This window comes from Epinephelus fuscoguttatus, linkage group LG18 (genome assembly GCF_011397635.1).
Source record: "Epinephelus fuscoguttatus linkage group LG18, E.fuscoguttatus.final_Chr_v1".
Classification (NCBI taxonomy): domain Eukaryota; kingdom Metazoa; phylum Chordata; class Actinopteri; order Perciformes; family Serranidae; genus Epinephelus; species Epinephelus fuscoguttatus.
The window spans coordinates 8,206,160-8,267,178 of NC_064769.1; the positions used below are offsets into that span (position 1 = coordinate 8,206,160).

At 39.6% G+C, this 61,019-nt stretch overlaps 1 protein-coding gene and 1 long non-coding RNA gene across 2 annotated transcripts; both read left to right on the forward strand.

Moving 5' to 3' along the window:
• Window positions 1-53,718: 53,718 nt before the first annotated feature.
• Window positions 53,719-58,320, forward strand: LOC125906337 (zinc finger protein 703-like). The gene is made up of 2 exons (XM_049604941.1): window positions 53,719-54,336; window positions 55,408-58,320. Exons 1-2 carry the CDS (start codon window positions 54,106-54,108, stop codon window positions 56,941-56,943), a joined length of 1,767 nt encoding a protein of 588 aa, XP_049460898.1. The 5' UTR covers window positions 53,719-54,105; the 3' UTR covers window positions 56,944-58,320.
• On the forward strand, window positions 53,766-58,320 carry LOC125906341 (uncharacterized). The gene is made up of 2 exons (XR_007451778.1): window positions 53,766-53,796; window positions 58,186-58,320. It is a non-coding gene; the product is annotated as an uncharacterized LOC125906341 (long non-coding RNA).
• Window positions 58,321-61,019: the final 2,699 nt, after the last annotated feature.

Here is a 61,019-nt window from a genome sequence, read left to right on the forward strand (position 1 = left end):
ATTAAAAGTAGTCAGTGTTACATAGGTCAGGTTTAGGAAAAGAAACATGGTTGGGTGTCGTCATCTTATGTACTTAAATTAAAGTTAAGTACTTAATAAAGTTACTTAGGTCTGGTACTTAATATAAAGCTACATGCTTAATATAAAGTTATATAGGTTAGCTTTAGGCAAGTAAAGTTATGTACTTAAGGTAAAGTTACGTAAATTAGGTTTAGGAAAGTAGAGTTATCTAGCTTAGGTATAGGGAAGTAAAATTACCTCGGTTAGGTTTAGAAAAAGAAACATGGTTGTGTGTCGTTACGTTAGGTAATTCACGTAAAGTTATATAGATTAGGTTGAGGAAAGTAAAGTTACATAGATTGGGTTTAGGAAAAAAAACATTATGATGAGGTACCTTAAAATAATTCAAAGTTCACTTAGTGTCACACAGGGCAGTCCTGTGTTTGTTTGACCGACCCACCAACCGAACCTACTTCCTTAGACTGACTCCTTATATACTGCTTACTTCTTTACTCCTGTCAGCACATTAGTCACATGATCACAGCCATCCTGATTACCTGGATTAAATACAAATTAGTGGCTCATGATTACGTGATTAATATAAATACAAATTAAGGTGCATTACTTTTCGTAGGTAGGCGTACAAACAGTGCATGAGCAGCCTGTACTATTTTATTTGAAAGTTTTGGATTAATATTACTGCACCAATAATGTGTATGTTGCATGTTACTGCTGTAGATGTTGGGTAGTTTAATCTACAGCAATGCATCTTATTCTATAAGATCGTTATTTGTCTGTAGTGTGGCTGTCCTGTGAAAACCACTTATCTCTAAAAAGTCAACTTTTCATGGTGCCAGAAAAACAACCCCGTTTTCAGCTTTGTGACGATGCATTTTCCAGCTGATCCAAGAGGGTTTTTAAAGAGTTTATGTAGCTTAGGAAGAAGGAGATGTTCTTCAACTCATAAAGCAACACTTCATCCTTCTGTTTATCACAAACATTCAATATCAACACATATGGAGAGACATGGTTTTCACTGGCAAGGAAGTAGATGAAAAATTGTAATTTAAAAAAGTAGCTGTCCGACCAATGTAGTGACATAAAAAGGGCAGTATTTATCTTTGAGATGTAATGGAATAGAAGCGTGAAGTAGCATTAAATGGAAATATTCACGTTAAGTACAAGTACCTCAGATCTGTTCACAGCCTGATTAGTTACAGATAGGGTGGGACCATTCATAGATGCAAGATAAAAAAATGACTTTGAAGTAGTAAATTATTAACAGGAATTCATAATTGGTTTTAAAGAGGAAAATAATGGTGTCATGAGGCAAATAAAAGAGTTGTTACCCCCTTTAACCCCTCTGTCGCTCTGATGCCCATCGCAATGACCTCTGGCCCCTGGTTAAACTCCCAGCATGCCCTGGGGCTTGAGGTTCACGCCCGGGTCTAGACCAACAAACAGTCAAAGGTCAACCTCTCTCTCCTTGTGTCTGAAGGTCTGTGTGTGCATGTTTTCAACTTCTCAACTCCCCAGACACCCTGCTGGGAGCACAAGAAAACTCCTGCACCCACCTGGATTTCATTTTCTACTTTAAAGTGTGTATGTCTGGGTTGTGTGTAAGGGTGTATGTTAATGTTTGTATCCGCGTGCGTGTCTACATACAGTTGCCTGTGCTGTAAATGTTTCTACTACTGGCGGCACAAAAAGGTTTTAATGTGAATAAGCTGCAACTTCTGAACATTATGGAAATAATTATAAAGTACATTTTAAATGAGAATTCCAGCTGGCTCATATTTGTGTTTATCAATTTTATTTATCATGAGGTATTTTTCCCTTAAAAAAGTTTTTGAGATGGTTTCTGTTGAACTTTTTTGAAAAGCTGCAGAAGGTTCATGGTCCTTATGCCAATTTATGTAGTTGCTAGAGTTTGTGTTACCTGAATCAGAGACAGTGAGTAAAATGTTATGGTGACCAATAGCCATAATATATATAAGTGTGAGAATTAAAAAATGGTTCACAAATACTGTAATTTTCTTTAAGAATGAGTCACAGCAAAATGAATCAGTGTGTCTTTGCGTATTGGTGCTAGAGGTGCCAGAAGATTGGTGACATTGTGATTACTCACAGTGTGAGTAACAAAAGATCTCTCGTTGCTAACTATCAATTAGCAAGTTCAAGCTTGGGCAACCCATCCTCATTCACAGGTCATAAAATACTGACACTTTGTCACACCCCATAGCGACGCACAGGGCACCCTTTAGGGTGTCTATGTGCTGCACAGCTGAAACACATTGTAACATGTTGGTATCTCTCCGTGACAGCTTACAAGCTCCAAACTGTAGTTGGGAACATGCTGGCTTGCTGGAGCATTAATTTAGCTTGAACAAATTAAGGCCCAATTCATTGAGTTATAGTCCCATCCTTATTGTGTGTAGCCTGTTATAAAGAGCTATATTAAAGCAGCTGTGCGGAACTTTCCGTTTTCGTTGATTATAGCGCCCCTTTTGGTTGAAGCGGTATGACACCCACAGCCTGGTGTTGTAAAATTCCTACTGCAGCCTTCGGATTCATTCGTAAAATCTCGACTGCAACCGGCAATTACCGCATGCATTTGTTTTGGAGAACGAGAGGAAAATCATAAATGCTCTGGTGTAGCTCTGAATTTCTTAAAAACTGAGGACAACTGCCTGCTGTATATTTGTGTTCATGGTCACAGTCACAGATAATTTTGTGGCGTTTGTTGTAACGTTACTAGACAAAAGTGGTTCACATCAGCTAACATTATATTTAGCTTGCTTATAATTTCCATGTCGTCATATATTGAAGTGAAACAATGTCTAACAAGTTGCGGTATATTCTCTAAATAAAAACAAAAATTACATACCTGTCGATTAGGAAAAGGGCCAACTCGGGATCAGTTTTAAAACCTATCAAATCTCTCAGCTCTCTCCACTTGGTGAATGCCTGACCGAGGATTACACGAGCCCTATCACTGTCCCGTTTAGCCTTCTTCTGTTCTTCTGTTCATTTTCTTTTAGATGGTGCTCCTTCTTTATCCGCCATGACATTGAAAGTACAACCAAGTCCTTATAGATACATCTGGTAAAACTGTTACGTATTCAGCAATGCCCGTTGCGTAACGCTTACTTGAAGAACACTCTCTGTAAACACGGCTCTTCTTCTTCTCTCAGTTTATTGGCGTATCACAAACAACTTCCAGGTGCATACCACCACCTACTGTACAAGAGTGTGCAATGTGTCTGAAATCATTCACTACTCCCTACTACATGTCATTTAGGCTGTTTCTTAAATCCTACCCGTAAACACGGCTCCTTCTTCTGTGGTTTAATGGCTGCGGGCCACTGCGGGCGTGCAGACTTACTTCCACCTCCAGGTGCCATATTCTGGTTTGCTGACTTCCGCTGTGTCCGACCCGAGCCAGGCTATGCTAAATAGCCATATAGAGAAAGGCTTTTTTGTCGCTGTTGGGTTCAAATAAATATGCAGATCTTCAAGGGGGGGGGGGGTGATATGAACTACGGACAGTTTTATAAATGGTAAAAAGTTCCGCACAGCTGCTTTAATATATATTTGTTTAGTCACAAAAAAAGGTTATACATGTGATTTATATCTTTTTATCTGCAGCAACAGATGAGTAGGCACTATTCATCAACTTATATGACATATACTGTATGTGAATATGACAGCAGCATTAGTTGAACAGTTCCACAGCAACGAGTAAAACTGTTGAGGGCTGTCTATCAGCTGCTTGTAGTCTCTGCCCTCGTAGACTTTACGTGATGACAGTAAATACGTCACACTACGTATAACTGAAGTCCGCGAGGGCTCAGTCTACAAGTCCAGAGAGTTGACATTTGGATTCAGCCAATGGCACGTATGGCAGGTAAAAAGTGCCCACAGTGACAGATAGGTCCTAGAGAGATGTCAGAGGGTGTCTTTGGCATCGATATGAGACGCAGAGAGGCAGTATTTGATGCCCTGGGAATGAGCACAAATGGCCTGGCACAATACATTAACACTGTTTCTTCAGGTCAGACATATTTGTACCAACAACTTCTGTCTCATAACTGTCTCAAAAACCAAGTCTCTGTTGTGTAACTATTAATTAAATATGGATGCTGCAACAAAGCTAACAAGCTACAATAGCTTCTTTCATTTTGGACTATCCAGCTCTTCATTCCCTCAAAGGTCAGCGCTGTCCAGACAGCTTGCTGTTGATCAACAGTACAGGTCAAAGTTCACCAAATTTAGTGCCAAAGAAGCAAAGTTCCTTTGTAATAAAATGATTTTGCAGCAAAATATTGTTATAAATGTTGTTGTGATCAGGCTTGCAAAGACATGGCAATACCAGAATAGTTAACTATATATTTAAAGGTATATTTTGCCGGATTGTCGGTTACTGCTCGTAAACACGATTGTTAGTGGAAGTGGAAGTGAAAGTAAAAACCAACCCCAGATTCACCCAATTTGGTGTTTCGCCCAGCTATATTTGCATTTTTTTGGGGCACTGTGTCTCTTGGATGTGTTCTGATAACACTCTGGCTCCTGAACTGACCTCACCTGAGCACTGTTGGGGTACACACCCAGAAATGTCCCAAACACAGAAAATGAGAAGAAAATAACATCTCTGCAGATAAATACACCACCACACACTGAGAGTGTGTCAGAAGTGATGACTGTAAGAGAATACTTCTTTAGAAGTCTATACAATGCAGAGTATTCTTTTAATATGTTTTGGAACCCTAATTTAGGGTCAGCCTTAGAACAAAATGACTGTAGTCACAGTGCCATTATTTGCATGTGGAATGGTTTTATTTACTGTGAGAATGACTGAAGGGTGACCCCTCAATGATACTACTGCCAGCTGTTTGAAGTTCTCAGTAAAGCTCCTGTGGTTGACTGGTGTCTTCATGTCACTCTCAGGTAATTTATGGCTTCAAACCTGCAGGCCTCTCAGCCAGTGTTACTCATGAACTCTACAGGAATTCAGCACACACACACACGCACATGCACGAGGAGGGTGTGTAAAGGGACTGGAGTGCAAATGTTGAAATCTTGGGATTTTCAGCCTTTTTTTGGTTTCTGTTTCCTCACTAACCATAAAGTAATTCCAGAGTTACAAATGCAAAATTGTGGACACGGCCGCACTCTGGGTGCAGGAGATGAGAGACACATTGAAACCATGTGTTTCCACTCTACACTGTGACCTGGGGAAGTCTCCAAAATCCCCAACACAAGCCCCAAGCGCCTGCCACCAAGCATAGAGTCACCGGCCCGTTCAACGCCTCGCTTCAAACCAGATTTTCTACTTACCAGTGCCAAGCTGCTGCCATATCCCATTTCTCATCCGACCTTGATGGACCTAATGTGGGAATCCATTATCACACCCCAACTCTTTGCGGCTTCACTCTGTTCTTTCTTCTGCCCTTCATCATGGATCCACAGCGTATGCCTCCGGGGGCCCCAGCACCCTGTCTAGTGTGTGCTGCCCCGGCCCCTGGGTCATCCTTCTGCTTTAGTCCTGTTCACCGTTGTCAAAAGACATTCTCTTAGTGTCAGTACACAGAATAAGAGACAGTAGATTCAATGTAATGGGTTGGGATCTAAATAAAAGAAGTTTTGTTGGAGAGCCACACTTGATTTTTCAAGGTTTTGAATAGATGTGCTTGTGCTACAGTTACTTGACCTCTCTGTGCCCAAGTCTGAACAATCACTGCTGTGTTTTGCAAACTCTCAGTTGCTTTCTTTACCATAGTTAAGAGTTGTGCCACTATACATGAATGAATCACATATATTATAAATCTAACTGCTGCTGTATCTGTGCCTCTTACACACACACAGCATTTGTTCCTCCCTGTGAACTCTTCACCCCAGCTGCCACCAGAAGGCCGTCATGCTAAATTATACCTACGTTGTTTTGCGTTCGCCTCTCTTGGATTGACAGACAGGCGATGAGATCAGAGAGATACAGATTAACTTGCTGTTTATGTCTTGAAAGTTTTTTTTCCACACTTTGCAATTAGATTACAGCTGCTCTGAAACGCCAGAGGAAGAGAAAAACACTTAAACTCTTCTTTTAGTTAGATGGCAGTTGGCAATAAAAGTTAAAAATGACACTGCCAAATTGTTTTATTTTACTACTTATTTGTGACAACAAATATGTCATGCTGCCCTTTGTCAAAGTATAAAAATACACTTGACAAGGGAAAGTCCTGCTTTAAAATCTGACTTTAGTAAAAGTACCAAAATATCAGCATCAAATATACTTAGAAGTACCACAAGCGAAAATGGCTGGACAATTAATAGAATTCAAATTCATGATGTAATAGAGCACAATTTTCAAATCACAAAAGCTGTGATTTTGTAAATGCTAAACAGTCTAACCAACCAAAGGGTCAGAAACAACTTTCAATTTTGGTTCACATGCGCACACACACACTGCTCTACTTTCCACAGACGATCTATAGCACATGGTCTAAAGTGCATGACATGAGCATTTAAGGCACGTCGGCACGTTGGCCCAAAGTAAGGCACAAGGGGCAAATGGGTTGTATTGCTGGGTGTAACATAAAGTCAACACATCATCTTCATCTCCCATTCCCTTTAAAGACCAGTTGAATCTGACCTTTACTATCTGAATCATGTCCCCTTTAAATAGCAGGAAAATACTGCACCATTGTGACTTTAGACCAAGCAACAACCTCTGAGGCTGAAAAATGAAGCCAATGCGAAAATGCCAGGATTGCAGTTCATCAAACGACCACTTGAGGCTGGCTCCGAAACAGAGTAAATCCTCATAGACCCCCAGCAGAAATAAACATGTTTACAGCCTAGTTTTGGTCTCCAAAGCTAATTTTAACATTTCTTATAACTGTATGGGGGTTGACATTTTTATAGCTCACTCATTTACATTTTATCAAAAACCAAAGTTATGCATATTTAAGGGCAGGACCACTTGAGTGACAGGCTGTCTGTGAGGCATCGCTACAGTCTGTGAATCAGATCCACCCTCTCATCCGATTATGATCACATCTGGCTATAAAATAAACAAGATAGCGATGGCCTGAATGCCAAACTCACCGCTTCAAAATGGAAGTCCACTATCCAGTGGGTGACATCACAGTAACCATGTCCATTATTTTATACAGTCTATAGTTTGGAGCAGGTTTTTGTTGCTCAATGGTGCAGTCACTTTCTGCTGCCTCAAAATAGTAATACACCAAAGATGTGCCTGACCACACCTCATTTTAAGACCTACAAGCCCATGGGCACACAGATGGGCATAGAACATTTGCTACTTACACAACATGGGCACTAGCTGTGAAAAACAACTGTTTTGGTTTGAAACTAGCAATGACGGTTGTGCTGCCCTGTGCACCGCATGGTGCTGGGTATAAGATAGGGCCCCATGTGACATAGGTGAATGAGTAGGTGAAGAAAAAACCTTGTAAAACACCACGTGCAAGCTTTGATGTTGCAGTTCTACAAGTGAAAATGGCAGCGGGGTTTAAGTGCAAGTTGAAAAACCAAAAAAAATCATACTAAATCATGTTCATAATATTGGTCTACAGAAATCTAAATGTAAATCTGTTAGATTGTTTTCCCATTTCGTTCAGCCTTAGGAAAAACATTAAAAATATTATAGAGAATGTCCCATTTAAGATTCATATTTATATATTACATGATTAGATTATAGTTATTGATGCATTAATGTGTTTCTCACTTTAATGTTTCAGCTAGTAAAGGTGTAGCTAATTTTAATTAGTTTATATACTTAATGAGGCTTAACTTCTAATAAGGCATTATAATCTATGAATTGATTTATATTTTGATAAATAATATAAATCTCTAAAACAACTAAAGCTGTCAAATATATGTAGTGGAGCAGAAGTAGGCCTATAAAGTAGCATAGAATAGAAATACTAGCAAAAGTACAAGTACTTCAAAATCATACTATTGAAAACCATGCATTTTACACCATTGGCCCAAACAGCGGCTTGGTGGCCCAATAGCTGCCTTTTCTAATGTATCTGTGTCAGTGTGGATATGGTGAACGATAAAAGGTCTCACATCTGCTTCATTTGCACCAAAGCAACACCTGCTGACTGACTGTGAGGTCTCTTGGATTTCATCCCACCTCTGACCGCCTCAAAGCTCCATAGTAAACTGTGTTAACTGCTCCTTTTGTCAAAGCGTCCCGCGCATTAGTGAGTGATTTACAGCCAACGCACAGCTGTTATAAACTGTCATTTATTACGATCTGCCTGAAAAACTTAAGCTGATTAAAGCCGGGCAGCACAATAGATCTACTGCTCGATCCAGATCAGCGCTGCGTTTGATTCTGATGCCAAGGCAGCCAAATTTTGAACACTTAATTATTCAGGAATTATTTAATGTGATACTGCTCACCCCTTTGAGCATGTGCTCACTTGCTTCAGTCAAAGAGCAAGTTATCTGTTGCTTTTATGCTTTGATTTCCCTCCAGTGAAAATACTTGAAAAATGGTGTTAAAATAAAACAGAAGGAAACTATACCTGTGTTTTCATACCTTTGTGTTGTTTAGCCCGGCTGAATCGGACACTGGTTTCTTTTTTTTTTAGTGGTACGTTTGAGTTTGCCTGATGTCAGAACTGTCAACTTGTTACACTCTGTTTCCATCTCCTGTCAGACATTGCCTCAACTCTGATGTCCATGTCTGTCTAAATCTAACATCATTTTAAGTCAACACTGATGCGTAGCCATGCCAACATGGGTAGAAACAAGCTACAGTGCCAGAAGATATTGAGAAGACATGTCGAATTTAGAACAGCCTCCATAACAGTGTGTATCTGCCATTCTTGTTATTGTAAGCTTGACAGTAGGCACACTCAGCCCTGAAAAAACTGTTTCAAACTGAAACAGTTGTTTAAGAGGGATCAATTGTGTAGTCATGAATGAATGATCTGATGCTTCTTGTCTTGTGGTGCTTTATTTTATTATAGGTGGTGTCTTATATTGTTTGTTGAGTTCTGAATGTTGTGTTCTTAATGTATATATTAATTTCTGAGTTTGCGTTTTGACCTGGTCACAAAACAGTTCTGGAGTAGTTTGTTTGTAGTGGGAATGTGATCAGATCAGATAAACAAGGTTAGAAACGGACACACCATTTGGGTGTATGGAGAGTCTAAGTCCTGACATCACCTCTAGTCAAGCCAGCAATTAGCTGTAGGTACACTTTACATACTTAGATGCAGATGATTGAAATTAACAGTTGCACAGTAGCAACAGTTAACAGTAGCAGCTAGTCCGAGAATAAATTAAGCTCTGACCTGGACTATAGCAGTGCAGTAGGCACATTCTTGATATTTGGGCAGATGGCTACAGCTTCTACAAACAAGTGTTCAAAATTCAGTTGGAAGCTGAAGGAGGGGTATTTGACTGACTGAACATGTGCTGTGTTTTAAGTTAAAAAAAAATGAGGCAGCAGTACATGATGATAAGAGAAGCTCTCACAGAAGTGTGCTGTAGGAAACTACTTTAAAATGTTTAAAAGCAGTGTTATGTACAATTATAGAGGACAACGTCAGACCCATGTTGTGAAAACGACTTTCAAACAGTTCAAATCTGGCCTCCTTTGGCAGCAGCAGCCGGTCACATGAGACAAAAGCAGCTCCAGATTGTCACAATCAATCGCCTCTCTTCTTTCAACTTGTCTGTCTTCACCGGTGCTGTCTGTCTCGCTGGCTCACACTCACCCTGGAACGAGGGGGTTACTGGATACTGTGTCAGAGTCTGTAAACTCCACCTGACAGGGTGTCGCTCCAAGCAACACGGCTAATGTTACAGCAGTGCTGAGGAGCCAGACAAGGGAGGGGGGTGAAAATATAATGTTTGACATTAAAGATGACATCTTACTTATTTTTCTTTCTCCTTTCATCACTTCTCTCATCTCTGGATATGAGAAGGCGGATGGGCTATCTGTTGCTGAAGCTGGTGTTTGTCCACAGTGGCAGATGTTTCAAGAAAAGAGGTAAAGACAGCAAGATGGAAAGAGACAAGCATGCAGCGTTGTACATGAAATCTGCTACAACACCAGTTTGGGTTCATAGCTCAAAGCAAAAGAATGACACTGGCAGCAGCTTGGAGAGTGACAGAAAGCAAAAAGAACAAGAGTGGAGAAGCCTTTTGTGCTTTGAAAGCTTCTTTCATCGCAAGCCTCTCTCATCAAAGCTCCTCAAATCTATTTCACCCTCCTCGTCTCTCTCTCTGATTCCTGTCTTGGAATTTCAGTTGATAACCTTTTGAAGAGGCGCTCCATGGTGAGGACAACAAGGAGGAACATCCTTCTGTCAGCACTGTCGTGATGTGAAAGGCTTTAAGCTATCCGGCGTTTTTAAGAGATTCCTGTAGCTTAATTAATTCAGAGTCGTCTTATCTGCTGGAATATAAAGACGGATAACGCAGACAGGGACACTGTCAGCATCTGTCTGGGACGACTTGTCTACCCGTCTGTCTGAGGGTACTGAACCGTGATTGTTTGGGCTGATTTGAGCCAGATGATCCTCATTGTCACACCCTAAACTGAATCCTCACATGAACATGCCCTAAGGGTGAAGGGAGCAATTTAAAGACTGTGGCCTGTCTCTCAACTCAAAGGGGAGGCTTCACATTATGAGCCAAGGCCTCTCTCACACCTTAGAAGAAGGAGGAGGAGGAGGAGGAGGAGGAGGAGGGGGGTGATGGGAGAGGAAAATGTCAGAGAGGAATGAGCCAACACAAGCACACACTCAGTGAAGTATAGACAGAAAATATCCTACTCTAATGTTAGAAACACTGATAGATCTTTCTGTCTTATTAGTCTAAATATCAAAATGTAGACACTCTGTCTTACACCACTAATATCTCATATAATTGCATGATTTCTATTAATGTTTATTTGTTACGTTGTAACATTGCTCCGTGGATGTCAGTGTCGTTCTTGGCAGCTGATCAGTCTAGACCACAATATGTTAGCTGGATATTCATTAAATTGTGTTTTCAAACCTATAGCTTCTTTGCTCTGGTATAAGCTATAAGTTTGAGTAAACCACAATGAGCCATGGTGAGAATTCAGGTCCTGTGTTTTGAGTTAGTGTATACTTTGAAAATAATGCATGTAGCTACAGTTACGTCCATCTAAAAGTTCAGATGGAATGCAAACTGAATTTTGGAGGTGATACGTTTGCATCATAGACTGTGAAAATAATGGATGTAGCTACCATGACACCACCCAGCATTTTTTGCAGCAGGCTGTTGAACATTTTAACTTGGGAGTCTGTGGGGATTGACTGGACCGTGGAGTCAGCCTCAAGTGGCCGTTCAAAGAACTTCAGTTCTTGGCACTTTCATGTGGGCTTTATTTTTCAGCGCTGGAGATTGCTGCTTGGTTTGCATACAAAGCGAACAGAGAGGCACAAACAGATGCAAATTCAAAAACTGAGGCTATGATGCAGGAAGTAGGGGTTCCCATAGAAAATACAACGTGACTCACCTGAGCTCAATGCTAAATGCTATGGCTGAATCATCATTACAAAAGATGCTATGCTATTAGAAAATAATTCGTTATTCGCTGGGACCAGCAGCTCTTTACAAATGACACCCCGAATTTCAAATCCCAACAGAAGGTCTTTCAGTTGTCAGACGGTTGCCAGTCAGTTCCCAGCCAGTTACCAGTCAACTACCAGCCACAGGGACTTTCCCCCCTTCTTCCTGTTTCCTGGCAGAGTGTATCAGGATTCCACTGTAAACTTGCTTATTCATTCACGTGAAAGGTGTCACCATAAGACTGCACTTCCTTCACAAAAACATACACCAGTGAAGTACACTGAAACCCTGATTTTCAGTGGTGGACTGGAAGTACATTTACTCAAGTACTGTACATTCAAGTACATACAATCTTGAGGTACTTCTTTACGCAGTACTATTTCCATTTTTTTGCTACTTCAAACTTCAGTGGCTCGCTCTGTTGGTTGGTCATGCAATTACACCACAAACTTCACCACCTTTTGGCAGCCACAGCTTTTGGCCTAGAATGCTGAAATTTGGCATAGAGATCAACTGTGGGTGTGTAAAGGTGTGTGTTTGTGTTCATGTAAGTTAGCTAAAACGTGGCTAGGGTGGCAATGGGGGGGTACAGAAAAAAGGTACAGAACTTACAGACATGCCCATTTGCTATTGCAAATTTGTGCTTGTTCGATGAAAAGTCTAGGGCACATGTTGCCTGTGTACATACAAACTTTAAGTTAGACATTAACTATGATTCCCAAGGTGCATTTCGGCAACATCCACTCACAGAGCTTCAAATACTGTTACATGCACTGCAGTAACATTGACTGCTGCTTAAATCCACCACTCCACACCAACTCTACTTGTAAATTCTGGATCAGTTGTGGGTAAATCACTAACTATGGCGCCATGTGTAACTGTAATGACGATGATGATGGCCATTATTCTTGGCTGGCTTCTTCTCCATGGCAATAGTGGCCAAGGCTCACGGGTATTGTAGTATTTTGACCCATCCGCTATGCCAGACTGATTCAAAAAAACATGCTTTCTCAGGCAGTAAGTAGAAATAATCAAAACTGGCAGCCATAAAATAAATGTAGATGATCATTAGTAGATTAGAATACTCAACTTCAAGTTCAGGCTACATACGTAAAGAATGAACCATAGGGGCAATGTGAACACGCTAAGATATACAGTATATATTATACTATAAACATAAAGATACAAAGGGCAGGTATAAGGACTAGTAATGGCAAAACTGCAAAAGCATGAATTTTTTGATGTGTTTTGGTCGGTTGTTGCATTAAAAATGACTGGAAATCAACATCAGCAAAGATTAAACAGTATAAAAAAGTCAAAATGCTTTAAGGAAAGGACTTTTTCTCCCCTGACAGATTCCTAAACACTGATAAATCCCTTTTGATTTCTTAATAGTGGACACCTCAGGCTGAAATCATCCATCAACACCCATGACGTTTTCTTCACACTCTTTTCTATGAGCACTGACCCTCCTGACACACTTTTATCAACACAACAGTTTCTCCTCTATCTCAGTCGAGATATTAGCCGTCTGTTCTGTACTGCAGTCTGAAATGAGTCTTTCCCTCCCTCTCCCTCTCTCTTTGTTTTCTGTTCATTTTGCTGCCTGTGCACAAACATGTCTGCTGTCTGCCTGCCTGCCTGGCAGCCAGCAGGTTTGAGGCCTATATTTAATCACCACAAGGCTTAACTCCCTCCGTCAGTGACGGCTCATTTGACGTGGCAGCCCTGGGCTCCTCTCTTCTCTCCGATTCTGTGCCAAATACAATAACTCCTCTCTTTCGTTACCCTGCTGTATGTTATAATTTCGCTATTTTTCAATGTCAGGGCCGGGTCTTTTGAAGAGTTTTTTATTGAATTTCCTGCTGGACGCTGCTGCCGGGGCCATTTCTTTTCACTGTCACCAGGCTCTCTCTGTGAAACCCTCCTCTCTTCGCATTTCCTCTTTTTTTTGTCTTTCTATTTTGAGACATTAGAAAAGAAATTTGGAGCATCATTTCATCATACATCAAGTACAGTGTTTCACTGACAGCACTGTGAATTTAATAAAGGAAAGATCAGTGCCAAGCATGCAGAAAAATCCCATCCAAATTTACTATTAAATGTTCTTAAATTATTTATTTGTAACATTAAATCCCACTGTTATAACAGCCAATTCAAAGGCAACATCTCTTGAATAACAATGGGCAAATCTTAACAGCGTTGGAGGGAGAAGGGTCTCTATCTTTGTCCTTTCATTGTTTTTCTCTTTTTTGTCTATTCAAAGACATTAAAACAAAAAAAAATTAGAGCATCATTTCATCATAAACTAAAGACCAACGCCAAGCATGCAGAAAATCCCCTACATATTTACTATTAAGGGTTCTTGTTACCCATCTATCTCCTCTGGGTAATATCAAATAACCCTCCTCAGTTACATGTGTTCACAATTCTTAAAGCATTATAAATCTTCTTGCGGAGCTGTCATGAGTGTCTTGAAAGCATTAAAATGCCTGTTGTTTGACCAAATGGAAAGAGAGTAGATTCAAACAATACTTCACTCTTCCTGTCTCCGAGTTCACAGAAGTTAATGCATTTGGCAGTAGCAGATGCCGTCCTCCCTTCTGAGTTGTGTGAGAGAATGTCACCCAAGTCTAATCAAATTATGGCTGTTATAGCAAATGTCAAACCTTCACTTTAAATTTGAGCCCCTGGCCGCTGACGGTCGCTGCACTTTCTTGCTCCCTTTTTTGTTGTGATAAACGAGAGATAAGATCTCAAATGTGGTGAAGTAAAAAGTACAATATTTGTCTGAGATGTAGCAGAGTAGTAGTTTAAAGCAAATACTCAAGTACATAGAGTAAATGTACTTAGTTACATTCCACCACTGATAATTTGGCTATGGATCATATGGTTAAAATCAGTGTGTGTGTGTGTGTGTGTGTGTGTGTGTGTGTGTAAGTGTGTAAAGAGAGGCCTTTGGTTTGTCTGTGTGTTTTTATGTGTGTGCGTCAGCTCTTGTGACCTCTTAATATCGCATCACATGTCTGATCTTATTCTTGTCTGCCATCTGAACTCCTGTCATGTGCTCCTTTTGCCAATCTGTCACACTTAATCTGAGCGGAAAGAAAAACTTAAAGAGGAGAGCCTCCAGTGCCCCGGGAACGCTTGGGGTTGAGAGGGGAGAGAAAAAAAAGAGAGCAGTAGAAACAAAAGAAGAAGAAGGAGAAGAAAATCACAACGGCGTAGCATTTCAGGGGCATGAATGGCATCAATGATTCGCTGAGGGGGATAAATGGGGTGAGAGAAAGATGAGAGAACAATGTGTCTGTTGTTCTCTAATCTGGAGTAAATCATCTGTCTCTCTCTCTGTCAGGTGTTGAGCTCTGCTCTCATCACACAATGCTTCAAGGGTTTGCCCGGTACAGTGCTGTCCTAATGATTTAGTCAGGTCTCTGCCTTCATCTCATCTTCCTTTGCAGCAGCAGTGGAAGAAGTACTCAAAGTAGTTACCCCACAGTGTAGAAATACTGTGTCACGAGTCACAGTCATGCATTTATAATTTTACTTAACAGTGCAAAAGTATAAGCATCAAAATACACTTCAGAGCCAAAACTACACATTATGTAGAGTGGCCAGTTTCAGGTTAATATAAGATATTATTGGATTATGATTAGTGATGCATTAATGTGTTCATCACTTTAATGTTGCAGCTGGTACAGGTGAAGCTATTTTTAACAACTAAATATGCTGCTGGTTAGCTTTTAAACTTGATTGTATTTTATATTATTAATCTGAATCTGCAAAGTAACTAAATGAATCAAATAAATGTGGTGTAAAAAGTGCAATATTTTCCTTTGACATGTAGTGGAGTGTAAGTTTAAAGTAGCAGAAAATGGAAACCTCAAGACTCTACATAGGTATAGTGATGTAGGAAGTACTCTGATCTTTTACTCAAAGTCTGCATAAGCAGAATTAGTGATTTCTTTCCAAACACATTATACATGTTAGAAAATACTCGTTGAAAATAAGACTGCAAACTGTATAGTACTGAATTGTGGAGTTAGAGTGTTAACTGTTTATCGTTTCTGTGTCCAGGATTTTTTTGGGCAGGACTAAAAGCCTGCTTGATGATGCAATGGAGCATCCCTTATCATAACCCCGCTCTTACTAAATACTAAATAAATACTACATTACTACAAATGTTAAAGTAGAGTGCAGAGCATAGCATCAGCATTGTTTCAATCAGTCCCTGTGTGTGCCCAGTAAGTTTGCGTTGTACCACAAGCTTTCTGAGCTAGTGGCTAATAAATAAATAAATGAACATCTATGTTAAATGCCACAAGCATATGAACACGAGCAAAGAAGCCATCACTAACGTACCTTTCAGTCTGTTAGCATAAATCGGCTACACAGCCCGCCAGCAGTAACTGCTTACTGCTGTGGGTGTGAGCTGTGTGCTTAACATTAGCTGCTGTTAGCTGATGAACAAGAGGCTATTTCTGTGCAGCAGCTCTTGTCTCCCAGTTCTGAGGATGTGTGCTGTGCGACCATACACTGTGTGTGCTACTGGATTAGTTGCTAAGAGGCTGTTGCTGCGCAGCGACCTGTTCTTTAGCTTCTAATGAGAGTCTGTGGCTTTGCAGCGGCATGGCAGCAGCTCCATTTTCGTTTCAGCTTCTTCAGTGGTCACGCCCCCAGTGTCTCAGAGCAGAAAATACCGCTCATAGTTTCACGCTATTTACACATTTGTCTGTGGTTTGATAAACTCATTACACATATTTATTTCTGCTTTACTTGGTTTTAAAGTAAAAGTAGATATGCCGCAGTATAAGTAACAAGTACAAGGACACAAAGAGTATAGTCTCTCTAGCCCCTTTTACACTGCATGTTCAAGGTGGGAATATTGCGCCATTATTTTGCTTTGCCAATCTGTAAAGGTTCAGTTGTGGAATGAGGGGACAGAGTCATCTCACCTAAACCAGAGGTGGAGGTGGTAACAGTGTGCAAACGACATCTATGTTAAAGGGACAGCCGGCAGGATGGGTGTGAAATTTTGACATGTATGCCACTCACTAAAGCAGCAGCAGTTAGCAGCTAACTCAAAGAAGAAGAGCCGAAAATGTCTTCAGATTCGGAAAACAATGAGGACCGGGAGCTCCTTACCGCCTGAGCAGAAGACAAGATCAGCCGCCATTTGCTAGAGCTGGTAAATGATTGTTATTGCCATTTTATGTCATTGTTATTATTTAGGAAGTGCTGCTGGTGCATATGTTATATGTCACACTAGAGGCTGACACTTGTGGTAGACAACACACCCATCATACTAAGATCAAACAGTAAACGAAGCAGTGTTGATCAGATATGATCCAAGATTAGTACACCGACTATTTCTCACCTAAAATGTTTTCAGACACATATTTTAGTATACATTTCTAGATTATTATCAGTCCTCCGTCATATTGTTTGTGTCAAAATGGCCAAGTTCACATCATGTCACTCACCAGTGCGAGTGTTTATTGGTGGTGTGGCGCAGACTGGACGTTGTTGTGTTTTTCTACCTCTTGAGCAAAAGTGAATGCCACAGCCCTAATTCTCTGTTTTCATTAATTATGTAGTACCAGTTTCAAACGTATTTATGTCTTTGTATGACAGCCCAGGTTTATGAAAAGACCATATTTCCAGCAGTGAAATACTTCTTTAATCCACAATAATACATCATAGTTTATTTGTTAAGAATATTTTGTATTATTACTCTGAATATGCAAAGTAACTAAAGTGATTAAATGAATGGAGTTGAGTAAAAAGTACAAGAAGTCGTGCGGTAGAAGTATAAAGTCGCAGAAAATGGAAATACTTAAGTAAAGTACCTCATATTTGCATTTAAGTAAGGTACTTGAGTAAATGTACTTAGTTACTTTTACCACTGCTCATAACTATCTGCTTAGGTTGATGCAGTGAGTTCTGAAGCCAAATATTTCTCACTTATATGCTTGTTAAAGTGATTATTTTGGCCATTTTCAGCTGATATTTGAAGTCTAATCACCCTCAACATTTCCTGTGGAGAAAAACATTCATGACAATGATCATTTCTTAACTCCCAAACTTCTCACTGGTTTCGATTTATGTCCTTGGAAGATCATGAGTCAAATGTGTTCAGATTTAAGTTGTTTCAGACAAGCAGTTCCCCTGATGCAAACCATGAGCTGGCTTTGTGTTTCCATCTGCCAGATGGGACAGCTGCTCAGGGTGCAGCTGAGCTTCACTGCACTGCTTCTCTGGGTGAAAAGTTCATCCCCAAAGTGCCAAACATGCATGTGGTTACCTGAAGTTCATTACCCTGTATTTCTGAAACATATACACTGTACCTGTAAGTGTTTAATCAGTAATGAAGCCAAAAAAAATCAGATCCTCATCTGAGATCCTAATCTGTCATGTGGTAAGAAGGCAGAATTTATCTGAGAAACTTTTATTTACTCAGTAAAATTAAGTTAGCATGTAAATCCAGATGAGTGTGATTAATGATTGCACAAACTGTTATGAACCAGAGCACATGGTCATGTTCCCTGGGTGCTATTACTGCATCCAGTGTGTTACCAAATAAGCAGCTGAAGTCTGTTTTAGATTTGATTTCAATTAAAGGAATTGATGATTCAACACTGTGGAAAATAACTTTTATCCTTTCAGAGAGTCAGATAAGAAGATGTATACCACTCTCATGTCTGTTAAGTTAATCTGAAGTTACAGCCAGTAGCTGGTTAGCTTAGCCTAGCACAAAGACTGAAAACAGCTAGTGTTGCTGTGCCTGAAAACAAAATCTGTTACCAGCATCTCTAAGAGAGGAGAGGTTATGTTTATTTAAATCATACAAAAACTAAGACGCAAGAAATAGTCCAACAAATGACCTTTTTTGTTTTTATATTTCAAAATTATACAGATAGATTTGACAGAACCAGGCTAGTTTCTCCCATTTCAAGTCTTTTTGCTAAGCTAAGCTAACTATAGCTTCATTTTCAGGTGTCACATGTGGTAGGTCCAGCACTACAGCAGTGTAAGTTTAGTCTGATGCAGATTTAGCAATAAAATAGCTTGTTATATGCAGATATCTATTTATAGGAATTTGCTGAAATATTGCCTGCCCTGGACCTGCCTCAAGTTGCTAATCGAACTGTAAACAAGTGGCGCACAGCAGAGGGAGTCTCTGGGTCGCCTGGATATCTGCTGGCTACCTCAGATCCCCCAAAATATTGGCTGTTTCTCCAAAAGGCTTTATAATCAGATGATAGCCGATGAGTTCAGAGACTGTTAAGTGCAGTACTTGAGTAAATCTGCTTAGTTACTTTACACCACTGGATATAATGGTGGCATCAAGGGGTATTTCCCAAAATGTCAAATTACTCCTTTACGGCCTAATATTTACAACTGCACATAAAAAGCATTTTAGCATCACACTTAAAATGCAGAGTGCATCTGAAAAGTCATATCAGTGTATTTTTTCCCCTGAAGGCCATCATTTCACAACTTTACGAGGAGATGAATTTATAAACACTCTCAGTGTTTCTCCTTTCAAAGCCCTGTTAAATGTTTTATGAGGGGAGTTGAGGTTATGGACTTCTACAAAAACTGAGAACATGTGGCAGGATGTGGAGCTGCTCTGTGTTTGACCTGAGCTGTTGGCATCAGATTTAATATGTCAAACTGAACCAATAGTGATGTTGACAGAACAGTATTGACCCTCTTGTACCACCCAAATGAGGGCACTCCACAAATTAACTGTTTATAATGTACCTTTACTGCATTTTTATGACATAATTTTCCATCTCGACAATTTTCTTTCACTTGAAAATAGCCATAATTTCCATATCTCGTGACCGGATAATGAAGGGTTCATGAGGAGAATTCAGTCAGCTCAGACAGCAATCAAATTCTTGTCTTTGGCACTTAATGTCATCAGCTTTTTCTCACTGAGGACAATTATTGTTCTCCACTGCACTTTGTCTAATGGCTGCCACAGCTCAGCCTGTCATGCATCATTCATCACATTGATTTTATCTTGGACACACACCGTAGCTAGATATGTAGATATGAAAAAAAAAAATCTGCACTTACTGGTATTACAGGTTAGCTGTGTTTCTGTTTGATAATTATATACTTACAAGACTGAGATCTGTTACCATTTTTGTCCGTCTATGATAAGACTTACTCTGAATGGTGAGCTTAGCTTTGTTTTACTTAAAGTAATACAATTGCTGCTATGATAACTTAATCACTTGCTACCAGTAAAAGTCCTGCATTCAAAATGTTACTTAAAGGTTTCATATGCAGTTCTGGAGAAAGACTGTGAATTGTTGAGTCTCATTCCCAGATCTTCAGATACCTATGACCTTAGACTGGTAGGCAGCCCGAACCACATACCCAAAGCGTAGATATTTGCACGTTTAAGTAAAAGTACAAAAGTATTAGTAGCAGAATATACTTAAGTATACTTACTTATACTTACTTAAGTATTAAAGTAAAAGTACTTCTTAGGCAGAATTAGGGATGTCAGAGTTTGGGTAATTTTGTCTTCGATACCTCAATGCCCAATAATTAACAGCCAGTTACAAACTAGTTAATTCTGAAGAAAACAAAAAATGACATGAAATATGAGAGGCCTTTCCTTTTAGTGTGCCGCTCCACTGACTCAGTGAGCTTTAGTTCTGCACTTCAAAACGCTTTACATTAGGAGATGGTGAAATTTTGTGATCTTACCTTTGATTTTCTTTTCTGTTGGCTTTGCTGACAGACAGTCGGATAGCTGCGTTAACATGGGAAAAGATAGTTTCCACTGCCCTGCCTCCAGTCTCCACTGTTTAGCTAACGTTGGCCTATGTTAACATGGTGGCGAGTTAGTGGCTTGATTTTGAGCAGCAAACCCCTTTAGCATTGTCAACCAACTTATGTTTGCGCCACTAGTCGTGCTAACACTGCTAATGGTGCTAACAGAGCTAATGGTGATAACAATGCTTAAGAGGGTTTGCGTGTGGGGGGGCAACCAAAGAGTGGGCACAATGTTTCCACAGCAACTGTGAAATGCTTTTGCTATCCTAGAAAACGCTATCCTAACCGGCATGATGTAACCAGACAAAACTATTCTCAGCTGTTAACCGGCTGTTAATGGTTAACTGTTGACATCCCTCTGCAGAATGATTCCAGTCAGAGAGTTGTATCATATCATGAGAATATTATTATTGATACTTTAAAACATAAGCATCATTTGATTGTTACAGCTGGTGGAGGTGGAGCACATTTAAACTACATTATATACTGTTAGGACAGTCTAGGTAATTTATAAATTGATCACATTTTGTTTTTAAAAACTTTATTAGTAAAGAAACTCTAGCTGTCAGATAAATGTAGTGGAGTAGAAGTATAAAACAGATTAAAATGGAAATACTCAAGTAAAATAAAAATACCACAAAACTGTTCTTTAATGAATATATCTTCCACCACTGTTAAGCAGTTGTGCAGTGAAATGTGTGTGGCAAGTTCAGGACTGTGTGTGTTCGTCTCTCCTGTGTGGGCGTTGATACGTCGGCCTCCTGTCGCTGAAGAACACTTCACAGAACTCCATCAAAGAGAAAACAGAAGAACAGAAGAGCAGAGAGGGAGGACCGAGCGGGGGGAGGCATCAAAGGCCGATTCTCCCCACTGTTTCCACATGCTGCAACAACCCAGTGGTAACAGCTGACAAGCCCCTCCATAAACAGCCTGCTCAGATCCTGCCAGCAGGATGCACCTATTCAAAAGCATTTTGCTGCCTGGGCTTTGTTTATTGAAGTGCTGCCTGGACAGCAGGGCAGCATGAAGGGGGGAAGAGTCAAAGTAGAGAGCTAAGGAATTAAGAAGGTAATTGTTTAGCTGTCCGGCCCACAACTTTACTGTTTGGGCTCTCATGGTATGGTTTTTGGCTCTGAAATCCCACTGTACACTACCTGTTCCAGCAGCAAACAGCAGACAGACACAGTTAGTGACAAGCAGGTGAACATGGTGGAGTATATAGCAGCTGAGGAGACAGATATTTCCCTCAGGAGTTGGTGGAGACAAAAACAGAGTCAAAAGAGAGTGAATATTGGATTTACATTTATCAGATGGACACAAACCCAACTCGATAATGCTGGATATGTAAATGACCAGTGGTGGAATGTAACTACTTTAAGTCAAGTACTGTACTAAAATACAATTTTGAGATATGTGTACTTTACTAAAGTATTTTATTTCTGTGCTACTCCGTGCAGCATTTCAGAGCAAAATATTATGCTTTTTACTTCACTACGTCTATTTTTTACAATTTCAGCTCTTTTGCGCTTCACATTATGAATACAAAATATTATAAACTAATATATTATGCTGTCTTGTAGTCATAGACTGCATAAAATAATAGACATAGCCATTGCGATGTCACCTGTTGGTTTGGGGATTCCCATTTTACAGCCTTGTGTTTGGAATTTTGACTGTCACCATCTTGGCTTTTTTGGGGCCTGAAGTGACCATACTGGGACAAGAGGGTGGAACTATTCTATTCTAACGACAGCTGCTAGCTTTGTTAGCACGGGGCATTCACAGCCTATTGTTAACTGTGATAATGCTACTGCTGATGGAAATTTTTTGCTAGGCTTAAAACCAATAAAACAAAATGTCCTTACCGGAAAACTGAATATCCGACTCCTTATATGGTCTTTTAATACAACCAAATGTTGAACAAGACTTTTTGAGGCGATCAAAATGTTACAGTTAACTTTCATGATCTGAAAACACACCAAAATAGCAAAACCTGTCATGCAAAGCGCCCCTTCCCTTAATAATGCTTATTTTGAAGCCTGTATAACATTAATAGAGGCGATAACATTTTTTTTTTTAAATATATAAAAATTCACCCCCTGTACAGTTGTCATGACTGTGGAAATTAGCTATAGAGACACATTGTTTTTCGTACCAGGTTCTGCTGTAAAGTTGGGCATTTAAACATGTGGGTCTTTGGGGATTGATTCTCCCCTGGAGCCAGTCTCAAGTGGCCATCAGAAGAACTGCAGTTTTTGGCAGGTGCACATTGGCTTCTTTTTTTCAGCCCAGCAAATTAACACTTGATTATTATACATTAAGCTACCCAGCAGTATATAAACTAATCAAAATTAGCTCCACCTTTACCTACTCCACCATTAAAGTGATGAATACATTGATGCGTCTATAATTATAATTTTATATATTATTGTGAAATGTGTCATATTCATAGGTAGATATTTATATGTATATTTTGATGCTAATACTTTTTTACTTTTACAAGAGTTTTAATGAAGGACTCAAGTTGTAAATGATTTCTATAATGTAGTATTGGTTTTTCTACTAAAGTAAAGATCTGGGTTTTTCTTCCACAGCTGTAAATACACAACACATTTGAGGTGTCAGTTTAAAAGGTGATGATATGTCAATGTTGTGATCCTAAGTGGCCAAAGAAATTCTGTTTAAATATGATAATTTACATTTACGATTTGTACTGTATCGTGCATGCTTCCTCATCCCTCCAACCATTTTCATCCTCCTCTGCTATCTAAACTATTTAACAAACAAAGTCCTCTCTGTAATCACCTCTTCCTTAATGTTGCCTCTTTGCAAGCAACACAGCTGAAAGACTTGAGAGATTTTGGGGTAAATATTTGCTGTCAGCCCTACTGATGATCTCCAGCAAGACATACAATGTTTTCTTGTCAAAAAAAAAAGACCAAAGAGAGCGGAGAAACATCTTTCCCAGATGTCTCTCTCCGATGAGTGTAAACAGCATGAAAGTCTGTGCGCCTAATTTCACCCCTGTGAGTGAAAGGTGTGACTTGACTTCCACTCTTCTTTCTCTCTCCACATCAAAGGTGTTATTCAAAAATGTGCTTTCTAGTTTTAAGCAATACCTCCACGTGCTGTGTGTCAAAAGGTTTCTACTCTCAGGTTTATTTTCCTTTCTTAACCTCCTCCTCTTCCCTTGTGTCTTCCTCTTTTGTCAGGGCTTGTATTTGTTTTGCCTTGGGATGAGTGGTTGAGCGGGAAGAGGACAGTGATGGAAGTGCATTTACTTAAGTATTGTACTTGAATACAAATGCGAGGTACTTGTACTTGATGTACTTCCATTTTATTCTGCCTCTCCTCCACAAAGTTTCAAAGGTAAATATTGCACTTTTTATTCCACTACATTTGTCTGCCAGCTTTATTTACTTTTCAGTTTACAATTTTACTACCCTTCCTGTCCCGTGAAAACCATGTATCTCCACATGAATTAATTTTGATGGTTTGTGATAAACTGAAAGATGAAGTGTTTCTTTATGTGTTGAGAAAATTTTCCTGCTTCTTAATATAATACTTTGTTTTACATGGTTTTCCCACATAAACACACACACACACACACACACACACACACACACACACACACACACACACACAAATCTGAAAAGGGGCTGGAAGCAGATCTACTCTTTCCTTCTCACTGAAATATTCTGGATCCACTCCGCCCATCACCACTGCTTGCCGAGGTTTCCACAGTCACAGAAAACCTGGAAGAGCCATGGAATTCCACAATCTGTTTTTCCAGGCCTGCAAAAGTCATGGAATTAATAAAATCCTTGAAAGTTTTGGAAAAGTCATAGAATTTGTGTTGTATGTCATGGAACTGTTACAGTAATCTAATGTGGATAACCATACATGTAATGTGACATAATGGTGAATTTATTTTCTGTAGCTCATGATGTAACGTAGCTCTGATAGGTGGCAATGTGTGACAACATTTTATCTACCATCATGCTCATTTCTGTAAATTTTCCCCGTGTTCTGTCTCTTCCATGTAACTGGCTGGAATTATGTTTGAATAGAGTTTGATTCTGATATATTTGAATAACAGTGGGCAAGTGGGGCAAGAAAATAATATTGTGACAGTGATATTTATCATGTTTTCATACTTATGTCCCACTGCCACTTTCAAATTGTACTGCATTTTTGAGATGGAGCAATTGACATAGACAGCCTTGGGTGTTCAACTGTCTCTTGGCACGCCACTTTGTGCTTTGCTTTCATGTTAACTGCTCTAAAAGTAGAGTGTGGTAATTCAAAGGTATGGAGCATTCTTTTTTCTTCCAACAAATTTAACAGCGGGACAGCTCTGTGTCTGCAGACCACCTATAGGCTAATAGTATCAGTAACATCTGGAGTAAATACACTATAGTTCTGTGCATGTTATATGTTGTGAATGGTCATGGAAATTTTATTAAAAGTTTTGAAAATTTCTCCATAAAAATGTGTGGGAACCCTGGTTTCGCCTTACACTTTCTTCAGCACTGTCATGACGCCACCAGATTAGACCAGTGACCGGTGAAAGAACAGTACCTGTCAAGTTAGCATTAGAGGAAACAGATTCAGCCAGTTTGCTTCCTGCTTGGGTGCCTGCCTCTGGGCAACCCCCTTGCCCTGGCATCCCTCCATGTAATGCATGTATAGGTTATGTTTGTGCATGTGTGGGTATTTCAGGCCTGTGTGTATATGACAGAGTGAAAGAATTGAATTTCCCTCTGGGAATTACTGAAGGATAGCTTCTTTTTATCTTCTTGAGGTGAGGAGTCTGTCATGCACCAACACTGGTAACTAGCAGGAGTATCATAATGGTAAGTGTAGTTAGAATCTTTTGCTTATGTTGTTTGTTAGCTTGTAGGCTAATCTGCAGAAGCTGAAATAGCGTTAGTGGTTATGACACATACAGTAGCTATGTTTCCATCCAGAAGTAATTCAAATCATTGGCAAATGCGCATTAAAAGAAATACGAATCCTGTGTGTTTCCATTAAATGTACGGACTTTGGTGAAAACTACGAACTCGCACGAGTTTTCCGCAGAACCGGAAACAAAACAAGTCTCGCATTCTTCTTCTTCTATGTTTTCTGGCGGTTGGCAACCAGCTTGTAAATGCATTACTGCCTTCCTGACCAGGAGTGTGGATATCACCATGGAGAGAGGTGCGCTATGTCAGACTTAATTCGAACATAACTGTTTCCGTCCCCCGTTTTGCGAATCAACATTTTTTCGAATCAACCAAAACCCAGCTAAAGCAAGCATATTTTAGTTTGTGCGAATCAGGGAATTTTAATTAGAATTTTGGCGTTTTCATCATAATTTTCCGATGCAGTACTTCTAGATGCGCATCTAAGCAGGCTGATGGAAACATGGCTAGTGATATCTGCTATGTTGCAGTGTGCTCACATTGGTCCGGTTAACCTCCAAAAACCACACACTCTACCTATCATGTTTGCTGTCAAAACGGTCACAATGCTAATGCTCCTCTTTACACTGACATCCTGCTTTTTGCTGGAGTTTCAGTTTTTTCTTCGGAGTTGTGTCAAACTCTGTTCTCTGGTCTGTTTTCCATATAAGACAGCAACTGGTTTTTGTATTAGTGATAGATCTGATCAAGCTAATCTTAGATTTTAGTTTACACAGATGTCGCCCCCCTCGGTAGAGGCATGTGAAAACACTGCTAGTAGTCAAAGTCAGACATTTAGGGGACAAAAACATAAGAAAAACACACTTTTTTGGAGGGAGACTTTGAGAAATGTGTTTTAATGCATGACTTATACCTGTAGCTCACGAACAAGGAAGAAAAATGTAAAAAAAAACAAACAAAACAAACAAAAAAAAAAACAAATTCCATTTCTGATCACAACTTCCTCTTTCCTTCAAAAATATTCAAAATGGAGTCTTTAACCACCAGTCCAGCTCTGCTGATGTTACTCTCTGTGTTTGTGTTGCTGTCGCACTTCAAAGATCAAAACGGTGAACATGACAGAATGAGTTGCATTCCTCTCAGGTGATGACAGCGATAATCCACAGGCAGTCTGGATTCAGCCGAGCATAGATGATAAGGTTGGAGTGACACACTGACACACACACTGGCACACATTACCTGAAACCCTCCCATTCGCCTCAGGCCCTGTGCTGAAAAAAATGTGGGTCATGGGTGAACACTACAAAGTCACACACACATATACATTTATGTGCACACGTCTTCAGCTCTAATCCTCCCTGTCAGACTTTGTGACAACATGATGGACAGAAAGAAGTGGGGGAGGGGAAGTAGCGTTCACTGTTAAGTGGCAGGGTGACAGCAAAATGACAGTCCTTAGGCAACACACACATATAGGAAACAATAATCACACAATCCCTTCAACGTTTCACACTCTTTACTGTTAGCATCTCACCACTGTAGACTGACTCACAGACAAACAAAAAAATCCCATCACAACAGTAATTTATTGTTGTTTCTTATTTAAATTACTGAATTAATTAAAAAATAAAGAAAATGAACCCTTTTTTTCAACCTGGTCTCACTCTTAACTTGTCAAATACAGCTGCTTGGTCAGTGGCCCATTGGCAGACGCACAGGCACACTTCAGCAGTGATATGAGACAATCTAGACGGGGTTTTATGCTGACACTTCAGGCAAATACCATATTATAAATAACAAGAAAGTTGGCATTGTGTGGGTGGGAGATGAGGTGGATGGGTCAAACAAACTCTGGACTTTCACCCAGGAGCCCTCGTTTCATGCCCAGTGTGAAACCATAAGTCAGTCGAGTTGTTTTAATAATAGCCTAGTGTGCTAGTTGTTTGGCATACCGTACTAGTGACAAATGTCATGTCACATATGTAATGTATGTCTTGTAATGTTTTATTATGTTATCAATTAGCATACTTTTATTTTTGCCTAACCACAATGTCTTGTTTTCTAAACCTAACCACGTTTTTTCTTTTTGCCCAAACCTAAGGAAGTAAAGGAAGACTTTTTTTTTTAATACGAATGTTTGATATGAAAGTTTATTTTGAATAAGACAGTTCGCAATTAACAAGCAGAATCTGTACATTTCCTGTGAAAAAGGAAGTGTGTCCATTTATGTAATGATCATAAATTGACACACCATCACTGAACTTCAAAACCTGATGCAGGAGTGGTACCCAGCGTGTTATATTTTGACATAACAGTACACTGACCAAGTGCCTGTATGTCACAAGTTGGGAGTGAGAATGTGTTGTTTTATTTGTAAGTTATATCTAAGAGGCCTTTTCCACCAGAAAAAGAAAAGAAATATGAAAAATTATGCTAATAATGATAAATAGTTATGAAGCCAAGCTTTTGATGTACCAAGTCAAAATTGTCAGAATTATAAGATACTACATTGAAAATTCTAAAATGGTCAAAATGTTGAGATAGTAAGTCATAATTATGAGATACAAATCCAAAATGAAACAAAAGTATCTCATAATTTTACCTGAGTACATACAATTTCTGTTTAGTATGTCATAGTTTTGATTTTGTATCTCATAATTCTGACTTCAAGTCAAGATTTTGACTTAGTATCCCTTAGTTTTGACTTGGTAAATCAATATTTTGTCTAGTCTCCTAATTATAAAAAAGTAACATTTTGACTTGCTATATCATGTTCTCAGTTTTGCAAGTCAGTATTTTTACTTACTATTTCAGGATTGCGACTTAGTGTCTCACAATTATTGAGACTTAGTAAGTCATAAGTTTGACTTGGTATCTCAAAAAGGTGTGTCAGTATTCTGAGATATCCAACTGTAACTTAATAAGTCAAACATTAAACATAGTAGCTCATAATTGTGATTTAATAATTCCATAACTGTGACTTAGTAAGTGATTATCTTGACTTATTATCCTCTAATTATAACTTAGTAGGTCCAGATTGTGACTTGGTATCATAATTTTAAGTTGGTGTCTCATAATGTTATTAGAGTTTCTCATCTCTTTAACTTAGTAAGTCAAAAATATCCACTGTTTCTGAGTATTTTTTCCATGTTTAACTTTTCATCTATTTTTTCCCTTTACTGGCAGAAGCGAGCTCCCAATACACCCCAGAATTCATCAACCGAGGTGTTTTGAGGATTACTGTTGTCCTTACCCAACTGCGAGTCATTTCCTGGAGCTAGTAGCCAACTGGGAATGATAAAACCTTCGATTCCAGTTAAAAGCACCAGTGCTGGGAACAGTCACAGCTCCCTAATACCTTGTGGTAGTTCCAGTTTGTGGGGTCAACAGTAAGTTTCCTACTCACTTACAATAGTCTCTTTTTCCTCAATTATGCACATGGAACTAAAGTCCAAGTGGCATCATGTTTTTCTCCCTCATGTTGAACGCTTAATGTTTCAATTTCAATAATAAGATTATTGTCAGGCCAGAAAAAAAATGAGAAAAGGAACAATTTGAATAGTCAAATGGGAAACACACACCCTCATGTGCGCGCACACACACACACACACACACACACACACACACACACAAATAACATAACCCTCTCTTTTTGTATCTTGCCTCCCCCCTCCTCCAATCATCGCTTCTCTTCCTGCCAAATCATTTCCACCAAATCCATTTTGATACAACATCATAGGGCTCCGCAAAGTAAAGATAATCCTTGACATTTTTATCATTCACCCCCCTTTTATTTAGTCTGTGCTCTCTCTGCTTGCCTGTCTTGTTTGCTGATAAAATCTGCCAGCCGATGCGAGCCTTGGCGGATCACACATCAAAAAGGGTCCGTTTTCACCCCCAGAGGGTGACGAAGTGTCAAAATAATATTCCTCTGTGTGAGCTCTGGGTGGCAGCCTAATTTAAAAACTTCATTTGATGATTGTAACCATTTACATGTTGTTCGAGGCTGATCATCTCCTCTTCTGATTTACTACATGACAAAAAAATAATAGAAAAGGAAGATGAAAAATTAATAAAAGATAGAAGTTTGTCTTTAGTGAAACACAGCAGCCTCAAAGCAGGTAGGGGCAGGCACAGGTTTACGATCATTAACTAACTGTATTTCTTGGCAGATGCTGTTGCCCATATCTGCCAAGAAATATTAAAAAATATAAATAAGAAATAGAAAAATATAATTTGAAGAGAAAGATGGAACAGGGGAAATATAAATTTTTTGACTAAATAAAAATAATCACATGTACAGAGGACCATGAGTGTCAAGCAAATGTTTATATAGTATTTTTTAATTGATATCTAATTAGTAAAAAAATAAATAAATTTAAAAAAATCGATTCATCAGTATGGTTATACATCTGTTTCATTAAAACATGTTTAAATGAGCAAGGAAATGAAGGATTATTTTAACCCTATGGGCCCGAACAACGCATTGTGCGTCCAAATTCACACCTGTTCTTCTCTATTTATTTTCTCTGCGACCGTGTGTCATAGCGAGAAGCCACGCATATCACGTGAAACAGCGAAATTGTAGCTTTTCAGCAAGACCAAGCACTTGTCGGTAGTCCAATGTTTTCATAGTGAAAAAAATGATAAAGTTACACTAAAATCATGAATAACAGAGCTTTCATACAGCTCGCTTGCGTGTGTTTCTCCCTGTCTATCCACATTTGTAGTCCGGCTTTCAAGATGCAAATATCTCCATATTGTCCAGCTGACACTTCATCAAACTTTGTATGACAAGACCAGTCACTTCACCTTTGCGCACCCAGACAACTGCAGCCTAATGCATGCTGACAGGGCCGTAGTCACCATGTACATTGAGGGGGACACGTGCCCCCCCACCAATGCCCAAAATGTCCCCCCAATATATAACTGAAACTGAAAAACAACAACAAACTTTGTTTACTGTAAACAAAGTGGCAAATATTATCTTGGAGGACATCATTGCACTTGGTTGACTATTTTTCTATGATCTTAGATGTAAATTTTGCATGTTTCCTTCAGATAAAACACATTTTTGACTTGTGAATGAGTCAATGGAATTTCTTGCAATAATGAAAAAATACTGGCAATCATTTTCCGCCTGGCACAAACCACATGTTTTGCACAGCTGTGAAGTGACAGAATGTCCCACCATCATGGTTCTTATATTGCCAGATTCCAGAGAGTCTCCCCTCTTCATATATGGCAGAATATGTCTTCTTCCAACTTGCTATGCTGAGATACATGTAAAAATGTAAGAATTTAGTCACACGGATTTGTTTTTTTCATTGATATAAAAATTAATATAAAATACAGGCACATAGAAGGACATGAAATGATGGCAAATCTGGTTAGCCCAGATTGTCCTGAAAAAAAAAACCCAAGATATAGCATGTGTATGTAGCCTTTATAATGACTGTGATATGAGCTTAAAAGTAAAGGTAGTAAAAATACCCTAAAAACGTCTAGGGCCCATAGGGTTAAGAAAGTATAAATTAATGTATTAATCTTTCAGTAGATAAGTGAGATTATAAATAGGTTTAGAAATGTCATAAAACTGTCAACTACATCAATTAGCTATAAAATTCTTTTTAAAAAGAGAAACAAATTCACAAAAAAAAAAAAAAAAAAAAGATATATTTGATCAGGAACCTAGAAGAGCAGTCATTCTTATGCCTCCATGCCGCAACAGTCATAGCTGGAGGCAGGAGCGGGCTGGGGTTGAAATTCAGCCCGGGAGCTTGATTTGGAGAGGCCTTTTTTCCGATCGCACGACAGACACGAGTGGAACCGTAATTTTAACACGAATACTTTATTTGCAGTATAAAAACAATCTAATGATATTAAACACAACACACACAGATTAGTCAGTCAGTAGAGTGTATTGAATATAATATAATTCTATGCAAAGACTTATTGCCAACCCAGTCCTGCACACTACACTTGTACCTGGCACTGTTTTCCTGCTCCACTTTCCTCCTTCTCCTCCTCCTCTTCTTCCTCCTTCTTCTCCTCCTCCTCTTCCATCTCCTCCTCCTCCTTCTCCTGTCCCTCCTCATCTGTCTCTTCCTCCTCCTCAGTCCTATGACTGGCATTATCCTGTCCCTCTGCATCAACTCCACGACTGACACTGGCCTTGTCAGCTAATAATAACAATAACAGCAACAATGATAAACGTTATAGCACTTTTGCAAAGCATTCACAGTGTTAGAACACAAGTACAATACTGTATAGAAATCAACATAACAAAAGCAACACATGCACACGCACGCACACACACACACACACACACACACACACACACACACACACACACACACACACACACACACACACACAGTAAATGAATTGCTCACTTTAATGTATTTTTCTTGAGCTGGTAAAAATGGCTATATATTAATGTAGAAACATAACAGGAAAACAGGATGTATAGCCTATATATTCAAATATTATCTTTTTAACTTTGAACACAGACTCTCTCCTGAAATATGTTTTCTTTTGCAATAAAGAAATTTGTGTGTTTTACTGGTCAGCCAGCATGGATATTATTTTTAATTGATAAAGCAGATTAATGATTTATGGACGTATGGTGTAACATTGCTGATAGGCTACCTTTAATGTTCTGTCTGCCCTGAACACATCCAAAAACACAAACCAAGTTGTCAATGGGCCTGAAAATTACAATCTGACCCAACCCGGCCCGCAGGTTTTTAAGCCCAGACCTGACGCAGCCAACGCACCAGCATTATCCTAATTGTCTGCCTGAAAAAAAGGAAGCCCGAGGCCCGACCTGGCCCGAGTCATTTGCATATTTTTTCAGCCTGACCCATCTGGGATGATAGGGCCATGTAGGCAGTGCTTGCTAACCATTCGTATCCCCCCCTTAATATGCAAAATATTAGATTGACCCAGTCTGACGTTCCACTCTGTGCCACTGCCACCTGCGGCTGCGAGGGCAGGCTGCTGTGGTCAACCACGGCTGCATTTTATGGGGTAAAAAAAAAAACGTTCCGACGACCGGCCAGTTCGGCCTGGAACAGACCGGCTGTTCGGGAATACTCCCGAACCTCCCTATGGCCAGCCCGCCCCTGGCTGGAGGCATAATGTTTTCAGGTTGTCCATCCATTGGCTAGTCCGTCCCAGTCTCATGAACACGATATCTCAAGAACGCCTTGAAGGAATTTCTTCAAATTTGGCACAGATGTCCATGTTTGAAACATCCATGTTTTCACAGACATGGATGTAAAGATGCAGATGACAACTAGAATTACCACCTCACGGTTGTATCCGTCTGAAAGGTGATAATTCTAGTTGTCATCTGCTTTTCCATTTCTTTGTCTTTTTGCTTTTGCATTGAATTTTGGCATTTACATGACACTCGTCTTCACCATAGTTAAACATAGTAAAACAATGCAATTTGGGGATGTAATCAGATCTCTGATTGGCTATAGAAGTCAAAATTGTGACTTACTATTATCATTTTGAACTGACCATGTGTATTTTATATTTTTAGCATGCATCAACTGTTCTGTTTTTTTCTTCCTGGCAGATATTGGCTTCCATAAGTAACATATGAGAGATATTACTGTTGGACTCTTTGATGAAACATTCCTGTCTTTCCTCTATATTGTCCATATAATGTTGTTGAGCACGTCAGTGCATTAAGAGCTGTGAACTGTGTGACTTATGTCGCACTACTGTGATCCTTTGAAATAGGCGATAGATTTACACAACAATAATTCTCCTTGGCTCAAGCTTCAAACAAATATATGTGAGTGTCCGGATAGACTGTAACCGACTGTGACAAGGCTTACTGTGAGAGACGACGTAAAGAAGAAAAAGCCAAAGATATGTGGCCAAAAATCCACTCAGAGCCTCAGTTATGACATTCTGACTCGATGATTAATCTCATCTGTCCATGCTGATACAGAAAAAGCCCCTTTATCTAAGAAAACGTTATAGTTTTTGCCTGTTGGGCCACTGTTTTCCAACATTCTGGGCTTTCCTGTAATAAGGCAGAAATCTTTCCCAACTGGTTCCTGTGGAATGAACAACCGGGGCCAGGCAATGGTTTTGATTTTAACAGCAGCGAGCACAAACACTATAAATTTACAGTCACAAGAGAGAGTTTTTTAATAGGCACTCGACTTTGCAAAGGCAATAACTCTCTCAGTCTTACTTTCTCTCTCTGAAATGCCTCCCACTGCTTGCTGAGGTAGCTGAGGCAGCTGGCAGTGCTCAGTACTCGGCCTGACAAGGTGCTTTGAAATACCAATCACTGAGTTTATACAACAGGGAGGGCTTGTAAATGTGTCGAGTGGGGGAAATATACAATGCCACACTTCTGTTTTTTTCTGGCGAAGAAGTAGAGTTATGGTCTCAGCAGTGTGTATACCTTACAGGTGATATAATATATGTTCAGTCTTGTTGTGAAACCCATTTATCATGCATGACAGCAGAGGAAAGTGCTTTTAGTTCTGTTATCCTCGTGACAATCTGTGGTAACCTCTCGCCAACACCACCCACATGTATACACAAACGCACATGGATACATGAGACACTGAAAACTGAGGCTGGATGTGGCCATGCTGTGAGTAATTTACAGCACCATTTGGCAGGAAGTGAGGAGAAAACTTGCACTTTTACCCACAAAATAACACCTTTAAGTATAAAGTGTTTACCACATGTGTCAGGCTTCTCATTTCTAGCCAGCAACCTTCAGTTTTTTTTTCTGAAATGTTGCTCAGAGTTTTTTCAGCTATAGCTGGCCAACTGACATTAACTTAATAGTTTATAAATATATTTAGTAAATATAACTCCATGCGTACAGACATGATGCTAAAGGACTGAGGCTAAAGCTCCACATGACGCAAGAGAGGACAAAACTTGCACTGTCAGGCTTTTCATTTCTGGTCAGCAACTTTCCTTTTTTATTCCCTGCTGAAATGTCATTAGGTGTAGCTAGGTAGCTATTTAACACTGGCTCTGTGAGATGGTTGATAATGTCTCCGGTTCATGTTTTTTAAAAACAAGAACACCAGAAGAGTCTTAAAATGCACTTCACTGCTACATCCATAATATCATGCTAACAAACTGGAGCTAAAGCTACAAGACAAAGCGTTTGCTGCCTGTTTGGATTCTCACTAGTAGTAGTTGGACAAGCAACTCAGAGGTTAGATTTATGATTTGTTCGTAATTTCAAATAGAAGGTTAATTTACTTTTACAAGAGAAAAGGCTTTAAGGATGAGGACATATATTGAGTTGGCAAACATAACATTATCTTGGCTAAGGGGTTTACTGGGCGTTGCTGGAGTGTAAACTTCCCCCAAATCCAATACGGAGCATTACAGATAAGGTAATGTTCCTGTAAACCCACAAAATGCTATGTAGTGGTGGTTATTTTCCTTGCTTTTGGTAGTAGGGGTGGAAGTCTCCAGGGGCGTCGTTTCAGCAAAAGCTAAGATATGGCAATATGACATGACGTCACAGAGCTACTGATGATGCAGTTTCAAAAATATGAACTTAAATAAAACTTCACTTTGGTCTTTGACCTGTCAGAAGTACATACTATGCTATTGAAAACTGTTTCAAAGGACATGAAGCTGTTTCTCACATTCATAATAAGCTACCTCATGTCTGCATGTAATGCACGACTTGGTGACAGCAGTGACAGCGAGCGGACGTCTAATTATCATTAGTCATGTGTTTAACGTCACAGAAAATAAAGAAAATAAATTAATTACAAGCTCATTTCTAGAATATAATCAAGGGGTCCGGTGTATGAAACACAGTAAAACAAAGGCCAATTTGGTACAATACTGTATAGGCGAATTTATTGGAGTGTCTCCAGAGACCAAAAATACAAGCTTAACATGCCGACATGAAGAAAAAACCCCACATACAATCAGACAGGCTTCAAGACATCATTTAGACAGGCTGTCTACAGCAGCAGAGCAAAATGCTTTTACAACACATAGATACCGGTAACTCACATAACTCATAACTCGCAGAGGAGCGAAGTGGCGAACAATTTGATTCAATAACACTCGTATTCACTAACACTCGTATTCACTGATGAGCATATTATTGACCTATTTAAGTGCAATGAAAACAACCAGCCAGTGCGCCTCGATTAAGATGACTGCAGTACCTCTCTCTTTTTTTTCCTCCTGATTCCAAGGTATGGCAGCTGCCATACCTCACCATACCTAAATGACACCTATGGAAGTCTCCAGAGTTTTCAGTCTGTTCATTTCACTTCAGTCATTTTTATTGCAGCAAAATATATCAAGTGGACTGAAAAAGCAATCGATTTTATTATTTTAGTGGGCTATCTAAAGTTTGATTTGCATTTGCAATATTAATAATTTGTAAATTAACAAAAATTTAAACTTGGCATCTGTATATTGATGCAATATTGCCACACAAGATATTGCAATATTATGCTGTATCCAACCCCCCCACCCCTACTTGGTAGTAATGCTAGATTACTGTTAGTAAACTAGACTCTTGGGCATGCTAACGTTTAAACTTATGTGGCAGTCAGTTTCAGCAGAATGGGAAAAACCGAAAACCTCACGTCATATCGACTCTGTAGCATTTTCAAGATAGTTACTCCTGTTATTAGTCTTGTAGTTACATATTTTAAATAGCCTAAATCAGCATTATTTGAATTGTTCATATTTGGAATAGTTTGTAAAACCAGAAACAAACTAGAGACCATCTTACAATGGATTCACTCCAGCTGTGATACAGCGATCTACGACTTAAAATGAATGGCGACCGGGGTGTAATGTTGGGTGCTGGGAGTTGCAATGGACCCTAGATTCTTCCTAGCCTCCTGCTTCTGGCCCACTCATCTTTGAGTTTAGTCTTCATCTAGATCTCAACTACACACCTATAAAGTTTCGTGATTGCATTATGCACATTTGTGATGCTATCATGCTATCATGGTGACCGTCCACAGACAAGCAGACATTAGACATATAAACACCTGGCAAAGTACTCAAAACCACTTCAATGGTACTGTAGTTTCAGCTACAATAGGTGTCACAAGGCCTGCATTTTGCCATTATGACTACATTGATTGTATTAGTCTTAATATTGGGTTTATTTATCTTATTCACCCACTGAATAACACATGTATAATCTTTTTACCAGATGTTTTTCTGAGTAGAAATTATCAATGCCTCTGAGTCAACATCTCATACGGATATGAGTAACAGAGAGCATGTGGGAGTCAAATCGCAGGAGTCGAATGGTGAAAAAAGAGTAATCTGTACTTCAAAGATATCAGGAGTAAATCTGTATTTATGATTCTGTGGGAAATCATGACATTATCTCACCCTCTAAAGTTCGCTGTACATTCGGAGCTGGAGGGGAAACTGTCCTACTTCAGCAGAAATCTGAGGTCAGCGCAGAAAATATTTCACGGCGTGTCAGAGCGCTCTGCACATGGTGAATAATGTTCAACATGACACCGTAATGCTTGTTCAGGTGAAAAACGGTTCCCTCCGCAACTTTCTGGGGCAGCGGTAATAATATTCCATCCTTGGGTGAGGGGGTGGGGGTGGTGTGTGTGAAATATGGCGCTACTTCACATTCATGTATTCATCCTGGAGCGATAAATTAGACCCCAGACGTTTCAATCTAACTTCCTAAATAGAGCACTTTGTCATCACAAACTAAAGGAGAGGCATGTTGGGTGATCAACAGAATAATTCATGACTTTTTGAGCAGTAGAAACAGGGTGACGCATATCATCTTTAGAATTAGCTGTAAAACATACTGTAAATAATCACTGTACACAACAAGAACAGAAAATACTGCTTTAATGTAAACTTTTAATCCTGCTCCTCCCTTGGACTAATGTCTCTGTACATAGCACACATTCTTTTTACATTTATTACTGTGAACTTTTGCACATTTCTTGGGCAATATTTTGCGCATTTCTGCACAGCCTTTTTATTTTCATTCAGGTACATTGTGCATATTTTCATGGTATTTTTTCATATATTTTTGTAGTTTTTTTCTATTCTATATGTATGTGTCCTGTATTTTTGCAGTACTTGCTTTTATTATTAATTTATCTTCACTTAATGTTATAGTTCAGATTATGTTAAGGGGGTTGTAGGGGGCACTTATCCTTAGACAATGTATTATAAACAGTAGAAGTCAGCAAGCAACAAGTCAGTTATCAGTCAACAAGCCCCCAGATTGGAGAAGCAGGCTGGAAGCTAAGCAATCTACTGCTGTAGGCGGGGTCCACAATAAAACATATTTTAGCCATCTAAAAAAAGTCTCACTTTAAATTAATATCAGTATTTTCACTGCTTTACCCAACGGGAAAATGAAGATGTTATATCTCTCTCTTCAAAGCCAGACTCCTTTGAGAAAAACAATGATTTAATTTTGTTAAACACAAAAGTTGTGCTCTACCACTGCCTCGAACAGTTGTTTTGTTTGTGTTACTGTGTGCCTTTGGCATTTAAAAGGGTTAGTTCAGATTCTCCAAAGTCACACAATAACACAAACTAATTAACTGACCGTGGCAGCGGTAGACCAGCAGCTCCTGAGTCCAGCCATGGATTCTGGTGGCTTATATGAGAGCATAGATGGGGAACTGAAGCCGTTAATGGCTTCCGGGTCAAAATGGGCTGTTGGACAAAAAGGTAAAGTTGTGAAAATACACTCAATATAGTGTACACTTCAACTGTTACAGGTTGTTTTTAGGTGGGCCTTTTTAGGTGGCTAAAATACATTTTTTGCTGACCATTCCACAGCAATAAATTGCTTAGCTTCTGTGTTGGACTCCAGCCTGTTTCTCCAAAGTGGGGGCATGCTGACTGACGTCTACTGCGTGTAATACACTGACTATGGATAAGTAACCCATACAACCCTGCTTCAAAAAATCTGAACTGTCCCTTTAATATGTCTATATTATGCACAAATACACTGTATATGAAAACCTAGCTGGCAATAAACTGGATTCTGATTCTGATTTAATTTGAAACAATTCCTCCTCCCCTCCAACTCTCTGAACATTGCAGCCGAGCAGTAACTGCATCCTTTATCTTGATCTCTGCAGTCAAATATCATGCATAAAATAAATTAGACTGCTGCAGCCGGGTGAGGATCATTTGTTTAAAGTGACATGGCTGATAGGCGTTGATTTACTAACACAATAATGGCCTTTTAATTGAGCTCTTCCGTCCTTTGTAACATCAAAGCCTGACAAGTGGTTTGACAACGGTGCTTTCTCCTTCCCCCTCTGTGACTGACAGGCACAATATGGCCGCCCTCATCCCCTCTCAGCTTCCTTCAACTGTCACGACTGCACACAAGATTGAAACCGGACACCTTTTTGCCTAAGGGACATATTGTATGTCTGACAGAATTAGAAATTAAAGTGGTTTTCCCTTCAGAAAACACAGAGTCACTGCAGGGCAGTTTGATTTTATTCAGCGCAACATGCATGCTCTTGGTTTGATTTATTTGCAAAGACAGAAATACAAATAAAGAAAGCAATCTCATTTACCACCTTCCAGTGTTGCCATAGTCTGTTAAACCACAAGTCAAGTGTTATGACAGACTTTGTCTGCTTCGCTGGCATGTCTTGAGGGAGAGCAGAGGAGGCGTGTGGTGTGTGTTGAGCGATGACAGATGTGGGACGAACGCTGAAATGCATCTTCTCCTTCTGTAAATGGTGTGTTTTTGGGCTGAAATAGTCGCTGCTGACCAGTGATTATGCAGCTGTATGCACGCAGGAGCACAGCCTATGTTTGGTGAAGCTCACATTTGGGTTTCTAAATGGTGCGTGGATTTGTTCCTGACATTTATGAATGAGGGCTGTGCTGAGGGTTAGGTAAATAAAGCCATCAAAGTGGGGAGCATGCAAGGAGAGTCGCCATCTCCTCTTGCATTTTTTGTTTGAATAACCCACAGGGTTTTCTATCAATGTAACTTATTGAACAGGGTGAATCAATGCCTGACATAGTTCCTGGTCCAGTGCTCTGATACAGCTAACTGCTTCTTCTTTGATTTTATAGACAGGTTCAGGATTAATGGGGATCCAGTATGAGAGGAATTGACTCCTGTGTCGCCCTCTTTCTCATTATCAACACAGGGAATCTGTGCAAAATACAAAGTGGCACTAAGAGGACACATTTAACACTCAACAGACAGCGGTGCTGTGAAAAAGGCTAAGTTGCATTTATGATACATCATCTGTGCTTTTGCAGTCTGACGCCATATAGTACATTTACAGGTCAAGTCTGTGCAGTTTTAAAGAGCCTCCTCTCTCATTTTTACTATTTTTTTTCATTGTCCTTTCATTGTTTTCATTGAGAAAATGCTTTAATCTAATTTGCCACATCCATTAGGCAGTGTAGTTTCCCTATTTACTGTTTTACCACTAAATTTCTGCTTTTAGGGGCTTGTTGTTTTCCTCCAAACAGATTTGCTTTACTGTTATTACGTCTGTATTATATACAGAAAAGACATTTGTGATTTATGAACTGAAAAACTAAAACATAACTACATTATTGGATCAAAAAAAATTCCCAGCATATGAAATTATAATTTCCTTAAATTAAGTTCAATGCTGTGGGTGTGTCAATGAGTATATTAGCAAAACCATAGAAACTATATTGCCTTGCCTGCTAACATTGACCTTTAGCTTCATCTAGATCCATAAAATTAGTCTTTATTGGGCAACTTCCAACATTTAGACAGACTTCTCAAAGCTTATTAGGAATGCCTCTTTACCCTCAGAACATTTAAATTTAAATGGTTTTATGTTCTCAATAAAGCTCTGTTGCAGTGTGTTATCATTACCCTTTTATAAAATCTTTCTGGTTGGAAACTCCAAAACCATGTGAGTAAGATGGACATCGGCTTTAGATAAACCCGTTGGCATTAACCCTGACAAATGTGATAAGCCTGGCCTCCGCTTTGCATCTGTTGAAGTGTTACAAACAGAGTGGGGATCAATGGTAAATGATTGCCCAGCTACTGTGTGGAGTGAAGGCTACAGGGAGCTGTGGAAAGGTTTGTTTAGAGCCTCCAGGGCCGTGCAGTCACAATCAATTTCCCTGCAGCAGTCCAGCAAAGTTCCGCTAGATCTCTCAAATATTGTGAGAAGTAAAAGTAGAAAATTATCGTTCAAAAGTTACCACTGCGCTCTGACCCTCCTGGTGCATAGTCCAAATAAATATCCAGCAAGAACAAAAATAGTTTGAGGATCGCACACAGATATGTCCATCAGCAGATAAAAAGTTTTTAATGAAGCCTTTCAAGCATTTTTAAGGACAAAGCGCTTTGTCATTAAAAATGCTTGAAAGGCTTCATTAAAAACTTTTTATCTGCTGACGGACATATCTGTGTGCGATCCTCAAACTATTTTTGTTCTTGCTAAGTAAAAGTAGAAAGGAATTTTTGCAAAAAGTGGTTGTCAAATTGGTATACTTGTAAGGGAAGCATTGTAATGTATATTGAAATCAGTGGTTTGAGAATTAGATTTTTTTTTTAAACGAACGTTGTTAGGCTTGTCAAGCTCTCCACTGTACCCATAGACTGTAAAATAATGGATGTAGCTACCGTGACATCATCAAGTGGTTTGTGTATTCCCATTTTAAAGCCTTGAGTTTGACAATTGGCACAATCGCCATCTTGGTTTTTTTGGAGCCAGAAGTGACGACAGGCGAGAGGCTGGCGCTGGAAAGGAGTGAAGGGTGGATCTGACTTGATATGTGGCAATGCCTTTATAAGCCTTAAAGGGAAATTTCGGTTTATTTCAACTCGTCTCCTATCGTCCTAAATTTGTTTCAAGTGACTAGTGAGATAGAAATAATAGTTAGCATGTTAGCCATTAGCCTAGATACCGTAGCGTCAGACCTGTTAAAACGTAAGTGAACGGGCATCCTTTCAAGTGCAAAGTTAGTCCACTAAACAAGCTTTTTTTCCACAAAGACCGCCTCATATCGTTAGGATAAATGTCAGAGAACATATAGAAAATGACATGTAAACGTGTTGTCTTACCTTACCGGTGTGGTGCCATGTTTGTTTATCCCTCTAGCTCTGCTTTCCAAAGTGCGGCCGAAATATCGCGAGAACAAGCAGCGATCTCATAGCATGCCTGAACAAGCAGCAACGGCTGGAAGGCAGAACCGGACAGTAGCCTGAAAAGTTCATTCATTTATTTTATGAAAGATTTATAGAATAATGGCTGACTTTTTGCCAGATTTCAACTCTGTGGAGGAGGAATTTGATTTTGCAGAGTTTGATGGCCGCCCTTATTTATTTGAGCCAGAATACACTGACAAAGAGCTTTGTGAAATTGAAGAATGGAGGAGGAGGAGAGAGAGAGGCGCAACAGGTAACGTTAGAGGACAAGAGGGGAGGAATGGCTGCTGCAAGGCTGTGTAGCTCTGGAGATTGGTGGTGTACCTGTGAATGCTGTGCCCCAGTGCCCACAGAAGAGGAATGCCTCTGTTGCAAGGAATGGGACCGGTTGCAGCCTTATTTTCAAGGTCTGGATGTGACCGAGGATGAGACACCTCCACCTGGAGTAGTATCCAGCTGGGCTTTATCTAGAGCTGGCGAGATATATTTCGGCTGCGCTTTGGAAAGCAGAGCTAGATGGTAAACAAACATGGCACCACACCGGTAAGGTAAGACAACACGTTTACATGTCATTTTCTATATGTTCTCTGACATTTATCCTAACGATATGAGGTGGTCTTTGCTTGTTTAGTGGACTAACTTTGCACTTGAAGGTTGCCTGTTCACTTACGTTTTAACAGGTCTGATGCTACTATGCGCCCCGCCTGTATCTAGGCTACCGGCTAACATGCTAACTATTATTTCTACCTCACTAGTCACTTGAAACAAATTTAGGACGATAGGAGACGGGTTGAAATAAACCGAAATTTCTCTTTAATAAAATGTAAATGGGTGAGTTATTTAAAAATTCACTTCTGTACATTTGTCATGATTGGAGAAATTAGCTATAGAGACAAAACAGTTTTTTGTATCAGGCTATAAACATGTTGGGCATCTTAACATGAGGGGTCTATGGGGAAGGACTGGTTTCTGGAGCCAGCCAGTGGCCATTAGAGGTACTGCAGTTCTTGGCACTTTGGTATTAGGTTCATTTTCCAGCCCCTTAGGGTTGTCTCTTGATTCCACCATGGGACAATGTACACTGATGATATGTATCATACATAAATCATGGGTCTTTGAATTCAGACAGAGGTAGAGGAGGCTTCTCATTTTTCTGTAGATTTTTCTGGCTAATACAGCAACTGTTGCTAGCCAATTCCCTTTGCTGTAGCTAGCTAGCTAATTAACGTTACTTTGAGTTGGTTAATATAACATCTGACTCAATTTCAATTTGTGAACCCCAAAACGAAAACACACTTGATGGCTATATACCTGATATATGTTGCGTTTAAACTCGTGAGCTTGTGTTTACAACATGGGAAGTCATAAAAACAAAGTCAGAGCTCTCAGAAAATTTCCACTTTTGTAAATAAGCACTTATTACAAAACTTGAAACACTGATATAATAGCATCTTTTGTTTTTACATGTTCCAGTAGAGAACACGTTTTTTCCTAATGTACCCAGTAACTCCACAAAGATAATGTTATGCCGTGGTAGTTGTGCTCCTAATCCTTTGAGTGTGTCTCAAATCGCATACTTCCGTTGGTACACCTCAGTGTAGTACACTGAGTACACTATGTACTTTAACTGCCTCTTCTTCTTTGTTGTTGCCTTTTTAAACAGCGAACTGCAAATGGACAATGAAGCATTATCGCCAACATTTGACCACTATCTCCACCTACACATATACCAAACTTATGCCACAATGTTAGTGCTGATTAAATGTACTGCCATGGAGCAAATAAGTTATATCTAGCAAACGCTAATGGTAGCTAGAAAGCTAACATTAGCACTGGCATTATTGCTTGTGGTACCAAATCATTACAGACCCAAACATTACTGACTGCTTCTATTCGACAACAGTATTGGCACTTTGTGCAAAAAAAACATTTAACATTTAGAGCTTCTGCAACCTTAGAAAGATGGTGACCATTGAGGGTGAGAGATGTCCATCATTCCACACTCTACTTTTGGAGTGTTTTGAGTGCACCAGTGGTACACTACTCTTTCCCATACTATGCAGTGTGAATGCACTTAGCACACTTGTGTACTCAAAATATTAAGTGTTTAGTTCAAAAGTGTGCGATTTGAGACACACTGTTAGTAGTAATGCTCGGTTGTTAGTAGTAATGCTCGGTTACTAGTGGTAATGCAGTTAGCTGGGTATGTTTTCAGCTTATGTTGGAGCAGACCAACACAATTCTTAATAAACACTTTCCTTCTCTGTTTTTTTTTTTTTCATTTTGGGGGCTAATATAACAAAGAAGACATAATTCTCCTTACTCTTTAATGTAGAGTATTGCTCTTACTAATAATACGTATTTGAGTAGAAAGCTGCATTAAAACAATGTGTATTTCGCCTTAAAAGCAGTAAAAATAAGAACCTTTTTTATTTTTACACGGTAGCCAGCAGGCAGCTCTGAGTTTTTGGAATAAGATTCTCTACAAAAAGCCAAATCTAGGGGGGTGTGAAAAACATCTTTGATGTCAGATGAAATTTCACTGAACAGCACAGTACAATCTGATTGCAGGCTGGCGTCCTCTGGCAGCCTGATCTATCTGTATCGTTCCACCCACAGGACATGCAAAATGCATCTGTGCTACTGAGAAAGTGTGTGGTTTTGAGTGTTGTCTGTGCGCTCTTGTCTGTGTGCGTACTAAAGACCTGGAAAAAAAACCAAAAACCTGTAATGATTTAAATATATTTAAGGGAAAGTTGAGTAGACAGGTGGACAGAAGGCATTCAGCCAGTTGATGAGTGCAGTATGTAAACTCACTGATTTTTACATTTATGTTTAATAGACACTTAGACTTCTTATTATACTGTATTTGTGAGCATGTGTGAGGGAGTATATATATTTTTTTGTATGTAGAGAGTTAGTGTCACAGAGTAGTTGAAAATTGGTTCAATAATCATACAGATGTGAATATTCCCTATTGAGCTGACAATTCACCAAACCCCTCACCTGAACAGAGTTTGTGTTTTGTCTGTTCTCAGTAAGCTGCCAATGCAACCCAATCACCAGAATACATGTTGGAATTGTACATTCCTACAAATCATAGATATGTTAAATTTGTATGTTTTTATATGTCCCCAACTCTTGTTGAAAACACACTCTTTTGCCAAACGCGTCTGGAAATGTCCCAACCTGTCGGTGTTGGTCTCTAGTGGTCTGCTACTGTTTGCTAATTGGCTCACCAAGATATCAGGCCATCCCCCATTTGCTCCCCAACCTGATGAAAAACTCAGCTGTAATCTGAAGTACATCATATGACTGAGATGTGCAAATGTAACATGTGATTTGCAGGAACGTATGATGTCAACATTATATTCTGGCGACTGGGCAGGCCCATGTTAGCATGACAGGATTTTGTTGGATACAGGTAAAATTTCAGACTGGACTGGTCAGTGTGACCTTGCCTCTGTCTAATTCTTGTCAACTCTATATCTCAAGAACAGCTTGAGGGATTTGGCACAAACATCTACTTAGATTCAGTGATGAACTGATTAGATTTTGGTGGTCAGAGATAAAGGTCAATGTCACATCATCTCTCTTGTTCTTGTGAACACAATCTCAAGGGACTTTCTTCAAATTTGGTACAAACGTCCCCTTGGACTGAAGAATAAACTGATTACAATTTGGTGGTCAAAGATCACTGTCACCACACAATAGATGTTTTTGGCCATAGCTTCATAATTCTTGAGCTGATTATGACAAAACTTCACACAAACGTCTAATAGGATATAATGAAGAAGTATTGACATTGTATATCAAAAAGATCGAAGGTCGGCTTCACTGTGACATCAAAATGTTCTGCAAAAAGACTTTTCTGGCCGTGGGGTGGTAATTCAAATTATTTATGATCCAGTATCATATAGAGCTAACTCTGTCTACCCTAAAATACAAAAACAATGCTGCTCCTTTTTTACGTCTTGTTCATGTATCATGTACTGGTGAGGATGCTAACACTTTGCCTGGGACATGAACCTTTTTATCTCTTATACTACCCTCTTTTTGCACAATACAATTTATTTAACAAGCTGCTAAAATCTGCTAGCGACAGTCATTTCAGCCAACATAATCAATGGCCGTTCACTATAAATGAGAAATCTGCTTTAGTGTACTTTTGTGTTAAATCTTATTGACCTATTGTTTCAAATACAACTTTTAAGTCACAAACTGCCATAGAAAGTAGCATATTCATCGTGCTAGAGAGGAAAGTCAGCTGTAGCAGGAGCATGGGTTTTGGCAAAGTTTCATTATACTTTTAAATGAAAAAAATCCTTATAAGATAAAAGACCAAAAAGTGCAGTAAGGATACACCTGGTGTTTAGAGCTGTATGAATGTCTAATAATCCATCTCCACAGGTTTACTTAACGCCACACCAAAGAGAAAAATGAATACAATATCAATCACTCTTTGCCTTTTGGCACAGATCAAACACCATTATATGTCCTAATGGGAGTCTTTAACACCGGTTTTAGTCCCTCCCTCAAATTTGGTTCCATTGTTTTCCAATGTGTTGCCGCTTTAATTATGTTTTTAAGATAAGAGAACAAGAGGAAACCCGTTTCAAATTAAGCAACAACAGGAAACAGTAATCACTCACAGACACTGTGCCAATGCTTGTTAATGACCAACTTCAAGGCAAGTCACGAGAAGTTAAAGAGAAGAGCCCAATTGTTTATTGTGGCCTTTTTCTCAGTGTATGACCTTCTTTGGCTTTGCTTCTTACACAGAACATTCTCCTGCTAATATTGCTCATCCTGAAGAGATTTACACCTGTATGCTGTCAACCTCTGAATAGGAGTTTCTAAACTAACAACTAAGGAAAACCTGTTTGCAGTTTGTGTAAAATTAGGTAAACACATCTAATCCAGTGTGATCAACTTGTGTCAGCTTTTGTATGAAAGGATGAGCACATGACTACAAAGAATACCCTTGAGAGGTGACTTCTAACCATCTGAGTAGTAATTTGGTGTGTTAAAATGGTGTAAGAATGAGAATGAATATTTTGACCTTAATTTACACATAGCATGACAAGAGATTGACAAATGTAAACGTTAAAGAAACAGCTCTGAATTTAAAGCTGCTCTCATCGTTACCTCACCTCCGGTCCACAGTTCATCTTTGAGCTCACTGTTTTGTTTTTGTTTTTTTTTCAGCAAGCATTTTTACTGCTCTCTCTGCGCAATGCCAAACACCAAATGACAGACAAAGTCAGTGACTAGCAGGTAAACATGGTGGAGCATCTAGCACCTTAATCAGTCAGTGTCAGGCTGCAATGTGGGAAATGTCGGCGTCAGGTGTTGACAAGGAAGAGGAATGCACAAAAAAAAAAACCCTGATATCTCTGGTTGCACTGTTGAAAAACTGTCTTTCAGTCAACGGTTCTATAAGATTTCAATGCTAAATCTGTTAAGTACTCTTTTATTAGGTCTTATATTGCTTTTCAGAGAAATATAATAAGTACTTCTGATGTTAGCAAGGTGCTATTTCAGGTTAGGTGTGTCTATTATAAAACGCTGCAGGAAACCCAGTGTTTGCTAACAGGTGCTTGTTGCGCTGCCCCCAGGTGGCCTAAAATTCTAATTTTAATTCTAATTTGCATATGATGTCAGACATCAGTGAGCTGTCCAGATGGAGGGCACAAAACTGGAGGCAAAGACTATAGACACTGCACTAATGCCGATGATTCTTGCTGTTTAGCGCTGTTCCAATTGATCAGATAGGGAAAAAACAAAGGCCTAAAAAACATGAACTCAAATACCTCTTCATCTTCAGTCTGGACAAGTGAGTCATTTAATTTCAAACATAAACGTTAAAGCATTGTGTTAAACACGCCTTGAGTTGGGTGTAATTACAATGCGCTGTGACAGTTTTTAGCCTAGAATCACATTTTTAACAGTGTTTCACCAGACCTTGTAACAGGTGCATAGGTAGGTAGAAAATAGTAGCTAAAGTTAGCTAACATTGGCTAGGAATGTTGGCCTGACGGCACTGTATCCATATACAGAGTTAAGAGACAGTTATTCTCAAGCACATTTACTCACCCAGCCAAAAACAAGACAGCAGTCATTTCAGTCATGGACCCAACTGCACACAAAATAGTTATAGTCCATTAGACTCTTGTACCCTTTCATCTGCTCGCAGCGTGACGTTAGTAACTTTAGGAGGTCTGGAGGTCAAAGTAATTTGTAAAGAAGGTGTGTGCACACCAGGATAATCGGTAAAATTGTGGGAAAAATCACTTTCCTTTGTTTTGTATGGATCACATCCAACATGAGTCTCAGTCTTCTGATTGAGATATCTGCTGCCTTGAGAATCATCCATCCCTTTTATGTGGTCACTTTCCTCTATTTGCAGTTGACACAGTATATGGATTTTTTTTTCTTTTTACATCCTGCCTTGTCTGAATTTTGTGCGTCACAATAGTCACGTGATTGCAAACAACCTAATACTACAGGTTTAATGATCTACAGTCACCAAGCACTGACACTAAACCAGTATTAATGACTGGTATCAAGAAAGATGAGGCTATAATAGTTTGCACACTGAATCTACCAACAAAAAATTGCTGCACCATAGGAAGATAGTTTCACTTATATTGTTCTCTATGTTTTTTATGTGGGGAGAATTGAATAAGCAACCTCGTCAGTCTCCTTGTTTTCATTGTACCTTTATATTACAGGATGATACATGCAGACTTTAGTGTCTAACTTTCTGCTAGTTGGTCTTATTGAGAAACTAATCTATTGAATATTTTGCACAGATACTAATTCTTTTAGATCTGCAGTTTCCTGTAAGGAAAGAAAGTGTGCCTTAACTTTATACATCTGCATGAGACGCATTGGTAAATACAGTCATTTACAGCTTTATTGATTAATTTAATGTATTTTTTAAATTGTTAATGCAGTAATGTAGGTCTGGGCCTGTATAGTATACTAACAACTACTGTACTGTGCCAACACTTGATAAGGCAAAGCACCATTCCTGCTGTTTCTGTTCCTCCCCTACAGCCACAGCAGTGCTCTCTCCTCTACAGTGGTGCAGACTGTGACCTTGTTTCCTGATGAGATGGTGCTCCCACTCTCTGCTTCTTATCACAAATGGGACATTGATGGATAGCTGAGAGTGGCTGTTTCTGCTGTTTAGGGCATGAGGTCAAGGCGACAGTTACTTTAGCCAAATGTTTTTCTTTTTTTTTTCTCTTTCAGCGACCTGGTGCTGATTTCACACCATTAACATGGCCTGTAAGCACTGCAAAGAAACACAATTATCAAAATAAACTGCACATGCTTTTACATAAGTATTAATTTATTACCCTGTCTTCAGATTTACATGTGAACCATGGCTTTTGAAGATTAAGGGGAACCATGCAAGATACGTACAAATATCCATCAGCTAATTCACATTATGCAGCCTTTTGCCCACAGGTTAGGGGGGATTAGGAATGATTTCGCACTCAATTGAGGCTGCAAAGGATTCAGAGAATCAAAGCCCCTCAGACTGAGACTATTTTGGGCTGCTGCTAATAGTTCTTGTCAGCCGTAATTTTTAAGTGCTTTAACCAATTCATTGTATAATTAGGTTAACAAAATTAGCTCATTGCAAAGTCAGTCAGCAGGCGGTAATGCAATAAAGTTATTAACATTCTAGATTTATAGAACCATTAATATCGAGGCAATCTGTCTTTATCACATTTTTCTCCCATGGTATAAATGGCATAAATTAATAAAAGAAAATAGACCCTAGTGACACGTTCTGTACACTTTGATTTTTTTAAATGCTCAGAGCAAAAGCCAGAGGACAAATGATCTGTCATTCCACATGTCAAGATTAAAAGCATACTTGAACTTTTTGAAGTAAAAGGTTAAAAGAGAAAATAAAGAAAGGTTTAAGAGAGTGTGTATGTCTTCAGCCTTAATAACAAACCAATGTGAGGCTCCTTGCAAACAGGTGTGTGAACTTCAGGGTTTTAGGATTTAGGAAATATGTGACCTGTCCTGTTTGTGCATCTGTCAGCTACATTCATGCCTTTTTCCATTTGTTCTGTGACTTACAGTACATAGTGCAAAAGAACACACTGTGCTGTACAGTATATGCACGCAATGTGGTAATAAAGTAGGTCATGCCATTTGACACATATAATTGCAATATCTGTTCCAAAATGTATCTAATTTTCTGCTGCTCAACTCCACTCGTTACTTATCTGTGCATCAGAAAAAATGTTATATAAATGTAGATAATTATGCTCTAAGGGTTTGGAACTACAGTTCCTGTGATTTAGGGGCTTTGGTGGATGCAAACAGGAAGTAATATTCACAAGGAGTCAGTTTGAAAGCGAGCTTCGGGCTCCAGCTTGAAACCCTTTTTTAAGCTTATATTTGTTTACATTTTGCCATTAAAAGTGTGCTGAATTAGCTATTAGCGGCTCCTGTTTGCAGTGTACCCATGGATGTATAGATAACTATCACTGGATTTCTTTAATACACGAGAAAACTTAAAAATCTGATGATTCTCAGGCACGTTCTGGAGCATCTTTGTGCCTTGGCACCGACAAGAGGCATTATGTTTTTGTGTTGTCGACCCAATACATTGTAGGTACATGCAAAGGTCAAGGTTACTGTGACCTCATCTGTCTCATGAACATGAATGTGATATCTCAAGACGTCTTAATTAAATTTCTCCAGATCTGGCTCAAATGTCCACTTGGACTCAGTGATAAACTGATTAGATTTTGGTGGCCAAAGGTCAAGGTCACTGTGACCTTGCGTCTGTCTTGTTGTGAACCCGACATCTTAAGATTGCCTTGAGGGAATTTTCCCAAATTTGGCACAAACATCAGCTTGGACTCAACTATGAACTGATTAGAATTTAGTGGTCAAAGGTCAAGGTCACTATGACCTCACAAAACAGAATTCATATGCTGATTAAGACAAAATTTCATACAAATTTCCAATAAAATAAAATTATGAAATTATACATTTAATTTCCAAAGGTCAAACATCAAATTCACTGTGGCATTATAACGTTATGCAAAAACAATTTTTTTGGCCATTAGTTAATGTCATAACTCAGGAACACAACGGGAGACATTTGGTCGGATACTGTTGACACCAACCCTGAAACTGTGCTGATTGTAAAGATCTTTTGTGCTGCTTGGGTTGAAGGTGTGTGAAGAATCCATGCTTTACAATAGTTAGCGTCTTCACAGCAACATCCATTTTTGAAGCATCATCTACTGTCATGGCTACAGTACATGTGAGTCTGGACACACATGGATGTTAACTGTGACATAGGCATACAATCATGAGGCAGTAATCCTGTTTTTCGATGGTTTTGAAGTGGATTAATGGATGTTCAGTCACAATGGACATCAGAGATAATGATATCCTGTCAAAATGTATGTCACATTGAATGTAAAAATATGTGTATCATGTCTGTGTGTTTACATTTGACTTAGTTATGTCTCTGAGAATATCTACAAATTTTGAGGCAAATTGCCCTTTGCTATGAAAAACAAGCATCTGGACTAGTAACCCCCCCCTTTGGTGTTTGCCCTGTACTCATCTGCTTGTTGACATCTGAGTGAAGCATGACTCATGTCACCATATGACTTATTTCCACTGCTCACTGACTTTGTTCTCTGCACCATTACACTCACAAAAGTGCATTTTTAGTTTTAATAAGGGGTTTACGCACCGCATCCTAGTACACTCATAGTATCCCTCTCTCTGTGAAGTTGTCAGTGGGGAAGGTTCCTGCTCATGCCTTAGATCTATGCTTCATGAGCTGGAAATTACACCATCTGACATTCTGAGCAAAGTTTAGTTTTCCATTTAGACCTAACCTTTGAGTTTAAATGGGCCTATGTCAAACATCTGATGTTACAATTAGTCTTCATACCAAAACCTTGTATGAGATCTCTTCTCTTAGTCATGGTTGACAACATTTTAAGCAAATACCAATCAATTTTGTGCTTTTTTCGTTTGTACATCTCCTGATCAACCAAAAACGTTCTGTCAGTACGACTCTGGCGTTTACAGACAAAGCTGTCAGAATTTTAGGCAGTATGACTCCACTACACAAAAAGTGGATCATTTTGGGTGTTCTTTGAGGACAGTGACCTGGCTTGACCTGGACTCATAACGTGCTGATCGTAGGATGACAAATTTATGGCGTAAATAAAGACCAAAAAGCCCCACAAATAGAATATAATAACGTATCACATGATAATCCTAATTACAAATGAATCGATGAATCGTGAAGAATATTAGTGAGTACAGATCACTTTTTTTTTATCATATTAGGCTAAGTGAACACATTGGTAGAACATGTAACTACATACAGTTACTCAGGTACTGTACTTGAGCACAATTTTGAAGTGCTTGTACTTGACTATTTCCCTTTTATGCAATTTTAGACTTCTACTCCACTATATTCTGGAGTTAAATATTGTACATTTTACTACTCTACATTTTTTTATATATATATATTTAACTACTTTGCAGATAGTTTGATAGATAGATAGATAGATAGATAGATAGATAGATAGATAGATAGATTTAGGTGGTTGACAGTGCAAGTTTTGCAATGTAGGGTGATTACACCATCATCTGTATCTCTTCAACCACCTAAATTATCTGTTTCAGTATCTGTTCTGGGGAAATCAGGTGGGGAAACCAGAAATGGGCGGGACCTAACCAGAAGTTGTTAAGCCCTGAAATGGATGTTGATCAGAAGTTGCTGTACTTTTTTTTTTTTTTTTATGAGAAAACTATTTACAGAACTGTCTCAGGGTTGATCTCAAGATCGTTTTTGATCACAAGAGTAAGAGCTGAACACACCCACCCAAATTTCCATAAATCTCAAGCATGTTTATTGGCACATTTTACTCGTATGATACTTGTACTCGTAAAAAGTACATTCAAAAGTAATTTTATGTACAAGTAAGTGTTAGTAGTAACAAAAAGCAAGCAAACAGAATTTTGAGAATAATAAGGTTTATTTCTTCTTCACATGCACACCACCTTACAAATGGAGCACACATTGCACAAATCTGTATCTCCTTGAATCATTACTTGCCCTCTCTGCTGTTGGACACCATTTTCTGCCTCCGTCATGAAGTCGGTCTCATTGTCGAGCGGAATGTAATCACCAGCGTGTAACATCTGTTTTGACCTGCAGCCTGAACTTCGCTGGAACTCCAGTTTAACTGCCTCTTTAAGAGCACATGTGTGCACTTGCCCTTATGTGATTAACTTGTGATCTATCTTTCGAGTTAGGACCACTGATTCACCAAAACTTCAGATTTCATTTTGGAATAAGGAAGTGACTAAAATGCTTAGGACACTGAAATACAAAGATACTGGTGTAAAAGTGGAGTGAAGTACATTTACTCCCAAAAATACTTACTGTAAGTATTGTAACAACGTATTACTACTTTGCTACATTACACCACTGTCGTTTCATCCGATTACTCTGCTCAACCCTAATAGAAAGTATCTAAAATTGGCTCTACATTGACAAACTACAACATTAAAATGCTCTTTCATGTATCTATCAGTGATAAAACAGAATGATACAATGTTCTATAATTGATATAATACATAATGTGAGACATTCTGCGAAATGACTTACATTTTTAATACCTCAAGTAGGCTACACTTTGCTGATAATACTGATGTACTTTGACTTAAGTAACATTTAGAATTCAGGACTTTTACTTACATAGTTTTCATACTATGATATTTCACTTAAGTAAAGACTCTGAGTACTTTTTCCCACCACCACTCAGAGGCATATAATGTAATATGTAATTAAAATCAGCTCCATCTTTACCAGCTGCAACATTAAAGTGATGTACAATTAATGCATGAATAGTTATCATCCAGTAATATATGAATCTGAAATGGGCCTTTCTGCATAATCAGTACTTTTACTCTTTGTACTTTAAGAATATTTTAATGCTTTTGCCTCACTAAGAGTTTGAATGCATGGCTTTGACTGGTAACAGTCAGAGTATTTTTATACTCTAGTATTTCTACTTTTACTTCAAGTAAAAGCTCTGAGTAGCTGCTTCCTCCACCTCTGTGTCAAAGGATGGAGGAGGGGTCTGTCACATGGAGGATGCCGTAGCTCCGCCTTCACGCGCGTCCCTCCCCGCCCACCTCATCAGTGATGCGGCCACCCAGCGGACACTTTGAAGTCCTGCCTGTTGTGATCAGTGAGCTGCTGAAGTCCGGACCGAGAACACGCAGTGGGACGTTTCCTCTCAGACACTTGGACTATATAAAGTAAACTCTGGTCTTTTACACGTTTACAGAAAGGACAATCCGTCCATTTTACGCACAACAATTCACACAGTGGACTTTAATTTTTTTGGTTTGAAACTGGAGTAGGAGCCGTGTCGGAAGATGCTTCAGACGATCTGAGAGCTTTCTCCGTCCTTCGGGACATTTAAGGACGTACAGCTGTGTTTTGTTTTTCTGTTTGTTTGCTTTGGGACGTGTCTGCATGGATTACATTTAAACATCACCTGTATCGTCACGTTGTTTGGGACTAAAAGTAGCCTAACGCACAGAAAGCGCAGCGCCCTCTCTCCAATGAAATATCTGCCTTCAGGATCAGTAAGTAAGCGGATCGAGCTCAGTGAGACCAGCGACAGTGCAAAGTCCCGTCCCGGTGCTGTGGTCTCTTTGTTGACCCCTCTGGACCCTCTTCGGCAGGCAAAGCGGCTTCCCATCCGAGTTATCAAGATGTTGACCGCGCACACTGGACACTTGCTACACCCGGAGTATTTACAGCCTCTGACGCCCGCACCAGTCAGCATTGAGGTATTTATTGTCCATTCAAAAACACATTTATCATTTAGAAAGGGACTGTGTTTGCACTGCAGTGTTTTCTGATTGCACAGCAGCATGCTGACAATGTATTGCAATGGCATAACAAAGACAAATCCTAATTGAAATTCCTCAGTAGAAGAGAAATATATTCTCTGCCTGTGCGTGTTATTGTGTTTCAAATTACATAATGATCATATGAACCCATTCAAGTAATGGCGACTTAAAGTAGCTGTATGTTTTAATTAACAGACCAATGGACAGTCCATCAGAAAATTTGTAAGCAACTTTTTTGATAATTAGTTTATTGTTTCGCTGCTTTTCTCTGCTTTAAAGTGAGGATTTTGCTGCTGTTTTTGTCACTATGATAATTAACTGGTTCTTTTCCAACAAAAAAAAAACAAAAACAAGTAGGGCTGCAGCTAACATTTGTTTTCATTATCCATAAATTGATAAGGGTGTGAAATATAAAAAAAATACCCTAAACAACTGCACAAAGCTCAATGTGATGTCTTCTTTTGTTCAACCAAAAGTCCAAAAGCCCTCAGATACAGAGTGTTTATGATGTTTATGATATATGACAAAGAAAAGCAGCAAATCCTTTTATTTCAGAAGCCTGAACCAGAGAATATTTGTCAGTTTTGGATTATTTTGGTTTGAAAAATGACTATAAGGATTGATCAATTATTAAAATAGTTGTCAGTCATTTTTCTGTAAGTGGACTAATTGTTTGAGCTCTAAAAGCAACAATCTGAAGACATCCCCTTGATTTCTGGGAAGTCATATTGGGAATTTTTCACTATTTTCTGTCATTTTATAGACAGAATACTACTTTAGAAAATAATTGTCAGATTAATTACTAATTAAAGTAATTGTTAGCTGCAAGATCAGTACAAATTATGTAAATACCAGCAATAAAAAGGCCTATTGATAACCACAAAGGACTAACTATCATTTGGTTTGTATTGTTTTGCATTTTTTGTATTAAAGCCAAAATGTGTCTGTGCAAAAATACAGTGGAGAAAAAAAGACGCAAAGCTAATCAGAATCTGTATTTTGTGGTAGCTGGATGCCAAGAAGAGTCCACTGGCCCTGCTGGCACAGACCTGCTCGCAGATCGGTAAACCAGACCCTCCGTCCTCCTCCAAGCTGGGCTCCTCCTGCAGCCAGGGGGACAAGGAGTCCAGCAGTCGGTCATCCAGCTCCAGCCTGAAGCTTGGGGAGCACCGCCCCTCCCTGGAGGACAAGTGCAGCTTCAAGCCCTACAACAAAGGCAGCGCAGACTGTCGCAGAGACGGAGTTACCAGCAGCAGCTCCAACGGCAGCAGCAGTGATAAAGTCGGGTTCAGGGTACCCAGCAATAATGTTCACACTAATGGAAGCTCAACCAACAGCCAGCAGTCCTATCCGCCCCATGCTGCTTCGCCCAGCTCCAGAGCCAGCAGTGGCACCCCACCAGGACACACTCAGCAGCCTCACAAACAGAGCCAGTCTCCTGGTGGACAGACAACGTCACACTCCCAGACTCCTAGTGGAGAAACTGCACATGAGCAGGGAAGTCCCACCAGCACAAGCAGCAATAATCCCAAAAAAGACATCGATGTACACAAGGCCAACTCGGACAGTCCACATGATGCAAACTCCAGCCACGTTCGAGCCAGTACGAACTGCAGTAACGGCAGCTCTGATGGTGGTTCCAACCACGAGGGAGGTAAAGCAGAGTCTGCCCAGCCGAACCTTGGCCCTGGACGCATTACACCTATTTCCCCATATAAGACAAGCCAACCACTCTTTCCCCTTCCGTCCTCTAATATGGGCTACCACGGATCTGTAGTGGGGGCTTATGCAGGCTACCCGTCTCAGTTTGTACCCGGGCTGGACCCAACAAAATCGAGCCTCGGCATAGGAGGCATGGGAGTTCCAGGAAAGCACCCGAGCTCCAGCCCCCTCACTGGTGCCTCCCCTCCTTCCTTCATGCAGAGTTTATGCAGGGACCCCTACTGTCTAAGCTACCCAGGTGTATCCCATCTCGGTGGAAGCAACTGCAACTCCTGCATCCACGACCCTACCTCCACCCTCAAATCAAACTTCCCATTGGTGTACCCCTCCCACCCGCTCCACTCCCTCCACCAAAGCTCTATGTCATCCAGTGTGTCCTCTTCCCTCTCACACCCCCTCTACACGTACGGCTTCATGCTCCCCAACGACCCCCTGCCTCACGCCTGTAACTGGGTCTCAGCCGGGGGGCCGTGCGACAAACGTTTCACCACGTCCGAAGAGCTCCTGGCTCACCTCCGTACACACACCGCCCTGCCTGTGGGGATGGACAGTAAGCTTCTCTCTGTTTCCTCCTCTGGACCTGCGTCCTGCCACCTTCACCTCCCACACCAGAGCAACCCAGGCTCCATGCCCAGCTCCCTCTCCCTCAGGGCGCCCCCCAGCCTGGGTTTAGCTCGCTATCACCCCTACAGTAAGGTCCATCTGCCCCCTGGACCCTCCTCCATCTCCCTGCACTCTCTGCCCACCACAGGCCCCTACTACCCTCATTACGCTCTCTACAGTCAAAGACTTGGATCTGCTTCTGCTCTGGGCTTCCAGTGATACACCCTCCACTTACATGATTAAAGGAATAGTTCAGCATTTTTTGAAATATGCTTATTAATTTCTCTGGCGGAGAGTTAGATGAGAAGATTGACACCACACTCATATTATTTGTCTGGTTAGCTTAGCTTAGCACAAACACTGAAAACAGAGGGAAACAGGCTCTTTACAAAGGTAACAAAATCCACCTGTCAGCTCCTCTAAAGCTCATGAATCAACTTTTGATCTTTTTGTTAAGAAATAGTCCAACACATAACCCCTCGTAAAATGGGGATATTATGATTTTACACTTCAGTTTTTGAAGCATTAAATAAATATAGATATAGGATTAATTAGCGAGCTTCAGAGGTGCTGCTGGTCAGAGCCTGGCTAGCTGTTTTCTGCTGTTTCAAGTCTTTGTACTAAGCTAAGCTAACCTGCTTGTAGCTTTATATTTAACAAATAACATACAAGGGTGGTTTTATTCTCCTCGTTGACTTTGCAGCCAAAACACCAATAAGCATATTTCCAAAATGCCAGACTATTACTTTAAGCTTCACTTAATTGCTGGAAGGTGCTGCTTCCTCTGACTTAAGACTGGATTCAAGTGGATGTGGGAGTGCAAGTCCTGGATTTTGACTTGAGTGCATCTTCACACTTTCTTTATACATTAAATATGAGATTCGGAGTTTCCAGTCAGGCCCCACTCCTGAACATCAGAGGACACATGTGGCTCTTGCATGTCTGCACATTGCTCGGATACTTTTGCAACAGAAATGACTGCCCTTGGGTGACTTTTGCCGCCCCATGGGCTCAGCAAATTGATAGTTGGACGCTGTGTAATGGCTCTTGGATGTTCAGGGTTCTCGCTGCAAATGATGATGATTTAGTGCAGAAAAATGTAGTGTGGCAGGGATGGCAATAAGCTGCAGCCGTGGGCTGATGCAAGTCTGGCCACAGTCGCTTTCTCCGTGCAAGAGATGCATGTAAGCTCGACACAGCATACACGTCTAACTGTTTATTCAGCCCCATGGTTCGTGATGGTTTGTTTTGGTTCCTTATGTTTTGTTTATTCCTACTGAGAAGTTGTATTTATTTTTTACCGGGAATCTGGCTTTCATGTTTACCATATAAATCTATTCTCATTTTACAATCCTTCGAGCAGACGTGTTGGGAGCCCAGATGACAGATATGTCTTAAAACTTCTTTGAGAATGAATGTTAAAATCACATCTCTCTCTCTCTCTCTCTCTGAACTCCTCAGCTTTCTGATTTTTTTTTCACAGCAAATTAAAAAAATGAGATGTGATATTTTTTATGTAAAATTGGAACACCTTGTGGTGGTAATCCAGTTAAAGGGGAGGTCATATTTTGTTAAATAAATCACACTGAAGATGTATATCCTGTTGTCTTCATTTCTATGGTACTATTGTCTGATATGATCAGTTTTACATCAGGAAGGAATCTCTCCTCACAAGACGTGAGGTTTTAAACAGTGTACGAGTTTACAATCAGATTTTGATGATTATCTCTATTGTTGGTTGCACGTCTTCACTTTAATTTGACCTTTTCTCATCGAAACCAGTGCAGAGAGGACATGGTGTCCTGTTGGAAATAACTCCCACACAAAACTCAGTCGGAGGAACTTAAAGGTGATATTTCTTGATTTACAACAAAAAATGGTACTAACAATAAATATATCTCAAATATTTTCTCAATCAGTTCTGCCTGTTGACAAAGCTTCTCTCTTTAGCAGTGGTGGAAAAAGTATTCAGATCCATTACTTAAGTTAATGTACTAATACACCACTGTTAAAATGCTCCACTACAAGTTAAAGTCTTGCATTCGAAACCTTACTTAAAGGTACCATGTGAAAAGTCAGATTTCCATGTCTTTTTGAAAACACAGCAGGTATAGGTGATATATAAATACTGTGAAAGTGTAAAAACGCTCAATCCACAGAGAAAATGCACACAGTTCATAATCAGAAACTTTGCCTTTGAACGAGCCGTCAGGATTTCTGTGAATTTGTGATGTCACAACTATACCATGTAGACCATTTGAAACATGAGCTTTTTAAATGGGTCCTTTTGTATTTCTTGGAATGTTTTGCAGTATGTGAATGACATCAGCTGACAGGAAGCAAACGTGGACCCAAGCTGTTACCTATTAATGTAATTCCAGTGAAACCCTCTATAAAGATCGAAAAATGGAGCGTTTCAGACAGAGGGTGATTACAGGTATATTCAGACAGACAGTATTATTAAAAGAATGTGTTTTTTGAATATTGAAGAATCTAAACATGTTCTGTTAAAACCAAGAATACAAGTATGAACCTGAATATTAGCATAATATGGTACCTTTAAGTAAAAGTATGTAAGTATAATTAGCAAAATCTACTAAGTATGAAAGGTAAAAGTATTGACGGTGTAGTAAAATGTTCCTCGTCAGTGTTTTCCTATTCTATAAGAAGATTCTGGATTAATGTTACAGCTGCATTAATGTGTATGTCACATTTCCCTGCTGTAGATGTTTAAGGTTGTGCTCATTTTAACTCCTTTATATACTGTTGGGTAGTTTAATCTACAGCAAAACACATATTCTATCATATGTTTGTAGCATGGCTGGCCTGTGGGAATCACATATGTCTGAAAAGTCAACTTTTCATGGTGTCAGAGAAACAGCCCTGTTTTCAGCTTTGTGACGATACTTTTTGCAGCTGATCCAAGAGGGTTTTTCAAGAGTGTATTTAGCTCAAGAAGGAGGTGAATTTTCTCAAAACATAAAGACACGTCATCCTTCAGTCATCACGAACATTCAAAATCAGAATTACCAAATTTGAAAATACATGGTTTTCATTGGACAGGATGGGAATGAAATCCTGAAATCTGAGAAATAACTACAGCAGTCAGACAAATGCAGTGGAGTAAAAGTGCAATGTTTGCCTCTGAGATGTAGTGGAGTAGATGTATAAGGTGACCTCAAATTTGTACTTAAGTACAGTACTTGAGTGAATGTACTTAGTTACATTCCACCACTTTTCTCATCTTTAATTTTCATTCTTGACACAACTATTTCTATCACTTTGCATGTGGACAAACTAGTGCAACACTATGGACGCCTTCCAGGAGAGGCTTATTCACATATTTAAATAATGTTTTATCTCCTCCAACTCTGTGGACACTGAAAAACAGTTAACATTTTAGATTTCCATCGCACAAACTACTTCTGGTCTAGAAAACCTCTGACCAAAGAGGGAAAAAGGTGAAGTAGTGAAAGCAAGATGTACACTTTTGTCAGTATACATGTCAGTCTAGCTTTGAGTGGATTTGTATCAGTGGTTATTTTTACTGTGACAGAATCACATGATTGATTACGTTAGGTGTGCTTTACTTCCGTGTCGACAGTGCAGCTTATAAGCAGACCACAGGAACACAGCTCACATTCCTCTGTCCTGCAGTAAATGCAGTGTCATCTTAAAGCAACAGCATCCTTATTTAATGCTTGTGGATTTAGTGCAGCGGTGTGTTTAACAAAAAAGGTGACATATGACCTTACGGCATGTAACATATACATACCGTAGGATCCTGATAAGCATCAGAGCATCAGAGCCAAGATAAAGTCCATGACGATCACTCAAGTTACCACATGATTGGCAGTGGTAATATGCCATTTCCTAGCAACATGACACTGTGACACCCATGGCGAAGTATAGATGACCCACGTTGGTCACTCACGACTCTGACAAGGGACCCACAGGGGTCAAAACAGCCGGTTCCCGTTGTAACAAGAGAAAGCGCTCCTGTTTCAGTGGTCTGGGATGCTGTTGTGGGGTGTCTGAGTTCGGCAGGAGGGCATGAGATCCTCCTCTAGGCCCACTGTGGAGGTTTCACATTGCCAGATATGGCCCAGAAACAGAAACACTTTAGTTTATTAAGTCTAAGAAATGAGTTGGCTGCTGATACGACAATGTAAGACAAAGCAATGCCAGTTTTGGGGTTGATCTTAAAAGATATTTTATGGGAGAGATGGTTTAAACATTTGCTCAATTTCAGATTGCTTCTCAAATATGCATTTGTTATACCAAAGGTGAAGTGG

Bases quoted from the DNA above. Each gene is read 5' to 3' on its own strand.
- LOC125906337 (XM_049604941.1), top strand. From the start codon at position 54,106: ATGAAATATCTGCCTTCAGGATCAGTAAGTAAGCGGATCGAGCTCAGT. The intron at 54,337-55,407 runs GTATTTATTGTC...ATTTTGTGGTAG, and splicing joins CCGCACCAGTCAGCATTGAG to CTGGATGCCAAGAAGAGTCC.